The sequence below is a fragment of the Mesoplodon bidens genome, assembly GCF_964165515.1.
Source record: "Mesoplodon bidens genome assembly, chromosome: 10".
Taxonomy (NCBI): Eukaryota; Metazoa; Chordata; class Mammalia; order Artiodactyla; family Ziphiidae; genus Mesoplodon; species Mesoplodon bidens.
Genome location: NC_138172.1, coordinates 102,981,144 through 103,053,232, shown reverse-complemented (window position 1 = coordinate 103,053,232; position 72,089 = coordinate 102,981,144). Strand labels below are relative to the sequence as shown.

The 72,089-nt window shown below is 41.1% G+C and overlaps 1 protein-coding gene across 13 annotated transcripts; it reads left to right on the top strand.

Moving 5' to 3' along the window:
* Window positions 1-28,303: 28,303 nt before the first annotated feature.
* On the top strand, window positions 28,304-69,282 carry PRP4K (pre-mRNA processing factor kinase PRP4K). Of its 13 annotated transcripts, none has more exons than XR_014016935.1 (18): window positions 28,304-28,494; window positions 35,749-36,948; window positions 39,655-39,831; window positions 48,174-48,329; window positions 49,664-49,745; window positions 51,052-51,262; window positions 54,477-54,550; window positions 55,780-55,870; window positions 56,576-56,723; window positions 58,428-58,565; window positions 59,215-59,368; window positions 61,953-62,067; window positions 62,629-62,780; window positions 63,901-63,987; window positions 64,691-65,432; window positions 65,947-65,992; window positions 66,509-66,595; window positions 66,853-69,282. XR_014016935.1 is itself a non-coding variant. In XM_081247194.1 (15 exons), exons 1-15 carry the CDS (start codon window positions 28,358-28,360, stop codon window positions 64,892-64,894), a joined length of 3,126 nt encoding a protein of 1,041 aa, XP_081103320.1. In that variant the 5' UTR covers window positions 28,304-28,357; the 3' UTR covers window positions 64,895-69,282. The 13 variants fall into 13 exon arrangements, 1 of the variants encoding a protein (XP_081103320.1); XR_014016940.1 differs by having other exon boundaries at window positions 64,691-66,595; window positions 66,853-66,925; window positions 67,380-67,424; window positions 69,096-69,282; XR_014016937.1 differs by having other exon boundaries at window positions 64,691-65,992; window positions 67,380-69,282.
* The last annotated feature ends 2,807 nt before the right edge of the window (window positions 69,283-72,089 follow it).

Sequence of the window (72,089 nt, the reverse complement as noted above, 5' to 3'; positions counted from 1 at the left end):
CTTAGAAGATCACATCCTCTGTGTTGAGGTCGGGCCGACTTAGAAGCATATTAATCCTACTCTCTGCTGGGTTGGTTAAAATCCAAGGATGTACCTTGACAACATAATATATCCACTCTAGGTTCCTGAAGGAAAGGATAAAATCAAATTCTTTGCTATTCTATGTTTATCAAAAGTTTAGCCTCGAAACACACATTTCTGGAGGGTTGCTCAGAAGACATGGGATCCATCTGTTCACCTAATCAGTGTGTAATACATCCTCAGAACATGCCACACGACTGAAGAGTCACACATCAGAATCATAAGATAGTGGTTCCTCCTTGATTTGTCATGTTAAAAAAAAAAGCGCCTCACACTATTACTGTAGGAGTGTTATAAAAAATCTTGTTCACAACATCCTATGGTATCATTTTCATAAATATCCAAAGAAGAAATCTTTCCCAGGCCCCAGTACCTGGGAAAGTTGCTCTTCCTCTGAGCAATTGTTTTGTTTCTATCTTATCCGGAAGTCTTGCAAATAACTTGGCTTCCTTTTTTCTTTGACATCTGGGAAGCTCTGAGGCTACCTCATGATCTATATTTTGTGTACTAACCTTAGCTGGTGCCTTTGATAAGAGCACATTGGATCAGAGCATGAAACCTGCAGCTGTGCTATTCACCAACCATGTGGCCATGGGCAGTCGGCTCTCAACTATAAAATGAGGGCAATAATGATACCCACTTCATAGACTGTTTTGAGGACTAAATGTACATAAATCACTTTGAACAGTGCCTAGGATACAGTAACCACTATTATTAATTCAGACCTTTTCCCCTGTGAAGAAATTGATCCTGACCACACAGATCCTCTCTTTCTTTCTTTCCAATGAAAAGAAGGTAGTTTTCCTACTTATCCAATGCTGACTCATGTTTTTGAAAAACAAAAGGAAATAAGTAACTACTTATAGTCAATGCTTTTGGAGATGAGCTTCGTATCTGTTTCAGGACTTCCTTGTAATGGGGTGGGGCTGGTGGCAGCGCTGAGATGCAATTACACAAATAAAAACAAAGAAGCTGCTCAGAAAAGTGCAGAAAATGGAGGGTTCATTTCTCCCTCCCTCTCTCTCCCTCCCTCCCCCCTACTTTTTCTTTCCTGCCCAGCATACGTGGTGGCAGATACAAAGGAAGGCAATAGATCTATTCCATGAGCCACAAAGAACACAAAAATGATCAGAGGAAAAGAATCTTTTCTTATTTTATTACTTCCTGTTCTTGAGAGAGCTGGTTGAATCAACTGATTTTACCACCTTACAGATATAAAATAAACAGATGTTTTAGAATACAAAGAAATAACCATCATAACTGAAGAGGCCATCTGTAACGGTTAATGGCTTTTCCGTATGTTTTTCCCCTTTGGAAAGCTTGAAGGCAAAGAAAGATATACTAGATCCAGTTTGTTTAAAGTATGGATTACAGCATTGAGAGTAATCTAATGAACAGTTCTGTCTCTAAATTTCAAATCGACAGCCAAATTTAAACTGAGTTTGAGACAACAGAGCTTGACAACTTCTGGTATGTTCAATGTGCTGGTAAACACATGAATGGAGATCCCTGGGGAGAAACTCTGTGACCACCAGTTTGCATAAGGATGGTAATAATTTTTATACAAGTAATCAAAATCCAGAAACCACTGGCTATTTAAAAAACCTCATTTGTTAAACATTATAGAACAAAAGTTACAACAAAAGAGTTCTTAACCGGCAAACCTCTTTAAAATGAGCAATTGTAGGGCTTCCCTGGTGGCGCAGTGGTTGAGAGTCCGCCTGCCGATGTAGGAGACACGGGTTCGTGCCCCGGTCTGGGAAGATCCCACATGCCGCGGAGCGGCTAGGCCCGTGAGCCATGGCCGTTGAGCCTGCGCATCCGGAGCCTGTGCTCCGCAACGGGAGAAGCCGCAGCAGTGAGACGCCCGCGTACTGCAAAAAAAAATAAAAATAAAAAAGTAAAAAATAAATGAGGACCTTGCTTGGATCAGTAGTGAGAATGTGTCATGAACCAGAAATTATTATTAATCTATTTCTGTGCACCATTTGAGGTCCATTTTAAAAGACACAAAATGAAACAAACAAAATAATAATATTCTCAGATTAAAATTTTAGATTATTTCTCAAAATATAGGCATGTCACAAGGGAGAAATGGAAAAAGAAATCAGGCTAAATGTCTTTTATTTGAAAGTTGGAGGTTAGATACTGATTAATTCTCAACATTGATAGAAAGATATTTCAAATACAGCTAGTAAAAATTTAAACACAAGAGATAAAAAAACAAAACCATAATCAATGAAGTTTTACAGGCAAAGGCGAAAAAAGAAATAATCAGGAAAGCTTAACAAATGAAAGCCATTAAAAATGTCAGAAATAAGAAGAAACATAATTATTACAATAAATTTGTGAGAATTAAGTGAGGATGAAACAAGCTCAGTGCCTCAAATCTTATTTTATTTACTTACTTAGAAGATAAAAAACTGGAGTTACCAAATTAAGATAGGCCATTAGAGGAATTTCGCTGCTGGGGCCCAGGTTTGATCCCTGGTCAGGGAACTAAGATCCCTGTAAGCTGCATGGAGTGGCCAAAAAAAAAAAAGGCCATTTGAGATCGTGAAAGATTTTAACATAATACTCATATGCATTTAATTGGCTTTACAAGTTACATAAATATTATGTTCATTAATTTAAAAATATGAAAGTAGCTACCTCTGTAATGGCCTATACTTTCCTTTTCCAGACCCTTAACAGGACTTTTTTTAGGTAAGTAGTGCCAAGACAGTAGGCTATTGGGTTAGTCTTTTCTAGCTCTATCTTTTAATTGTTCTCAGCCTCTCCAGGATATAGAAACTCTCTTGTGTTTATTAAAACCATGCGAAGGAGGCATTGCCATTCTACCCACCCCCGTTTTTTATTAGATGGGGAAACAGCCTCGGAAAGGTTAAGTAGTCTTTCCAGGCCACACAGCTGGTAAGCCATGCTTCCAGCATTCAAACCCCAGTGGCTGACCCCACCGCCAGCATTCAATTACAAAGCTGTCACTGAAACCACAGGCCGTGTGTGATAATCCACTCTGCAGTATGAAAACCACATGAGACTATATAGAAGATAACCTAGAAACAAAGTGAAGCTATAACCATGCCCTCTGTTTTCCCTTACTCTTGGAAGATTCCTGATATTTAAGTTTTCAATGTGTAAGGTATAAGACTACGTACATAACAACAAAATGAGAATGGTCCTTTGCTGCCCTCTTATGGAAGATGTCCACAGATACACAAAAATCCCCAGCCAGTAACTGCAGTGTCACTTTGTCATAACTAAATTATTTCAGGTATACCCAGCTTTAAATGATAGATGAGTTTCTAGTATGATGCAACTAGTACATAAGAGGTACCCAATGAATATTTGTGGAATTGAACTGAAAGTTTTATCCACTGAATCTCTGATATGTACTAGGAGTTAGATTTTATAAGAATCCTATGATAAATTATTTATTTAGTTAAATAACTAAACACCTTTCAATATAATCTTTATGGTATACAGACTGGCATATATTATGTTTATTTAAAATTATAAAATTGCATCATGTAGCCGATTTAGTCACAATAAATAAATAAAATCATAAAATTTACAAAATAAATAAAAATCATAATCTAAAAATATTTGTTTCAAGCACCTTTGCTTTCTTTCTTAAAATTGAAGAATATTTGATTTACATTATTAATTTTAGTTTCAGTTGTAAAACACAGTGATTCAATATTTTTAAGCTCACTTAAACAGATAGTAGGGTGAGAAGAAAAGAGACTCAAGACTAAGCCATAGGGGAGGATAAAGAGGAAGAACCCCAAAGACCCGGAGAGGAGCAAAGTCTGGAGACTGCTATGCCACCTAACTTTAAATTTAGTAATTGGAGCTGTTAAAAGAACATATGAATAGCAGGTTAGTCCATTTGACCAATTTCTTTTAAAAAAATAAATTTATTTATTTAATTTATTTATTTTTGGCTGCGTTGGGTCTTCGTTGCTGCACGCGGGCTTTCTCTAGTTGCCGCGAGCGGGGACTGCTCTTCATCACGGTGCGCAGACTTCTCATTGCAGTGGCTTTTCTTGTTGTGGAACACGGGCTCTAGGCGCGCGGGCTTCAGTAGTTGTGGCACATGGGCTCAGTAGTTGTGGCTTGTGGGCTCTAAAGCGCAGACTCAGTAGTTGTGGCACACGGGCTTAGTTGCTCCGAGGCATGTGGGATCTTCCCGGACCAGGGCTCGAATCCGTGTCCCCTGCACTGGCAATCGGATTCTTAACCACTGCACCACAAGGGAAGTCCAATTTGACCAACTGCTTACAAAGGTCTTATAGGAGAATTAAACGCTCAAAACCAGCATATTGTAGAAGTTCAACCCCTAGCATTGTGATCGCATCATAAAATGGGGTAAATGGTTTTCAGTGGGAATGTGGGCCTCCTTCCTGTATTTTGAACACATCAAATGTATGCCTATCTCAGGGTTTTCACACTTGCTGGTGTTTGGAACACTCTTCCCCCAATGGTTCCCCTTTCATATTATTCAAGTCTCAGTTCAAATGTCACTTCCTCAGAGAAGCTTTGATGACCATCCTCTAAGTAGCTTTCCTCTACCCTGTCATTCTGTTTTATTTTTTCACTGCACTTACTATTATATGTTTCCTACCTACAAGAATGTAAGAGCGAGGGCCTTATACATCCTGAGTTCACCATCATTTCCCCAATGCCTAGAATAGTGCTTAAAACACAGTAGGGACTCCACAAATGTGGGGAATAAAGAAAAGAAATATATAATAATTTTCCAGTAAGCCTAGGGAATCACTGCTATTCATGGCTTGGAAAATATAATATTAAAGATAGACCTAACAGATGTATATGTATGACTGATTCACTTTGTTATATAGCAGAAACTAATAAAAAAAAGAGATAGACCTGCATCAGATAAAAGCAATATGTATTCTAGAATTCTGAATCCGTCGTTGGTGTCTTATCTTTCTTCTAGTCCTGAGGACACACTGAGCTTTCATGCTGCACTGCTACTTTCTTCCCTTAGGTCACACTTGGCAATATCACTCTTCTCCTAATGAGGAAGCCTAGCTCAATAAATGAATGGATAAACTGTGGTACATTCAGACAAAGGAATTTTATTCAGCAACAAAAATAAATGAATTATCAAGCATCCCCTCCCCCTAAAAAGACACATAGGAAATGTAAATACATATTGCTAAACAAAAGAAGCAAATCTGAAAAGACTACATACTGTATGATTCCAGGTATATGATATTCAGAAAAGACAAAATTATGGAGATAGTAAAAAGATCAGTGGTTGTCAGGGATTCGGGGGGGGGAAAGGAGGGATGAATGGGTGGAGGACAGGAGATTTTTAGGCTAATGAAACTATTCTGTATGATACTGTAATAGTGGATACATGACATTATATTATACATTGGTCAAAACCCATAGAACTGTAAGATGCAAATAGTGAATCTTGGGACTTCCCCGGTGGCCCAGTGTTTAAGACTTCCACTGCAGGGGGCATGGACTCAATCCCTGGTTGGGGAGCTAAGATCCCACATGACTTGTGGTGCAGCCAAAATAAAAAGTGTATTTTAAAGAGTGAACCTTAATTGAACTATGGACCTCAGTTAATAATAATGTATCGATATTGATTTATAAATTATAACAAATGTACCACACTAATGCAAGATGTTAACAGCAGAAATTGCAGGGGTGGAGGTAGGAGAAGAATATAGAAACCCTTTGTACTGCCTATTCAATTTTTCTGTAAATTTAAAACTGTTCTAAAAATTAATAGCTATTGGATTTCCCTGGTGGTCCAATGGTTAAGACGCCATGCTTCCACTGCAGGGGCATGGGTTTGATCCCTGGTCAGTGAACTAAGATCAAGCATGCCATGCAGCCAAAAGAAAAAGAAAAAAAAAAAGCTAAGGGAAAATAACATCTATTAATTTTAAGAAATCATATGACTTGTAAAGGAAGAAGTTAAAGTGTCTTTATTTGCAAACAAGTGATCAACATATAAGAAATCCTAACAGATCTGCACAAAAACCACTAGAAATAATGAGTTTAACAAAGTTGTGAGATACACAGTCAATATACAAAAATTATATTCTATATATAGCAGTAAACAAATGACAATTGACATTGAACAGATACCATGGCACCAAGAAATGTGAAACATGTAAGGATAAATTTAACAAAATATGTGTTAAGACCTATATACTGAAAACTAGAAAATACTGCTCAGAGAAATTTTAAAATCTCTAAATAAATGGAGATGTATACAATGTTCATGGATCAAAAGACTCAATATTGTTAACATGTCAATTCTTTCTAAACTGAACTACAGATTCAGCACAAATTCCAATCAATATCATAGCAGGATCTTTTGAAAAATCAACAAGCACACTTCTGTGGTTTCTGGGCAGACATGTAAAATGGTTTTACATTGTCACTTCCATTCTTACAAGAAAAAATCTAAACAAACTGAAAATCACTAATTCTTCTTTGATGCATCAGAGAATTGAGGTCACAGGGAAAACTGCTGCCCCCAAAGCTGGGGAAACAGACAGGATACAAAGAGTCTGAGATACAAAGAATCACAGCTTACTGGGAACAAATACCTAGGAGCAGAAGCTGGCAGCTGGTGCCAGTATTGGAAAGAACACTTTAAACTGTAATTGATGAATTGCTGGAGGCTTAGTGTGGAGAAGGTTGAGAGTTAAAATATCCTAAGAGAGCCCATTCTTGGGGGGGGGATCCCATACTTAGATGAGTTTTACCTCCTGGAATCCTACCACTGTAAAGGTCAGACAAAAATCCTTTTGTGCTTCCAGGAGGGGATTGGGAAATGAACCACATAAAAGTGCACCCAGAGTATTCTGTTCTTGTTAACAAGGGAAACTATTTTACCAGAGCCTACTGGCTGGGGTTTTACCTTCGCCTAACTGGCCAAAGGGCAGGGAAACAACTCCATCCTCCTGTAGCCTTCAAAGTGGGCAAAGGCAAATATGGACAATAGATTGCTTCTCCTCCCACATACCTTACCACTAAATCAATAGAGCTCCTCTATAATCACAGGGGATTACAGCTAAATTAACAGCAAGTGTCGGAACTTATTTAAGGAGTCTCTAGGAATACCCGGAGACAATAGGGGACACAAAAACAAGGGCACTAGAGGAGATTTTAACCTGTGACACCACAGCTACAGCCAACAGTAAACACAGCCTAACTCTAAGCCAGATAAACATAAAATCTCATTAAAGGCATATCTATCCCATTTTATCATATATAGCTTTCAACAAAAAATTTTAAGGCATGCTAAAAGGAAAAATTGCAGTCTGAGGAGGTAAAGCAAGCATCAGAAGCCAACTCAGATATGGCAGGAAATTTGGGATTATTAGATCAAGAATTTTAAATAACCATGATTAATACGCTAATAATGAGAAAAGTAGACAACAAGTAAGGATAGGTAGTGTATGTAGGAAGATGGAAACACTAAGAAAGAATCAAAAAGAAAGTCTAGAAATCAAAAACACTGTAACAGAAATGAAGAATGGATGGGCCTATAGACAGAATGGACAAGGAAAGAATCAGAGGTTGAAGACCAATCAATAGAAACTTAAAAAACTAAAATGCAAGGAGAAAAAAGAATGGAAAAAAATGGAATAGAATATCCACAAAATATGAGACCACTACAAAAGGTATAACATAGTGTAATGGAACTGCCAGGAAGAAAAGAAAGAGAAAAAGGAACAGAAGAAATATTCAAAGTAATAACAGCTGACAATTTTCCAAAATCAATGACATACACCAAACCACAGATCCAGGAATCGCAGACAACAAAAGGCAGAATAAACACCAAAACACCTCGGCATATCATACTCAAACTGCAGAAGATCAAAGGCAAAGAAAATATCTTGAAAGAAGCCAGAGAAAAAGAACACTTTACCCATAGCAAAATGAGGATATGAATTATATCAGATTTCTCACCAGAAACCACGCAAGCATGAAAACAGTGGAATGAAATATTTTAAATCTTGCAGGTAAAAAAGCACCAACCCTGGGCTTCCCTGGTGGCGCAGTGGTTGAGAATCTGCCTGCCAATGCAGGGGACATGGGTTCGAGCCCTGGTCTGGGAAGATCCCACATGCCGCAGAGCAACTAAGTCCTCGTGCACCACAACTAATGAAGCCCATGAGCCTAGAGCCCGTGCTCTGCAACAAGAGAAGCCACTGTACTGAGAAGCCTGTGCACCGCAACAAAGAGCCCCCGCTCTCTGCAACTAGAGAACGCCTGTGTGCAGCAACGAAGACTCAACACAGCCAAAAATAAAATAAATAAATTAAAAAAAAAAAAAAAAAAAAAAAAAAGCACCAACCCAGAATGTAACTACCAGGGATGGTAATTACAAAGTTTATTCTGGGTGAGGATTTTAGGAGACAGGGGCTGGGAAAGGCAGAGAGAAAAGGGAGTGGCCCACATAATCAAGAAAGAGCAAATGAAATAATGTAACACGGAATCTACACCAGGCAGGAGAGGAGCAAAAAGAAAAGAGGAAACAGAGAAGTCAGTGGTTTCTCCCACTGATCACACTGAGACTGAAAATACTCATAGTCGTTGCGGTTGGGAGAGGGTGTTTGAATTACTGAGTTTGGGAGAGAAGCAGGTCCAGTGCGTGCCCTTGGGTGTGGTTGCCAAGCTAAGTAAATAAAAGGACACTGGAGAAGACAGAGCATTAAGGTTAGAATTTGGGGTGACAAGACCTTGTTTTGTTTTATTTTCCCTTTCTTCTTTTTTCCAAATTTCTTTAAAGGAATACTTAGAAAAATTAAATTAGCTTCTTATGTCCACTGTAATTACCCACCCTTTCAAACCTAAAATAGTCTGACTTTTCTCTGTTATATTTACTTTTATGCTAGAATTTAATTTTGCTTAATATGACAAGTTATCCTACAACTAAGTGGAGTTTGCTAGGTTGAAACAAGAAAGACATGCAAGGGAATTCCCTGGCGGTCCAGTGGTTAGGACTCCGAGCTTCCACTGCAGGTGTCATGGGTTCGATCCCAGATAGTCGGGGAACTAAAATCCCGCAAGCCTCAGAGAGAGAAAGGGAGGGAGGGAGGGAGGGAGGGAGGGAGGGAGGGAGGGAGAGAGAAAGAAAGAAAGACATGCAAGACTTTTAGTGAAAATTGAATGTATTTTTTAAAAAGTGAAGGACGTGCTGCAGCTAAGGAGTCTGCCTGTTGCAACTAAGACCCGGTGCTACCAAAAAAAAAAAAAAAAAAAAAAGAAGAAGGAAAAAGGTGCAGTCATTGTGGAAAATTGCTTGGCAGTTCCACAAAAAAATTAAATATAGAATTACCATATGACCCAGGAATTCTGCTCCTAGGTATACAGTTGACCCTTGAACAACACAGGTTTGAACTGCAAGGGTCCACTTACTTGTGAAGGATAATAAATCGAAATTTATTTTTTTCGATAAATACATACTACAGTACTACACGATCCATCGTTGGTCGAATTCAAGGATATAGAATCATTGATATGGAGAGATGACTATAAAGTTAGATGCTGGGACTTCCCTGGTGGTCCAGTGGTTTAGAATCCGCCTTCCAATGCAGGGGACGCAGGTTTGATCCCTGGTTGGGGAACTAAGACCCCACGTGCCGCTGGGCAACTAAGCCTGTGCACTCTAGAACCCACGAGCCATAACTAGAGAGAAGCCCACACGCCCCAACAAAGAGCCCGCATGTCGCAACTAAGACCCAACGCAGCCAAATAAATAAATAAATATTTTAAAAAAAATAGATGGAAGGGGAGTTAGGGAGAGAATGGATATATGTATATTTATGGCTGAGTCCCTTTGCTGTGCACCTGAAACTATCACAACCTTGTTAATCGGCTATACTCCAATAAAAAATAAAATATTAAAAAAATAATAATACGTTGAAAAATATAAAATAAACTTTGCACCTATTTAAAAAAATAAAATAAAATAAAGTTAGATGCTGATTTTCAACTGTAGGAGGGTCAGCACTCCTAACTCCTGCATTCAAGGGTCAACTGTATATCCAAAACGATTGAAAGCAGGGATTCAAACAGGCATCTCCACACCCATGTTCACAGCAGCACTATTCTCAATGGTGGAAACAACCGTGTCCATCAATAAATGAATGGATAAAGAAAGTGTGGTGTATATAGTACCCAAAGGGGTACTATTCAGCCATAAAAAGGAATTAAATGCTTATATGTGCTACAACATGGATGGACCTTGAAGATATCCATGAGGTCTCACTAAGTGATATATGCCAGACACAGAAGGATGTATGATGTATGATTCCACTGAGATGAGGTAGCTAGAATAGGCAATTCACAGACACAGATCAGAATAGAGGTTACCGGGGGGTGGGGAGGAGAAAAGGAGGAGTTGGTATTTCCTGGGAATAGAGTCTATGTTGGGTGCAGATAGTGGTGATGCGTACACAGCATTGTGGATGTAACGGATGCCACTGAATTTACACTTATGAATAGTTAAGATGATAAAAATTATGTATATTTTACCACAATTTTAAAAATCTATTTTATAAAAGGGAAGGAGAAATAAACAGTTTCTCAGACAAGTAAAAATGGATAGATTCTAAAATTTATGTGGAAGTGGAAATGGAAAGGACCTAGAACAGCCAAGCAATTTTGAAAAATAACAAAGCTGGACATCTTACACCACCTAATGTCAAAACTTGCTGCAAAGATACAGTAATTAAGGCAGTGCAGAATTGGTGTAGGAATAGAAATGCTGACCGATGGAAAAGAACAGGCAGTTCAAAAATACACCCATGCATATATGGCCATTTGATTTCTCAGCACAAAGACAAAGGTAACTTAATGGTGTTGGAACAACTGGAAATCCATGTGATAGACTTAAAGAAAAAAAAAAAAAGGACTCTTGACTCTTATCTCACACCATAATGAAAAAAATCACCCGGACAAGCTAAAACCACACAATGTCTAAAACAAAACATCAAAGAAAAAAACTGTTCCCTTGACTGAAAGTACATTTCCTATGCAAGAAATTGTTTTATAACAGATTTCAAGAAAAAATGCAATTAGTCGCATATAGTTAATATTGACTTTAGAAGGGCATTGAAATAAAAGATGTTTCAAAGCAGCCTGAACAGTTAAAATAAGATGTTCTCCTAAAAGCAGTCAGCTGTATTCAGTAATGCTTTTTAAGTTCTCAAAGCACTTCATGATTAGATTTATTTTTATACAAAGTTTAGGAAAATTAAATTATTATTTTAAAAGTCTCTACTAGATATGTATTTACCTAAAAACTATTATCAACCACCTTTCTAACCAAATATTGTATCTTAAGTCACAGAGCTAAAATTAACAAACTTCCCACGAGTGATATTTAGATAGCAATTAGCTAAACATTTTAAATGGCAGAAAAAAGATCGTGAAGGAGAGTAGTGAGAAAAAATCACATCACTAAGAAGATAAAAGTCTGTACCAGTTTTTCCTCCATAAATTACCAACTCAAGGACAGTACAAATTAATTAAAGATGTGGGCAGTTGTATTCCCTCTTTCATGTTTTCTGAAATCTAATTCTATTTAAAAAATAGAGAGATGTGTATAATATCCTAACACAGTGAAAAAGGGACAAAATTATAACTGTGCGGGATCATTCAGTAGGAATGGTGTGCTGCTAAGTTTTTAAATTAAAAGAAGCAGAAATACATGTTCCCTTGGAAGAGCATTTCCCGGGACCCAAAATTTGCTCTAATTCACACAGACAAATTGGAAGTGATTCAAAGCTCATTATTCTTAAAATCTTTTTAATTAACATGGAATGTTGGAGGCCAGTGCAAACAATCAGAAAGAAAAAAGAATTAAAGGTAATTTGTCTTTACTTGTTTTCAAATCCTGTCTCTGCCACTCACTAGCTATGTGAACTTAGGAAAATTACCTAACCTCTCCATTTGCAGATTTTTCATCTGTAGAATGAAGATACGATTGTCTACTGCATAGACTGATTATAAGATTAAATGAACTAATATGTGTAAAGCAGTCATTACAGTGTCTGGCACACAGTAAGTATACATGTCAGCTATCATCACTATTACATTGTTATCATTCTCCTAAACTATGCTACAGAAAATAGATTTCTCAAAACTAGTTACACAAATGGTCAGGAAGGTAGATTTGGCATACACAGTCTGATTCCAATTTCCATGTTTGACTACAGTGTCCAAGCCCCCCTCCCACATCCCTCCCCTGTGCCCCACATCTGAGCAAGCTGATGAGAGTGTCGAATGCTCCTACTTTGGTGCAAGTTCAATCCACACAAGCCCAGGCTGGGTCGTGGGAACCCGACGCCAAACCAAGGCAGTCGCCCTCCCCTGCTCTCTTGAGCCACTTTCAAACCAGGCTGGGAGCCAGCGGCTGCTCGCCCCAGAAGACCTGACTATGTAAATAAACTTTTCTTTTAATTTACTTTTTACTGAAGTATAGTTAAAATGTTGTGTTAATTACTGCTGTATAGCAAAGTGACTCAGTTATGCATATATATATATATATATATATATATATATATATATATATATACATTCTTTCTCATAGTCTTTTCCATTATGGTTTATCGCAGGATATTGAATATAGTTGCTTGTGCTATACAGTAGGACCTTGTTTACCCATTCTATATATACCAGTTTGCATCTGCTAATCCCAAACGCCCACTCCTACCCTCCCCCACCCCCTCCTCCTTGGCAACCACCAGTCTATTTTCTATGTCCCTGATTTTCTGTTTTATAGACAGTTTCAGTAAATAAGCTTTTCCATACCCACTTGGTGTGATGGTGGCATCATCCATCTCAACATCAGAACCAGTTTCTGGGTGGGGTCCATCCTCCTTCTACTGCAAGGTTTTCCAAAGAGAGGAGTTAATCCAAACAAAAAATTATATAGAAAGGGTTGAAGAATGTTATGAGAACACCAAGAAGTAAACTGAAAGATTCTGTGAAAGACACATATTATGGTGTGAAAGACACATATTATTGTGTAAAATATGTTTATGAATACCTGAAAAACAACTATTATAGTATTTCAAAACCTTCTAAAATATGTTAGTAGCAATAAAGTGAAAAATAATTATAGCCGTCCCTTGGTATCTGCAGGGGATTGGTTCCAGGGCCCCCTCAGATACCAAAATCCATGGAAACTCAAGTCACTTATATAAAATGGCATGATATTTGCATATAACCTATGCACATCCTCCAGCATACTTTAAATCGCCTCTAAATTACTTATAATACCTAATACAAGGTAAAGGCTTTGTAAATAGTTGCCAACGTGCAGCAAATTCGAGTATGGCTTTTTGGAACATTCTGGAATTTTCCCCCGAAATATTGTTGAATCTTCATGGATGCAGAACCTTCAGACACAGAGGATCAACTGTAGCAGGGTCTGAGTTTCTGTATTTTCATACACTTCAGGATGTTGTCAGGATATTCATAAAATATACTGATTAAAAGGCAAGAAAGTATACGGTTGGGGGGAGTGTGGTTCTGTACTTCTATGTCTAAATTCAAGGTCTGTTTTTTAAATAGTAATACAGAATATTTTAATTAAAATGTTTGAAAGCTTTTTTATTTCATCCATTAAGCTTTGCCCTCCTTCACTGGTTCTACCTAAATCTTAACTGACTAAAAATAACCTACATAAGTGTCACTTTAGATCTAAAAAAACCCAAAAAAACTGTTTTTAAGGAAAAAGCCAGTAAAAGAGGGACTGGAAGGAAATATCAAAATGTTAATATAGGGACTATTTCTTGGTGGTAGGACCATAGATAACTTATTTTTCACTTTATACTTTTCCATGGTTTCTAGTTTACCTATTAACAGCAAGTCACTTGCATATTGATGCAATTTTGTTGCTGTCGTTATTTTGTTTTGTTTTCTTCACATTCATTGGACAAATGTGAGTAGGAATTGTGGGTATGGGCATTGAGATGCTTGGGAATCTCAGGCAAATTTGTATCTGTCAAAAAAAAAAAGCTCAGGAATATATATAGTATATTTAGATGATATGTAATCTTCAAAATGATAATGAAGACCAATCTGAAATACTCATTTTAACTCTATGAATTGTAGTTAGTACAGATACAATATACCTGTACCTATATATTTACAGTACCTATATACTGTACCTATATATTTACAGAGTAATATATATCCTATCAAAACTAAGTCCTGTATGGATGAAAAAAAGCACAAGAACCAAGTTACAGTTTATAAAATGGAGCAACACTGAAAGATGGAAATCCTGTCTTGAAGATCAAAGTCCCCTTGCATAGTCACATCACCCTCATGTCTGTGTGTTAAGAAGCCTCCTCTTTCTTGCAAGTGTTTTACCCTTGTTCTCATGTCTTCCTCTTTTATTTTATTACCTTCCAGTAACTATTATTTGTACATATACTTACAGATTGCAAAGTACTTTTCACATGAACTGTGTATTTAGGGAAACCACTCATGTTAACCAAATAAGATGAGTAAGGCAGCAGAATGTCTCTGATCGTCTATAGATGGTTTCTTGTCACAGCAATATTTATAATCTGACATCTGTAAGTTTTATCCCTGGCAAGATGAATGAACTTACGTGTAGTTAAAAATAGAATTCCTCTTGCTGGCACCTCTCCAGCGTATACCATTCCAGAGTTACAAGCCACTGTTATACATTAGGACAGTTAATCCAAAGCAATTCAAATTCTCTCCAGAATACTACCTAGAACTTATACCTTGCGGCAGTGCCCACTGACCAGAGGAAACAGGTGACTTCCTTCTAGCAGGGTACACCAGAGGTGCCCTCAAGAGAGGTGAGAACGTCCCTCCAGTGAAGTGACAAGGGAGAGTCTAGTAGCCATTATCTCTTTCAAGAATGAGAAAAACACAGGAATACTCCCCATGTAGAAATAGTGGAGAAATAATCCAATTCTGTAGCGGATGTCTCTGCCTTTTACATTCTCTACTGACAATCCTATCGACAACAGGAAGTCGGTCATCGGTTTAACAAGCACCCAAAGTAAGCAGGATTCAGCATTATTTATTCCAAATAGTTTGTGAAAGTGGCGAAAGGCTCTAAGTAGGCAGAAAATAAGAGGAGGGGGCAATGAGTGGAACCGACGACATGCCCCCCAGATATGAAAATGGCATGAGTCCCGGAAGTTTTGATTTTATCCTTTCTTCGGTCTTGAGGACACTTGTAATAGGTAGCTATCCAGCACTTACTCACTACTTTGGATTGACTGCTAGTTGGTTATAAGTTTTAAATGAAGCCTCATTTCCTCCATTATTAATTTTTAAAAGCAAACATCTATACGATTAACTTTTATAATAATTTTCAACGAGATAACATTACAGAACACATCGAGGCAAAATAATTTAACCAAAAAAAGGAAGGAAAGCAACTGGATGAGGTTAGATAAAGAGAAGCAGTAGGTAAGACTGGAGTGGGAACAGATCACACGTAATTGCTGGGAAAGGCAATCTCCTGCCCACGGCCCTTCGACCTCGCTCGCTCCCTGGATACTTCCTCACCAAGGGACAGAGCCCACACGGCCTGGTCCTTTATGGCCTTGTGTGGGATGTATTCCCCTGTTTCAGGCTCACTGTGGGCGCCTTTGCTCTGCTCTGGTGGGTGTCTGGATAACCCGCAGACTTTCAGTATTTCAGACTCCTCGGGGAGGGACCGGGTCCTTCTGCTGCAGCACAAGAGAGACGCGTGCAGGCCGTTTGTCCTGCCTCGGCTGGGGTGGGGAACTGCTGGCCGTGGGAGAGCCACACACACTGCTTATTGGAGCTGATCTTGCCCTGACTCTTCTCTCCACGAGTAAAAGTGTTGGTCCGTCCAGCGCTAGACCGCACGGTGTTTTCCTTGGCGACTCTGATACCAGTGATGAGTTTTGCTGCCCTCTGGGGGCTGGAACCCTCCCCTGGCAGTGTCAGCCCATGCACGGTGTAATCCCTCCCTAGTCTATTCTGTCTATTTGACTAACTTTTCTAACTACCGTCGCAGTTCTCCAAGTGTGGTCCACAAATCATTAGGGGCTTCCAGAAGCCTTTCATGGGGTCTACAATGTCAAAACTACTTTCATAACAACACTGAGATGCTGTCTGCGTTTTTGGCTGTGTCGATGCTGTACTGATGGTACAAAATCAAAGGTGGTAAAACTGCTGGCACCTTAGTACCCATCAAGGCAGTGGCACCAAACTGTATTCTTCACCACTGTGCCCTCAAAATTATGGACATATATTCAAACAAACATTAAGAGGAGACAATATAATGCATATACTAGAAAATCATTTTCTATTCCAACACTCTTTGATTATACTGAATTATATCAAACTGCCTGAAATTATGCAAGTTGCAAAAGGCTAATAGTAACCAGCTGCACTAGGAAACACAGGTGCCGTGACTGTTCACATCCAAAATACAATTTTCTGAATTTCATTTGAGTGAATAAGAACAGCAACAACCAAAAAGAAATGCTCTAAACGTTCCAGGAAAATGACTGTTCAGAGACTTAAGTTATCATAATGAGAAGTATCCTGAGATTTCTAACATGTTCAGCTTCACAGAAAGCCAAACACTCTGGACAATTTAAAAAAACACTGATGACTGACTCCTTTCTTTGATGACTGATTCCTATGTTTCCCCCAATCACTTTGTGTCAAGAAAACTTTTTCCCTATCAAGCGCTGATGATTACTTTTCGTAGCATGTGAAAAACTGTGAAAATTGTCTTCCCATTAAGTTCTACTTAGATCTCAGTTACAATAGAAACGCGTAAATCCAAAAGGTCTCTTTTGACATTTACAACATAATTTAGTACTACTGTGGTCTAAAATACGCTACATAGAAGGCTTCTTTCATCACAACATTTTAAGAGGTAAACTCGATTGTCATTTCTTCCTTCTTTCCTGACTTGTATCAGTTCTCATTTTGAAACAACTTTGGACACTGAATTCTCCCAAGGTTCTGAGATTGTATAGTAGAAATTCAGCATAAGCCAACAGCTATAAAGCACTCAGGCTGGGTCTTTCTATCTTACCTACCTGATTTTAGCACAGAGGACATTAGCCACAGGAGAGAAAGGCCCATTAGCAGGAACTGTCCAGCTTCTTCAGTGTGCTTGATTCACGGGCCCACGAAGACTGTCGCTGTGACCACCCGGGGTTAGGATCTGACACAGAATTTAGGTCTGGGGGCACTCAGGACGTTGGTAACAGAAAAGGCATCGTTTCCAGATTTTGTTTGTTTTCTGACTAATCTGCATTCTAAAACTTGAAGTTTTCATCTGAGTCGATTTTCATTTCTGGTTCAAAACTGTGCTGGCACCTATCATTCAACAGGAAATTAAGATGTGGCTCCTGAGGCTGTTCTTTGTGTTGCTGGTGACCTGGCGAAGCTTGCACCCACACGTCTCTAAGGAAGGTATTTCTCTCAGGCTTGCAACTTGAGCTTCAAAGTCTTCCCCTAGGAACCCTAGGAAAAAGGATTGGACATTATGCTTTCCTCTGGTAAATGTCAGGATCACAGGAAATGTACTGGAATTTAAATTCAAATTCATTAATTTAACAACACAGACCTACCTATGAATAGAAAAAAAGAGAGAAAAGAATGTATAAAAAGGCATTTTAAAAGGCTGGTGTTAAATCCTTTTTTTCCCCAGTTTTAGTGAGATATGATTGACATAGACTTGGGTGTTAAATTTTCACTACAAGGCACACAATTTTTTTTTTTTTTTTTTTTTTTTTTGTGGTACGCAGGCCTCTCACTGTTGTGGCCTCTCCCATTGCGGAGCACAGGCTCCAGACGCGCAGGCTCAGCGGCCATGGCTCACGGGCCCAGCCACTCCGCGGCATGTGAGATCTTCCCGGACCAGGGCACAAACCCGTGTCCCCTGCATCGGCAGGCGGACTCTCAACCACTGCGCCATCAGGGAAGCCCCAAGGCACACAATTTTTAAAACAATCTATTGTAAATGTGGAGGGGCAAATGTTGCTGAAATGACATCTAGTTATCTGTGACTCCTCCCCGTATACAAAGACACCCCCCCCATACACTCAAAACATACAGAGGTCTACCTCACAAATTTGATAGCTGAGCTTTTTAAAAAATAGACTTTATTTATTAGAGTTTTAGGTTTACATACAACGGAGCAGAAAGTACAGAAAGTTATCGTATACTCCCTCTCTCCCCATCTCAGTTTCCCCTACTATTAACGTCCTAAATAGGAGTGCTACATTCATTACAATTAATGGACCAATGTTGATACATTATTAACTAAAGTCTGTAGTTTACTTTAGGGTTCACTTTTGGTGTTGTGTGTTCTATGGGTTTGGACAAATGTACAACGACATTATACCACCATTATAGTATCACTCTCGTAAAATCCTGTGTTCAGCCTATTCATCTCTCCCTCCCCTTGGGCCCCTGGCAACCACTGTCTCCATAGTTTTGCCTTTTACAGAACGTCATATAGTTGGAGTCATACACTATTCAGCCTTTTCAGACTTCTTTTACTTAGCTACGAAATGACCGATAGTTCATTTCTCACTATCCTGGAACAGTATTCTATTGTACTGATGTACAACAGTTTGTTTATCCATTCACTTACTGAAGAACATAGCATACAGAGATCTACTGCACAAATTGCTGTGTTTGCAACTGCAACATAAAAAAATTTTTTAATACAAAATGCTTTGACTTCTAGGCAGATCTTACCTAGATCTTAGAAGGTAATTTTATCTGAAAAATTAAATCATCTTTCCCTAAACTTCAAAAAGGTTCTGAAGTCACTGAGAAATGACATATACATCAAAATTCTAGTTTGATCAGTCACGTAAAGACCTATAGTGAATATTAAAAAGTCTGGAGTACATCTGATAGAGTACTTTGTAACAAAATGTAAAGTTGAGGGGCTTCCCTGGTGGCGCAGTGGTTGAGAGTCCGCCTGCCGATGCAGGGGACACGGGTTCGTGCCCCGGTCTGGGAAGATGCCACATGCTGCAGCCCCTGCTGGGCCCGTGAGCCATGGCCGCTGAGCCTGCGCGTCCGGAGCCTGTGCTCTGCAACGGGAGAGGCCACAGCAGTGAGAGGCCTGCGTACCACAAAAAAAAATGTAAAGTTGAGGGAGATTTTTTTTGGCCTGGTATTTATTTATTTATTTGGCTACGCCGGGTCTTAATTGCAGCATGTGGGATCTTTTTTTTTTTTTAGCTGGGGCATGTGAACTCTTAGCTGTGGCATGTGGGATCTAGTTCTCTGACCAGGGATCGAACCTGGGCCCCCTGCATTGGGAGCGTGGAGTCTTAGCCACTGGACCACCAGGGAAGCCCTGAAAGAGGAATTACTGGGGCAAATGGCATGGACATGTGTAAGGATCTTGAAGCACATTAGTAAATTCATTCCTACCAGCAGTGTACAAGCAAAGCCCATTTTACCAACCTCTTGCCAGCACTGAGTACAGGAATTTATATAAGTACCTGGAATTTGAGAAAGCAAGAATGTGTCGTTATCCAATTTTAAAGGATAACAGGCTGCGGTTGGAAGGTACAGTGAGGCTTTCGTCATCACCTGGCTCCGCTCCTTCATGTTAGTTGAGGAAACTGAGATTATACAACTCACTCAAGGCCACACGCTATCACTTAGCTGCAGAGCAGTTAAGGAAACTGTTAAATGTCTCCTAACTCTTTATGTGAATTTAACGTTTTTTCTCTAATGGCACCTAAGTGATAACGCTTACTGCCAATCACCCTAAAATAAGCATGGCCTTTAAAACCTTGCCTACACTCTTCTCCATCTACCCTCTTGCCCAGAACCTAAGTGAGCTTGGTCAATCTCATTCTTAAAATGCATGCACACGCCATGTCTCCAGAACGTCTATCTCCGGCTCTACTTTCACCCTTGAGCTCCAGACTTGTCTATCCGCTGCCTACTTCACATCTACAATTAGACATTTAACTGGCATTGCAGTGTGAGGAGTTCCATGAATCCGTTCCCCAGCAAACCTGATAAAAGGTATTTAAAACAATCACTTATAGTCTCTGGAAATTATCCTAAGGGCATGAAGAATGAAGAAACACTCATTCAAGAAAATCTACTAGGGGCTTCCCTGGTGGTGTAGTGGTTGAGAATCTGCCTGCCAATGCAGGGGACACGGGTTCGAGCCCTGGTCCAGGAGGATCCCACATGCTGCGGAGCAACTGGGCCCGTGAGCCACAACTACTGAGCCTGCGTGTCTGGAGCCTGTGCTCCTCAACAAGAGAGGCCGCGATACTGAGAGGCCCGCGCACCGCGATGAAGAGTGGCCCCCGCTCGCCGCAAGTAGAGAAAGCCCACGCACAGAAATGAAGACCCAACACAGCCAAAAGTAAATAAATAAATAAATAAACAAACTCCTACCCCCAACATCTTTAAAAAAGAAAATCTACTATAATTTGGTAAAATCAGTGAGAGTTTGTGGTATTCGAACCAACACCTGCTCCCTCCTTCACACCCTCCCAAATCAGAGAGACAGAAACTCCACCCCAGCCTGGTGTCACCCAAAACACGGGGCTCCCTGTGCCCCAGCTCCCAGGCAGAGGGCCACCTTCTGGGGCTGTCAGCCCTTCTCGTTCAGCCCCCAGCTCCCTGCTCCTCAGGCTAAGTTCCAGGAGGATGCAGCCAGGAGGAGAGGACTTCCTTCTGCCCAGCTCCCGTTTGTGGACTGAAGGCTTTACACCTCAAGTGTGGCACCACTGAGAACACTGGGGCCCTGACCGCCTTTGCCACGGTCCCAAGGCAGAGGCACTGGGAGAAGGAGAGGACCTGTGGCTACTGTTTACCCCTTCCACCGAGCGCCCAGCTCCTAACACAGTGTCACTCAGAGAGAGGCATGTCATTGTCCCCCTCCCAGCACCAGAGCCCTGGATCAGAGACTTTGCCAGGAGGCTACAGGAGGCTGTAAAACAGACAGCTTCTCATCTCCTCCCAAAAGAAATGGCTTCGTCTGCAACAGAGGAGAGGAAGCTGGAGCTTCCAGATGCTCTCAGAAACAGTGGAGGACGTGGGGAAAGACAACCCGGAGGAGATTGGTAGAATCATTGCACATCGAGGTTAAACTGTAGGCCAGCCGTTTCTAACAGAGAACCAGGGATAGAGACTGGTGGTAGGAACCCACCTTGAGTCAGACCTCAGCCAAATCTCAGACAGTGACCTTAGAAACTATCCTGTTAAATGTCCCTGAATTTGATTGGTTTAGTCTGTGGACCAATTTATGCCCCAGAGTAATGTTGAAAACAATACAGCAGTCAGCCAGCACCTAGCGGATCTTAACACCTGGGTATGGCCAGGACAAGAAATGGGCAAAGAGAACCTTTACAAAACCACTGTCATCCCAGAGTGACTGCAGGAATCCCCAAGGCTGCACTCCCTCAGGAGCAACATCAGAGACTTCACGCAGCATGGGGTGAGGAGGGAATAGACTTCACTAGAATAATTGAGTCACTAAACAAATAAACAAGCATAATAATAACAAGACTGGAGAACGGTGGAAACCAGTAACCAGAGTTGCTAAAACATGCCAACCTACAACAAAAGATTACAAGGCGTGCAAAGAAACAGGAAAGTGTGACCCCATACCATGGGGAAAAAGCAGCAATAAAAACCGCCTGTGAGAGTAACTAGATGTTGGACTTAACAATGGCTTTCAAAGTTGCCACTGTAAACATGTTCAAAGAACTAAAGGAAACATGGTTAAAGAAGTAAGGTCTGATGACAAAAAGTCACATCGAATACAGAATATCAATAAAGAGAAATTATTTTTAAAAAACAAGTGGGAATTCTAGAGTTGAAAAATACAATAATTGAAATGAAAACTTCATTAGAGGGGCTCAACAGTAGCTTTGAACTGGCAGAAAAAAAAATTAGTAAACTTGACAATAGATCAATAGAAATTATGCAATCAGAAAACAGAGAGAAAAAAGAATTTTTGAAAAAATGAACAGAGCCTTAGGATTGTGCGACACTCTAAAGCACACCAACATACATGTAATGAGATTGCCAGAAAGAGAGAGAAGAAAAAGGAGCAGAAAAATGTTTGAAGAAATAATGGCTGAAAGCTTCCCAAATTTGTTGAAAAGCCATAGAACAAAGAACTCCAAGTAGAATAAATGCAAAAGAGATCCACATATAAACACATCACAGTAAAATTGGTGAACGCCAAACACAAGGAGAAAATCTTGAAAGCAGCAAGAGAAAAACAATTCATCATTTAAAGGGGACACTGGGAATTCCCTGGAGGTTCAGTGGTTAGGACCCCAAGCTTCCATTGCAGGGGGCACAGGTTTGATCCCTGGTTGGGGAACTAAGATGAGGTGTGGCCCAAAAAAAGTTAACCTCAATGAGATTAACAGCAGATTTCTCAGCAAAGAAGACAGATACAACTGGTCACATAATATATTATTCCATATAGATAAAATATCCAAAATAGATGAATCCACAGAAACAGGATACTGACTGGTGGTTGCCAGGGGCTGGATGGATAGGGGAATGGGGATAAACAGCTTATTGGGTACAGGTTTTATTCTGGAGTGATGAAAATATTTGGGACTAGACAGAGGTAGTAGTTGTACAAAAGTGAGAATGTACTATAAAATGGAAAAAGAAAAATACGATGATTGCCTAGAAAAGACAAATCCATAGAGAAAGAAAGTATATTAATGGTTGCTTGGGAGCAGGGGTGGGAATGGCGAGTGACTGCAAGTGGGTATGAGGAAATATTACAGGGGTGATGAAAATGTTCTGAAACTGGATTATGGTGATGGTTCACAATTATGTAAATTTGCTAAGAATCACTGAAGTGTGCACTTAAAATGGGTGATTTTATGATATGCAACCTCAATAAAGTTGTTTTTAAGATGCACACATGAAAAAAAGCAATTGTATAAACCAATACATTTTATGCATATAAATAATAAAATGTATTGTTGGGTCTATAACATATAGAATAGAAGTGTAACATATTTGCTCACATCAGTACAAAGGAGGTGGGTAGTAGCAAGGCTGTACTGAGCTAAAGAAATTACTCCAGATGGTAACTTGGATCCACAAAAACAAGAAGTAAAGAGAACCAGAAACGATAAATAAGAAGGTCATACATAATAAAAGCTATACAGTCGACCCTTGAGCAATGTGGTGTTAAGGGCACTGACTCGCCTCGCAGTTGAAAATGTGTTATAACTTTACAGTTGGCCCTCCATATCCAAGGTTCTGCATCCATGAATTCAACCAAGCACGGATCATGTAGTACTGTAGTATTTATTGAAAAAAATCCACGCATAAGTGGATCCACAGTGTTGTTCAAGGGTCAACTGTAAATATGTATTCGCTTTCCTTTCTTCTTTCAGTTTCCTTAAAAGATATAAAGCTTTAATCATCATAACAATGTACTGTTGGGTTTGTAACATTTATAGATACTATATATATATAAATTATACCACAAAAAAATAGGCAAATAGAACAAAACTATACTGGAGTAAGGTTTTTAATCTCATTGGAATTACGTTTGTACAAATTTGGAGCTAATTCTGGTAAGTTAAGATGTATGTGGTAAGCCCTAGAGCAACCACAAAGGAAATAACTAAAATAGTGGAAAAAAATCACTTAGAGATTAAACTGCTACATTAGAAAATATTCACTTGATTCAAAAGAAAACAGTAAAGGAGGGACAAAGGAACAAAAAGACATGAGACATACAGAAAAGTAAAATCATAGACATAAATCCAACTATGTCAATAACACTGAATGTGAGTGGATTAAACAATCTATAATCAAAAGGCAGAGATTAGAATAGATTTAAAAAAACAAGACCCAACTATATGCTGTCTACAGAGATATACTTCAGATTTCATAGTAAAAATCATGCAAGCAGCAACCACAGAAAGTGGGAATGACTGTGCTAATGTCAGGCAAAATAAACTTTTAAATTTTTTAAAAGTTACTACAGAAAAAGAGGGACATTTTGTAATGATAAAAGTGTCAATCCAATAGGATATAATGTTTATAAACATGCGTGAACCTAATAACAAAGAACCAAAATACATGTAGTAAAAACTGACAGAAATGAAGGGGAAAATGGACAACAATAATTGAAGTCTTTAAGACCCCACTTACAATTAGACATCTAATAGACTCTGAAATCATAATATGACTGAAACAGAACTCTTCATTCACCCCCAATTCCCACCAATTAAATCTGCTCTGTAAGTGGCAATTGCATTATATCTGCTCAAGCCAAAATACCTTTAAGTCACCAACTCTCACACCCCACATCCAACAGATCAGTGAATTCTACAGCTTGTCCTTTCAAAATATATCCAGAATCCAACCACTTTTTCCCACTTTCACCCTGTTCTAAGCCACCACCTTCACTCACCAGGATTTCTGAGTTACACTCCTAACTGGATTCCACCTTTCCTCCCCTGGTCCCTGGCTGTCTAGCTCCTTAGAGCGGCCAAGAAAACATTCTAAAATAAATTATGCCATTCTTCAACCCTGCACTTACTCTGTCCAATAAATTTTAAGTGAAATCCAAATCCTACAAACTCCCTTTCCAGCTTTACTTCCTACTCCTGTAACCACTGCACCCTCTCCACACTGACCTCTTCACTATCCTTGGCCTGTTATGAGACTGAGTTCATAATGCAATTGCAGTTTTTAAAGTGTCATTAATATATGAATACAAGTATAAAAAAGTGAGAAAGGCTAGCTAGCCCTATTATAAAATGTGAATAATAATTATCTACAGGGAGTAGGATTACAATTTTCATGTTTTCTTACTGCAAAAAGTGCTTCTAATTTATGTATTATTTATGTGTTACTTATGTAATAAAATTATGAAAAGCTGTGTATAAAACCCCTTACACCCAATGTAGCAAGAGTATGTAACTACATACAAAATCTGGAACTAAACAAAAAAATCAGAACAAAAGAAACAAACGAAAAAAAAAACCCAAAAACCTTGCCTATAGAAATAGCTAGTATTTATCAATACATGCTCCAAGGACTTTCACTCATTATTTCATTTAATTCTTATAATAATCCTACATGATGGGAACTATTACCCTCACGTTACTGAGGTGTAAAGTGAGGCTCCAAAGGTTAAACACGTGGTGAAGCCCAGGTCTTCCTGACCTGAATGGTCACGTTCTGAACACCACTGGAGACACTGCCTCATCAGAGTCACACACAACAGAGCAACACTGACCCTGCTGGACAGCCAGTAACAAAGGAAAGGGCCATCGTGTAGTTACGAAGACATTTACTAAAGCTAGAATTATGTAAAAATTGATAGGCATGTTACGTTGGAAAGCAAACTATCACATTCCATACAGGAGTACAAGAAATATTTCACGTGGAAATAGGCCCCAATAGACCCATACATTAATTTTGGTTCAGTTTGGGTAATGGAACTCTGGGTGGTTTTCGTTTCGTTTTCTTTTGCTCTCTTGTATTTTCCAGATATTCGTGAATGCATTGGATCTGCTTTAAAACAAAGAACAAAAAACTATTTTCATGGAACAAAGGGAAAAGTTTTTGTTTTCTAATAAAGGAAAAACTCAACCCACTGTCTTCCCAAGCATCTACAAATCCCAGGTCCGCTCTCAGGCGGGAGGCTGGCTGGGCTCCGAAGGGCGGGGCGGGGCGGGGCTGCCGCTCTCCTCAGCCCCGCCCATCCCTTCCCAGGCGAACGCACGCACGCACGGACGCACGCACGCACGGACGCACGCACGGACGCACGCACGCACGCGCCTCCCTGGGCCAAGAAACGCGCGCTCGCCGAGGCCCCGCCCCTCCAGGGACTTCCGGTGGGCGGGGTCACCTCATGAGCTCTCTCCCGGCGCGGGACCGATCCAGCGGCTACTGCAGCGGCTGCTTTCCGGTGCAAAGGTTCCTGAACTAGGACAGGAAAAAGTAGCGGGGCTGAGAGGATGGGCTTCAAGTTTGAAAATGAAAAGTTGGGCTTAAGTTTGTCGCCTAGTAAACGTTTGCTGAATGATTAAAGTAATAAGTGGATGTTTGCTTTAACTCCGGCTTCAAAGAACGCCGTTTTTCCCACAACTTCAACGGCAGTGTAGTTCGGGCTGAGTCCTTGACAAATCCTGTCCGAGCGAGCAAAATGTGTTTGCCAGCATCATTTTCTGAAACTTGATTTTTACTGTGCTCTTGTTGAAAAACTTGAATGGTTTGTCCAAGTCTAAACTTGAGCCAGTCATAATCAGGCTTCAAGCCTGAACCTTACTTCCTGTGTTCCCCACCTATCCTTCGCCACACTCGGTATTCTTAGTTTAATGTCCACATGAAAGCTGCTGCAAAGAAACGCGGAGGGGGGGGCGGGGCGAGGGAGGGCAGGGAGATCACGTTATGACTGAGGAAAGATTGGTTTATGAGCGTTCCACGAATCAGCAGCAAGGAAGAGACTACAGCTTAAGGACACAGAAAATAAGGAATTTCTGGGTGCCGATCCAGTGCTGTTTCCGTTACCTTTATTCGAAAGGAGTTTGGAGAGCTGTATGGGTGGGTGCTCAATAAGGGGATGCTAAACCAATGACATTTCTGTGGGAAGCAGCACAGTAAGACGGAAGAGCACAGACTTGAGAAATTTCAGTTCAAACCGTGGCTTGGCACCTAGGAACTGAGTCATCACAAGCAAGTCACCTTACCTCTGAGTGCCAGTTTGCTAGGCTTCTTTGCCTTAAAGTATATTATTCTACTTTATATCCAAGGTGAGATCTCTTACAGGCTTGCCCTCAATTCCAAGAAGAGATCTGTAATAAGTCTGTTATACTGTTTATTTTCATTTTAAATTATTTATTTTAAAATAATTACTGTTATTTTAATAACATATTTGAGCTATTCTTAACACAATGAAACATGGCTTTGCCTTCGTGGGACAGAGAATATAATAAACTGTAAATACAAGGCTGCCATATACAAAATACTTTTGAAAAGATATACAGGGATGAGAATCTAGAGGTAGGAACAATTAGTGGAACTCTGAAATCCCAACCTACACACTATTCGTACATAGATAAATGTATGGTTGAAAATATAAACCATTCTTAACATATTTCTGAAAACTATTTCCTTTGAAAGAAGCCTTCTAAGTTATTATACCTGGATTTGATTATTAAGGAGAAAGAAATCCTTCATAAGGAAAACAATATAATTAAGGACCATACAAAGAAATGCAACAATGGGTGTGTGTGGGGGAACCCACAAACATCAGTAAATATCCAGGGATTGATTTAGTGTTCCACGTTAATAAAGGGGGAAAATGAGGGGGAAAACGCTATGAGGGGAAAACGCTTAACATTTTAACACGTTTGGGATTCCAGCCAACTAGGGACTTACTTTGTAAGAATATTTGTAACTCTTCCTCTCTGAAAATCAAGAGATATATAAGAAGCTCAGATATTCCGAACTCAAATTTCTAGGTCAAACCCAAACTCAGTGGATTATAAGAATAAAAGGGATCATCACCCTGCTTTCAGGTTCCAGAGTATGGAGAAAGATATGTCTCTTTTGAGAGACAGAGAATGAAAAAACTTCCATGGTATTGAAAGCTCTTCAAGAGACAGTAAATGTTTTCTCATATAATGTTTCATTTAGTCTCGTTACTGTAGATTCATTGTAGAAAAACAAAGTTACAAAGTTATTCGGACCAACTACAGAACCAGCGAAACTAAACAGGAGTAACGGATTCCTGAATCGTTTCCCCTGTACGTAGCAAAAGCTGAAACAAAGTTCAAAAGTTTCAAAGAAATGTATCAATTAAAATAGTTCCCTATGTTCTAGGTACAGCCCTACGTTTCCAGTACTCCTGCCTTTCTACAAACATTCCCTTAATGCCGTTTCACACTGGCTTATCTAGACAGTAAAAAGGCATTTAAAAGCAAAGTCATCTTGTTTGCCCCAGTTTGAGAATTTTAACCCGACTGTGGGCCCCACAATGAAACCAGTTCTCGGAACCGCGCCTGCAAGGCAGACACCCCCTTTTTCCACCGGGGTCCTAGAACGTAACGTCGGTTCTAACCCAATCAACGCGCGCCCTTAAAGCCCCAGCCCTCGCCGCCGCAGCCCCGCCCCGTCGCGGAAGTGCGTCATGACGCTCGTGCGCCCTGTCCCCGGATGCATTTTATATCCGGATTCTCCGATCAATCCTGAGGTGCACGGTTCCCGACGCTGTCGGCACATGCGCGACGGCCCTGCTCCCTCTTCCTCCTTCTCCAGTGGCTTCCACCGTCCGGGCAGCCACCGCCACCGCCGCCCAGGAGTTAGGAAGTTCAAGATGGCCGCCGCGGAGGCTCAGTCGCTGCGGGAACAGCCAGAGTAAGTAGTCTAGGAGCGCGGAAGGCCGGCGCCCGGGGCCGGCCGAGGGGGAACGGGCGGAGAGCTGCCCGGGCGAGCGGGCGGGAAAGTTCGGGCCCTGGGGCCGCGGCCAAACTTTGGCTCCCGCGAGGCGTCGTGGGGCGCGGGCGGGCGGCCTGCGCGCTCCGCTCGCCGGGAGGCCGCGGCTGCTGGGTGGAGGGCGGCCGGGCCTGCCGCGTCTTTGCCCCGGGAGGCGTGGGCGCGAGCGGCCTCTACAGGTCCCGAGCGCGCGGCTCCAGCGGGGGCGCGCCTGCCCGCCTGCCGTCCGCGGGGACGAGCGGGGCTCCCGGCGGCCTCGGTGCGGGCCCCCGAGCAGCAGGGCGGCGCGGGCGAGCCCTGAGACCTTTCCTCCGCAGGCGGTTCCCCCGGTGCTTCTGCTGCCCTTGTCAGTCTTAGGACCTGAAAGCAGGGGGAAGAAGGGGTGCCGGGGCCGTGCTCCTTGACCACCCCAGAGCTGTGGTTTGCGGCTGGCGGGGTGCTTCCTTCTGCCACCCTGTACTCTGTACTCCAGCATCCACCCGATATCCCCCCTCCCCTCTCCCCGGCCTATTACAGCAATTTGCCAACTTGCAAACTTGAGACAAAGTAAGATCAAGTCCTCGGTTTTGAGGCCTAGCATTTTTGACCTGAGTTTATAGTGCTTATTTGGGAGTACGAGTGGAAGAAGTGGAAATTGTTAGCTACTTCCAAACCCAAGCACTTCACGTCTGTAATTAAGCTAATATAAGGATCGATGCGGCCGAGCGAAAACAGACTTGTACATGCTGCAAGGGTAACCGTTGCTTAACTAAAAGCAGTATCTTGTTTTTCGTGTGTTTGTTAGGAAAACTCAAGAATCTAGAAGAGAATGGATTTTAAAACAGTATTCCTATAGCGACCTTTTTTTTTTTTTTTTTTTTTTGCATCCGCATTATCTGATTTGTTTCCTGACGTCTTAGGAAAGAGGTAGATACAGTCTCCCAGCAACTTTGGACTGAGAGAGAGGAGAAGAAATCTTTGCCACCAGCCAGCCCATCGCTTCATTGCTGTGCGTCCAGTTCTGGACTGCTCAGTCATTTGTTTTACTCAGCTAGACAGAGATATTTATGAAGTTTTTCATTAAAGGCCTCTGAAAGCTGCTTTATTATCTTTTCAATTTTACTTAAAAGAGGACAAATGGATTCCGAAGTTGTGGGTAGACTTTGCCTCTTTTTGTTTCTCCTCGAGTTCACAGTGAGGCCCAGTTCCAGTCTTCATGACAAGATGGTCCAAACCTTAGGCAACGCGGCTGATTTTTCTAGTAATCTGTTTAAAGTTCTATAGTATGTCCATTTATTTGATTTCAGGGACAGTTCAGATTCCTTTTGAGGAGTGGCTCAGCCATATTTATTTACATATTCAAATAACACTGGATTTAATAATAATATTTATTTTGGCCCCTGCAGTATGAATGACCCTGAGATAGTCTTTAATTCCACCTCCCCCCTCCTCGACACTTGTTTTGCATGGAATGTGTGGTCTGTATGTGTCCCACTTTCATTTATTTGAAAATGTTTTGCTGTAGAAAATGACAGTTTGCTAAGAAAGCAGGTACCCTGTTGGCTGCCCGCAGTGAATGCTGGAATGTAGTGTCTGAATAGTTTTTTTGAGGACACACTGAGGAGTTCACAGTTACGTGGAGGTTATTCCAAGTGGAACATTTAGAAAAGGTAAACGTATAAAATAGTTTTAAGCTCCCTGAAGGCCTTTTAGTGGCTTTTACATTTGTCAGTCTCTTTAGCTCAGCCTTTATCGGTGGTTTTAAGCGTTTAAATTTTTATATGCATTGACTTACTTGCACTTACCAAGACCAGGTACTGAACAAATATCACCTCATTCAGTCCTTCTAACAACCCGACGGAGGTGGATACTGTTATTTCCCACATTTTACAGATGAGGAAACGGAAATATGGAGAAATTAAGTTAGCTTGCCCAAGGTCACACTCAGTGACAGATGCAGGATTGAAACCCAGGCAGTCTAGTTCTAGAGCCCTGCTCCTGACTTTTGTACTGTCTGGTCCTTCGCTATACAGTGTGGCTCCTTTTAAAAATAGCCTTTAACACTTGAAATCATTTTTATTTATTTCCAGTGTCCTAGAAGGTCCGTTTTCATGATAAGACAGTTCTAACTCTTTGAAACTTAATATCCCACTTGGAAAAGGTGGGGGGCAGGGGAAGGTTCCTTTTAAGACTAGTTGTTGTTTTGAATCCATTTTTATTTTTACATCTACATAGTCAGAGAAACAGGCTTAATTATTTTCCTTATAAAATGCAGTGGCATTCATTTTGCTCCCCCTTACCCCCAACTGCAAAGCATGAATTGAATGCTTCCCGAATAAGATGTTATTAAGAATATTCTTTGAAAAAAATATGTGAAAGAGGAAGTTAAAATAACACTAGAGGTTGGGAACTGGTCACTTTATTTTACAGTTGTTCCATGGCTATTTTCATTGTGCCAGATGCCCCAAAACCCTGGGTTGTTTGAAGGGTGAAACTTGTACAATGTATTTAACCAAACACATGAATGAATACTGTTTAACACTTCCATACTGTCTGCACGTTGAATTCAGCTTTGTTTCCAAGTGAGATTTGAAGGATGTCACTCAGCTCTCAGTAAGTACTGGTTTATGACAAACCTGTTGTAGACCAGTTTAGTGTAGACATATACCTGCTAAATGTGTAGCGTTAGGTTGCAAGATGTAAGCGTTAAAGTATAAATTTATGGATATGGGATTTATATATGTGTATTTATTGTTAATATGAACCATCCAGGAAGGTGATCAGGTTTCTTTACAAGAAACCTTTTCCTAAAGCTTTAGAAGAAAGTTGTTGATAATGAACCTAAATTAACTGACCTAGCACAAGCTCCTGCATTATGTGTGATATGTTACGAGTGTCACTTACTCGTTGAGTTCAAGTTTCCCTGATTTACCTAGTCAGACTTCACTCATTATTTTCTTTGGAATTTGCCTTGAGAGATCAACAGAAGAGGCTGAAGGTCTGCTCTCTGCCTAACCCCCAGTGTAGGAGAACTCGGGGGTTAGTTATTAAGGTTAACCTAGCTGGCCTTAAGGCACTGGTAGCATTTCATTAGGAGCCTAGTCATTATTTCTTGAATTACATTCATTAAGTTACAAGGAAAACTGGGGTCACTCATGGGAATGACTGTCTAGTAACATTGGGTACCGTGATGTCAGTCTTCATTCTCAGAAGCTTTAGGAGCTAGATTTTCTTTTGAAGGAAATTACTTTCCTCTGTGGGTAAACTCTTTTTTTTTTTTTTTTTTTTTTTTGCGGTACGCGGGCCTCTCACTGTTGTGGCCTCTCCCGTTGAGGAGCACAGGCTCCGGACGCGCAGGCTCACGGGCCCAGCCGCTCCGCGGCATGTGGGATCTTCCCGGACCGGGACACGAACCCGTGTCCCCTGCGTCGGCAGGCGGACTCTCAACCACTGCGTCATCAGGGAAGCCCTGTGGGTAAACTCTTAAGAATTTTGATTTGAAACTCCTTGGAAGACTTGTAAATTATAGGAAGCATTGGAAAAGGGTTAAAAGAGGAGAGTTTTCTGGGGGAGGTGATTAAATTTAAATCGTTTGAGGGTATTGCCGTCAAGAAATAGGCGTGTGCACTGTATGGGGCACTGGGGGTGTAAGTGAGCGAAAAGTGTTCACCATCAAGAGCTGCGAGCGCGGGTGCAGACAGTGTGAACCAGCTGTAGTCAGTGATACCGTTTCTATATGTTACTCTATGTAGATCGTTTCTTTGACACAGCAAATACTTACTGAGTACCTGCTCTAGCTTAGATCATCTTATGGGCCTCGGGGATAGAGCATCGAGCTAAACAGATTCAGATCCTGCTCTCTTAGGGCTTGTGTTACAATAGGGAGAGACGAACAAGAATTCTATTAAGTAGAGGGCAGTTAGGCAGAGAAAGCGCATCTGTGTGGGCTAGGGTGGGTAGCAGTTAAAAGGACCTGGCCCGGAGGCCTGGCTGAGCAAGTGTCCTTTGAGCAAAGGCCTGAGGTGGGCGAGGGGCAGCAGCACTGTGTCTGGGGACGCGTCTGGGGACGCGTGCCAGGCCTCTTGGCGGGAGAGCGCCTGCCGTGGCAGGAGAGCAGCGAGGGTGGGAGGGAGCGAGGGGTTCAGGGTGGTGGGCCGGTTGGGCTGATAGTACACAGGACTCATACAGAGTTTAGGTTTCTGCTCTGAATAAGGTAGGAAACAGTAGTCAGTTTTCACTCAGAGTGGTGACATGACCTGACATTTTAAAAACATCTTTGAGCAAGTGCAAGAGCTCTGACTTTGAATGTAATACCAGCCTTCTCACCAGCTTGAGATACCCCTGCCCTTAGGCGAGTCCCATCCACCTCCTTGAATGTGAAGTGTCATCTGTCCTGGGGACACAGGCAGAGGCAGTACTTCTTGAGCACTTTGTGTGACAGTTTTATATGTATGAACTCATTGCTGCGACAAACCTGTGATTTGCCAGTACTGTTATGTCCCCCGTTTTTACAGTGGAGGAAACTGAGGCACAGGGGAGTGGCTTGTCCAAGGTCACACTGGAGGTGTCCCATTGGAGGCAGCATTGGAACAAGGCCGTTTGACTCGAGGATCCTTGCTCCCGCCAGGATTCCTTAAAATACATTCTTAGTGCCTGTCTGCAGCTGCACAGTGTCCACGCTGGGGAGCACATTTACCCAGTGTCTGAACAATAAGAGCAACTCACTTTTGGGGCTCCAGGGTTGTGCTAGGCCTCGCTATCCTTGATGCCTGTTAACCAGCGCTGTGCCGTCCTTACCGCGTGCCCTGAGGTGGGTACTGCTCTTTTCTCCATCAAGCTTAAACTCACCTAAGGCCACACAAGTAGTAAGTAGTGAGACCAGGAACTGAGCCCAGGTAGTCTGGCTCTGGAGACTTTACCACCCAACTATCCTTTTTCTTGAGGATACTTAAGAGCGTCTTCAGATGGTTTGAGTCTGCTTTTTTGCTGCACTGTGCAACTTGTGGGATTTTAGGTCCCCAGGCAGGGATTGAACCCAGGCCCTTGGCAGTGAGATCATGGAGTCCTAACCACTGGACCACCAGGGGATTCCCTAGATCAGGGGTCCCCAACTCCCCAGCCGTGGACCGTTACTGGTGCGCCGGTGCGTGGCCTGTTAGGAACCGGGCCGCACAGCAGGAGGTGAGCGGTGGGCGAGAGAGCGAAGCTTCATCTGCCACTCCCCATCGCCCCCCGTCGCCCCCCGTCGCTCCCCATCTCTCGTGTTTCTGCCTGAACCATCCCCCGCTCCCCCGTCCGTGGAAAAACTGTCTTCCATGAAACCGGTCCCTGGTGCCAAAAAACGTTGGGGACCGCTGCCCTACATTGTTTGAGTTTTAGCTTATTGACTAGAATTTTGTACTTTGGACACTTAGATTTTATATACCTGAAAACCCTTCCCGACCTTAAAAAGGTTCTCCGTAGCTACTTCTGTATCTTGAATTAGCCTAGTTCTGTTTTTCTCAGGCTTTTCTCCCTGTAACTCAAGGTTCAGAAAAACCGACACATAGCTCACCTTCTGGACTGTGGGCTGGGAGATTCTAGGGAAGGGAGGTGGTTACCTGTATGAGGTTGTAGTCTATACAAGGACCAAAGTTGAAATATCTTTGTATCTTCACCCTAAATCTGTGATGTTCCCCCCTCCTTGATAAAGCCATGTTGGTTTTTTCTTTTTAAACACAAAAATTACACTTTCCTTTTCCAAGTCTCTGAGAAAATTTGATGATCCCAGAACACTACTTCCTCTATCCTGTGTCTTCTTATACCCCATTTGAGAGAAGTCAGGCCAGACTAAAACCTGACTCAGCTGAAGACACGGCTTCCTCTGCAGCCCTGTTTAATACTTTCTCCTTTCCCACAGTGCGTAGTGCCAGAAATGGACATGGCAGTCTGGTGCCCCAAATTCAAAGTTCTTGCCATGTGGTAGTTGTATGTTCTCCATGTTCTCCACACCCCCTCATTGTTGTGAGCTAGTAACTTCACAAGCATCCTCTGCTGTGTTGGGCTGTTCCCCCCGCCCCTCATCCCCCAAGTGTATTGAAGACTGAGACCTGGCTGGAGGACCATAACAGCAGTATCATTACAGACCATCCATCCAGTAGCTTAACCTTGCAGTTCCTGAGCCTCTGACTGTCTCAACCGTGTGTTTCCAGGATCCCATACTATATCTTTTCATCTCCTGGAATTGGTCCGCTTGAGATCTTAACCTCTGTTAGACCAGTCTCTTCCACAAGTTTGATGCCCTGGTAACATTGATCTTTTTTCCTATATCTAAAGTACCCCTTAAACCTTGTGGTTAATTTCTTACTCATTCTTTAGGACAGTGTTACTCATCCTTTTTTTTTTTTCTTTTTCTTTTTTTTGCGGTACGCGGGCCTCTCACTGTTGCGGCCTCTCACTGTTGCGGCCTCTCCCGTTGCGGAGCACAGGCTCCGGACACGCAGGCTCAGCGGCCATGGCTCACGGGCCCAGCTGCTCCGCGGCATGTGGGATCCTCCCAGACCGGGGCACGAACCCGCGTCCCCTGCATCGGCAGGCGGACTCCCAACCACTGCGCCACCAGGGAAGCCTAACTTTGAAGTTTTTAACCCTTGGGATGTGTTTACAATATCAGCATCAGCCATCAGCCGCCTGTGCACATCGAAGGAACTGCTGCTTTTGGGTGTAGCTGTGTATTGGCTCTAGAGATTTAAATACATACTCATTTCTGAATCCAAGTGGAGAAGGAGATGAGTGTCCCAATATATGTCATTACTAATGTTTTATGGAAAAAGAAAATGGGGGGGTCCTTTGGTGTTGAGTTGTGTGGGAAATGCTGGTTTAAAAACCAAGTTACTTGAGTGACTGTTTAAGAAAGTCAGCATTAACAATTTGTTGCACCTGGTTTGGATTCCCTTATTCTATTAAATATAATTATGTTAACCTCTCCCATTATGTATTTCCTGTAATACTTTTGGTATTTGAGTTCAACCATTAGAAACAAATTAAAGTTAAATCACTGTTCAACTCAGTTCTTGCCATATACCTTTGAAATAAAATATTTCAGTGACTAACTTCATGTATCACATTGAGATGTATTTTATCATTGCTATTATTTTGTTATGATTCTGAATGCTTGATAAATGATGTGACCTTTAAATGTGTTTGATACATTTATAGGATGGAAGATGCTGATAATTCTGAAAAGAGTGTAAATGAAGAAAATGGAGAAGTATCAGAAGACCAATCTCAAAATAAGCACAGTCGTCACAAAAAAAAGAAGCATAAACACAGAAGTAAACATAAGAAACATAAACATTCTTCAGAAGAAGACAAGGATAAAAAACATAAACATAAGCATAAACATAAGAAACACAAAAGAAAAGAGGTTATTGATGCTTCTGACAAAGAAGGTATGTCTCCAGCAAAAAGAACTAAACTTGATGATTTAGCTTTGCTGGAAGACTTGGAGAAACAGAGGGCCTTGATTAAAGCTGAACTTGATAATGAGTTAATGGAAGGAAAGGTCCAGTCTGGGATGGGGCTCATATTACAAGGTTATGAGTCTGGCTCTGAAGAGGAGGGGGAGATTCATGAAAAGGCACGAAATGGAAATAGGTCTAGTACTCGATCTTCAAGTACGAAGGGGAAACTTGAACTTATGGACAATAAAAATAGTACAAAAAAACGAAGTAAAAGCAGATCCAAAGAACGGACTAGACATAGGTCTGATAAAAAGAAAAGTAAGGGAGGTGTTGAAATAGTTAAAGAGAAGGTAACAAGGAGCAAGTCAAAGGAGAGGAAAAAGTCCAAAAGTCCCTCTAAAAGAAGTAAGTCTCAAGATCAGGCAAGAAGGTCAAAGTCTCCTACCCTTAGAAGGCGCTCTCAAGAGAAAATGGGGAAGGCCAGATCTCCTGCTGATGACAAGGTTAAAATTGAAGATAAAAGTAAGTCAAAAGATAGGAAAAAATCCCCAATTATAAATGAAAGTAGAAGTCGTGATCGAGGCAAAAAATCTAGATCCCCAATTGACTTGAGAGGTAAATCCAAAGACAGAAGGTCACGGTCCAAAGAGAGAAAATCAAAACGGTCTGAAACTGATAAAGAGAAGAAGCCAATTAAATCTCCCTCTAAAGATGCTTCCTCTGGGAAAGAAAATAGGTCACCCAGTAGGAGACCTGGTCGTAGTCCCAAAAGAAGAAGTTTGTCTCCGAAACAACGTGATAAGTCAAGAAGAAGTCGATCTCCACTCTTAAATGATAGAAGGTCTAAGCAAAGCAAGTCACCTTCTCGAACTCTGTCTCCTGGTAGGAGAGCCAAGAGCCGATCCTTGGAAAGAAAACGCAGGGAGCCTGAACGGAGACGCCTTTCTTCGCCAAGGTAACTTGACTGCAAAGCTGTATTGCAGCAGATTTCAGAGGAGAAACTAGAACTTGTGGACAATAAAAATGAGATGGTAATGAGTTTTATAGTGTTATGTATAATCCTGTCCACTAACTATATTAATGTTTGCACTTTTGTCAGTGAGTACCTTGACTCTAGGTGATTTTTAATTTTATTGACATTTTTAAAGTTCTTAATTTAGTATCTGATGTGCAGAATCACTCCTTTAAATCCAAGTAATTTGGCTAAGTCTGCGTATGCCCATCTTATGGGAAAGGAGATTGTATAGTTCCAGAGTAGGGGTTGTTCTTTGAACAGTATGGGCTGATATTTTAAAAAATGGAGGTATCAGTTTAAGGATTGTGATCTATCATTTCTTTTGAATTGACATGATTTTGAATTCTGACAATATGATTGGAACTACAGTTGTCTTTTTTGGTCCCCAAAATATAATTAAATTAAAAGTGGAAGTTTTTTTCTGTTACTAATTCATATACTTGTAATCTCATTGAAAAAAAAAATAGTACCTCTTAAGTTTAGGAAGAATAGTGTAAGAAGTGATTTTATTTTTTATCAATAATAATGAAAATATTTCATATACATTTGGTCCATCAATTTTATTCTCATAAGTTCTCATGATTGTCTCTCATGAAGTGGAGTGATCCTCATACTTAATTTTTTTTGTCATCATTTTTTTTTCACACCTTTATTGGAGTATAATTGCTTTACAATGTTGTGTTAGTTTCTGCTGTACAACAGATTGAATCAACTATATGTATACATATATCCCCATATCCCCTCCCTCTTGAGCCTCCCTCCCACCCTCCCTATCCCACCCCTCTAGGTGGTCACAAAGCACTGAGCTGATCTCCCTGTGCTATGCGGCTGCTTCCCACTAGCTATTTTACGTTTGGTAGCGGATATATGTCCATGCCACTCTCTCACTTCTTCCCAGCTTACCCTTCCCCCTCCCCGTGTCCACAAGTCCATTCTCCACACCTGCGTCTTTATTCCTATCCTGTCACTAGGTCCATCGCTACCGCTTTTTTAGTTTCCATATATATTTGTTAGCATACAGTATTCGTTTTTCTCTTTCTGACTTAATACAGAGTGAAGTAAGTCATACTTAATTTATAAATGAGAAAATAGATTGAGAGGTTATCTAACTTACCTAGGGTCATAGAACTGATGAGTAAAGGCACAGAAGGGCTTTTGGCGGGGAGGGGAGGCTGTTGTTTAGATTAGTCCAAAAGCAACTTTAGAAACTGATTTTTTAATGTCTTTATATTCAGTAATTAGACATGTGAAATTACCAACCAAGTTTCCCTTAAAAGAATGTTGGCTTATACCATGCAAAGATACTCTGAATTCCTAGCCATCTACTGTTGCATGTTAATATTTTCTGTGTATGGGTATAAATCTGAGCTGGCCTTGAAGTTTAAATAAATCATCCTACGTTTTGAGAAGCTTCAAGAAGACTGTTTTCAAAGTGCTGTATCTTAAAAGATCCTGTTGACTCTTTACTTCTAAGCAGTGTAATGAAACGGCTCTGCCTGCAGCTCTGTGGAGACAGTGTTGCTGGTGTTATCTGACGTTGTTCTTAAGGTCCTGTTATCTTTCTGTTGCTTTCAGTTTGAAAAGGAAATTCTGAGGAGGAGTTTATCAAGGACTAGAGTTGAATATTTGAAACACATTTTTATTTTTAGTTGCAGAAGAGATACATGCTAATTAAAGAGAAATTTAACTCGTGCTGGAAGCCTGTAAATTCACTTTTTCCATCCCTCCTCTGCTGCCGCTCCAAAGAAGACTGTCTCTTTCTAGCCCCTTTACTATGCACATACAATTGTATGTATGCGTTTTTTCTTAAAAATAGGATTCATACTACTTATGTTAACAGTGATTTTCTTTTTTCATGAAACACTTCTGTGACAATACATAAGGATTGTTTTTAATTCTTCATATATCAATAATAGCAACATGGCATTTCACAGCGTAGATGTACCATAATATATTTAACCATTCCCTTGTTGAAACTGATGAAAGTTGAGGTTGGTTCCAGTTTTTCATGATTGTTTGCAAAGACATCCATTGGTTCTGTGTTAAGTTTCTGTTAGAATAGATTCATAGAAGTGGAATTGCAGTCTGAGATTATGTACATTTACATTTTAGAAAGTTAACTGCCACATTTCCTTCCAGATAAGTTATACCAATATTTACTTCGATGACTAGGTGGACTGTCCTTTTCCCTAAACTCTTACCTGTATTTCCTCTTCTGAGGTTAATGTGGATTTTTAAGGGGGGTTTTATTCTTAATTGATACATTAAAAATAAGGCTCTTAATTGCAAAAATGTCAAAAATTTAGAAAGAAAACAGTCTTCAAACCAAGGGAATGGAATATTGTTACTCACTTGGGCAAGTTTTATTTGTTTATCTGAAATTAAAGTCAGTGGCTTTAACAATATGAATAATCTTTAATAATTCTTCCAATTGTGAGACCAGAGGAAATAGACCTTCTATTGTGTGTCTACCATAACACCAGATGTCATTGTGATCGTCTGAATTTTTGTTATAAAACTTATTAATCTGTGTTTACTACCTTTACATTAATGTCCCCTTTCTTAAAGTGTTCTTTACATGTAGAAGAAATTCATTTATTCTGATTTGATTTATTCTTCTTTGAACTTGTACTTGGTCCCCTTAAGAACACGACCTCGAGATGACATCCTCAGTAGGCGTGAAAGGTCAAAAGATGCCAGCCCAATCAGTAGGTGGTCTCCAGCCCGAAGAAGAGCCAGTAGATCTCCTGTTAGGAGGAGGTCCCGCTCCCCCCTCAGACGGAGCCGATCTCCCAGAAGAAGAAGCCGGTCTCCTCGGAGAAGGTAATGATACCCGTTTGATCCATCAAACTCTGACTGTTTTTGAAGCTCAGTTGGTAGGTTTTCTTAACAAACAAGTTTTCGCTGAAAAACTGTAGCTGTGACACCATATAGTTTCCTATTACCAACATGTGATATTTCACACACACTGATTTTTCTTTAATAGAGTTTTCCTTCAAATTTATATAAATCTGTGTTCATTAAAAACACAATCTTTTTTTTTTTAAGTAGGACATTTTTTTTCTTCTGTTTTGAAGAGAGAGAAATACTAAATGAGCTAGGCTTATGATTTTTCTTTTAACTAGCAGGCTAGATCACAGAGTAATAAATAAGTATCCTGTCATTCCATAGTTGCAGCTCTGTATTTATTTTTCTATGAACTTGTATTTGGTCCTCTTAAGAACACGACTTGGAGACGATGTCCTCAGTAGACGTGAAGGACTCTTTGGGTGAAGATCTCTTTTAACTCACAGCAGTAGAAACCAGTCTTTATGTATGTATCTTTGATTTTTTTTTTTTTTTTTTTTTTTTTATGCGGTACGTGGGCCTCTCACTGTTGTTGCCTCTCCCGTTGTGGAGCACAGGCTCCGGACGTGCAGGCTCAGTGGCCATGGCTCACGGGCCCAGCCGCTCCACGGCATGTGGGATCTTCCCGGACTGGGGCACGAACCCATGTCTCTTGCATCGGCAGGCGGACTCTCAACCACTGCGCCACCAGGGAAGCCCTCTTTGAATGTTTTTGTGTACTAGATTCTCAGAAGTGGAAATGCCTTGACAGTGTGTTTGTCTAAATTTTTTTAAGTTATTGCCATATGTATTGGTTTCATTAGTTTTTTTAATACTGTTCCTCACACGTTTCTGTTCTGCCCAGTTTCATCACATTTCTTGCAGATGGACATGGTCGAGGTTAATGTAATCATTGTGATCGTGTATACACACCGTTCATTCCAGAGCAAGCAGTTGGTGGGAGAGGGGAAGAGAGGACTCTCATGCTCCCAGCCTTCTGGCTCCAAGCTGACGGTAGTTTGCGTAGGATTTGCTTCCCTTTTCCAGAGTCCCTTGTTCTTCTCTGACGTTGTGATTCCATTTCCTGTATCCAGTTTCTTGCTTTACCTCATTTGCTAATGCATCTCCAATAGCTTTTTGAGGAAAGTGAACAGAAAGGACAATTTTGGGGACCTGTGTCTCTAAAAAATGCCTGTTATTCCCATTGCTGATTTATCAAGGAATAGAATTTTAGTTTGAGATCATTTTCTTAAGAATTTTTAAATTGTTATTCCACTGATTTCTAGCTTCCTTTATTGCTATTCAGAAGTCCTCCTCTGATAAGTGGGCGTTTCTTTATAGGACTTACTTTTTTCTCTCTTTTTATAAGAAATGTCCTGTGTTCCGAAATTTCACTGTAATAATGCCTTGATGAGCAGCTCCTTCTTTCCATTTATTTTGCTGGGCACTAGGTAGGCCCTTTAAAGCAGGAAGATTATGGCTGCCTGTACTGGGAAATTTTCTCATGTTTTTGTTTGCTTCCCCATTATTTTCTGCTTTTTTTCCAGTTAGACCTTATAAATTGTTACACTGACTTCCCCCTCTCTCATCTTTTTTTTTTAATTTAATTTTATTTTTATACAGCAAGTTCTTATATGTCATTCCCAAACTCCACCACCACTGCCCCCCACCGCTTTCCCCCCTTGGTGTCCATACGTTTGTTCTCTACGTATGTGTCTCTATTTCTGCCCTGCAGACCAGTTCATCTGTACCATTTTTCTAGGTTCCACATATATGTGTTAATATACGATATTTGTTTTTCTCTTTCTGACTTACTTCACTCTGTATGACAGTCTCTAGATCCATCCACGTCTCTACAAATGACCCAATTTTGTTCTTTTCTATGGCTGAGTAATATTCCATTGTATATATGTACCACATCTTCTTTATCCATTCGTCTGTCAATGGACATTTAGGTTGCTTCCATGACCTGGCTATTGTAAGTACTGCTGCAATGAACATGGGGGTGCATGTGTCTTTTTGAATTATGGTTTTCTTGGGTATATGCCCAGTAGTGGGATTGCTGGGTCATATAGTAATTCTATTCTTAGTTTTTTAAGGAACCTCCATACTCTTCTCCATAGTGACTGTATTAATTTACAGTCCCACCAACAGTGCAAGAGGGTTCCCTTTTCTCCACACCCTCTCCAGCATTTATTGTTTGTAGATTTTCTGATGACACCCATTCTAACTGGTGTGAGGTGATATCTTATTGTAGTTTTGGTTTGCATTTCTCTAATAATTAGTGATGTTGAGCAGCTTTTCATGTGCTTCTTGGCCATCTGTATGTCTTTGGAGAAATGTCTGTTTAGGTCTTCTGCCCATTTTTGGATTGGGTTGTTTGTTTTTCCAATATTGAGCTGCATGAGCTTTTTATATATTTTGGAGATTAACCCCTTGTCTGTTGATTAGTTTGCAAATATTTTCTCCCATTCTGAGGGTTGTCTTTTCGTTTTGTTTATGGTTTCCTTTGCTGTGCAAAAGCTTTTAAGTTTCATTAGGTCCCATTTGTTTATTTTTGGTTTTATTCCCATTACTCTAGGAGGTGGATCAAAAAAGATCTTGCTGTGATTTATGTCAAAGAGTGTTTTGCTTATATTTTCCTCTAAGAGTTTTATAGTGTCTGGTCTTACATTTAGATCTCTAATCCATTTTGAGTTTATTTTTGTGTATGGTGTTAGGGAGTGTTCTAAATTCATTCTTTTACATGTAGCTGTCCAGTTTTCCCAGCACCACTTATTAAAGAGACTGTCTTTTCTCCATTGTATATCCTTGCCTCCTTTGCCATTGATTAGTTCACCATAGGTGTGTCAGTTTATCTCTGGGCTTTCTATCCTGTTCCATTGATCTATATTTCTGTTTCTGTGCCAGTACCACATTGTCTTGATTACTGTAGCTTTGTAATGTAGTCTGATTCCTCCACCTCTGTTTTTTTCCCCTCAAGACTGCTTTGGCTATTTGGGGTCTTTTGTGTCTCCATATAGATTTTAAGATTTTTTTGTTCTCGTTCTGTAAAAAGTGCCACTGGTAATTTGAGAGGGATTGCATTGAATCTGTAGATTGCTTTGGGTAATGTAGAAATTTTCACAATATTGATTCTTCCAGTCCAAGAACATGGTATATCTCTCCATCATCTGTTTGTGTCATCTTTGATTTCTTTCATCAGTGTCTTACAGTTTTCTGAGTACAGGTCTTTTATCTCCTTAGGTAGGTTTATTCCTAGGTATTTTATTCTTTTTGTTGCAATGGTGAATGGAATTGTTTCCTTAATTTCTCTTTCTGATATTTTGTTGTTAGTGTATAGGAATGCAAGAGATTTCAGTGCATTAATTTTGTATCCTGCAGCTTTACCAAATTCATTGATTAGCTCTAGTAGTTTTCTGGTGGCATCTTTAGGATTATCTATGTTTAGTATCATGTCATCTGCAGACAGTGACAATTTTACTTCTTCTTTTCCAATTTGTATTCCTTTTATTTCTTGTTCTTCTCTGATTGCCGTGGCTAGGACTTCCAAAACTATGTTGAATAACAGTGGCGAGAGTGGACATCCTTGTCTTGTTACTGGTCTTAGGGGAAATGCTTTCAGTTTTTCACTATTGAGAATGATGTTTGCTGTGGGTTTGTCATATATGGCCTTTATTATATTGAGGTTGGTTCCCTCTATGCCCACTTTCTGGAGAGTTTTTATCATAAATGCATGTTGAATTTTGTCAAAAGCTTTTTCTGCATCTATTGAGATGATCATATGGTTTTTCTCCTTCAGTTTGTTAGTATGGTGTATCACATTGATTGATTTGCGTATATTGAAGAATTCTTTCATCCCTGGGATAAATCCCACTTGATCATGGTGTATGATCCTTTTAATGTGTTGTTGGATTCCCTTTGCTAGTATTTTGTTGAGGATTTTTGCATCTGTATTCATCAGTGATATTGGTCTGTAATTTTCTTTTTGTAGTTTCTTTGTCTGGTTTTGGTATCAGGGTGATGGTAGCCTCATAGAATGAGTTTGGGAGTGTTCCTTCCTCTGCAATTTTTTGGAAGAGTTTGAGAAGGATGGGTGTTAGGTCTTCTCTAAATGTTTGATAGAATTCACCTGTGAAGCCATCTGGTCCTGGACTTCTGTTTGTTGGAAGATTTTTAATCACAGTTTCAATTTCATTACTTGTGATTGGTCTGTTCATATTTTCTATTTCTTCCTAGTTCAGTCTCAGAAGGTTATACCTTTCTAAGAATTTGCCCATTTCTTCCAGGTTGTCCATTTTATTGGCATAGAGTTGCTTGTAGTAGTCTCTTAGGATGCTTTGTATTTCTGTGGTGTCCGTTGTAACTTCTCCTTTTTCATTTCTAATTTTATTGATTTGAGTCCTCTTCCTCTTTTTCTTGATGAGTCTGGCTAATGGTTTATCAATTTTGTTTATCTTCCCAAAGAACCAGCTTTTAGTTTTATTGATCTTTGCTATTGTTTTCTTTGTTTCTGTTCCATTTATGTCTGCTCTGATCTTTATGATTTCTTTCCCTCTGCTAACTTTGGGTTTTGTTTGTTCTTCTTGCTCTAGTTCCTTTCTGTTTAAGGTTAGATTGTTTGTTTGAGATTTTTCTTGTTTCTTGAGGTAGGCTTGTATTGCTGTAAACTTCCCTCTTAGAACTGCTTTTGCTGTATCCCATAGATTTTGGATTGTCGTGTTTTCATTGTAATTAGTCTCCAGGTATTTTTTGATTTCCTCTTTGATTTCTTCAGTGATCTCTTGGTCGTTTAGTACCGTATTGTTTACCCTCCGTGTGTTTGTGTTTTTTACGTTTTTTTCCCTGTAATTGATTTCTAGTCTCATAGCATTGTGGTCGGAATGATGCTTGATGTGATTTCAGTTTTCTTAAATTTACCGAGGTTTGATTTGTGACCCAAGCTGTGATCAATCCTGGACAATGTTCTGTGTGCACTTGAGAAGAAAGTGTAATCTGCTATTTTGGGATGGAATGTCCTTTAAATATCAATTAAATCTATCTGGTCTATTGGGTCATTTAAAGTTTGTGTTTCCTTATTAATTTTCTGTCTGAATGATGTGTCCATTGGTGTAAGTGAGGTGTTAAACTCCCCCACTATTATTGTTACTGTCAACTTCCTCTTTTATAGCTCTTAACAGTTGCCTTATATATTGAGGTGCTCCTTTCTTGGATGCATGTATATTTATAATTGTTTTCTCGGAGTGATCCCTTGACCATTATGTAGTGTCCTTCCTTGTCTCTTGTAACATTCTTTATTTTAAAGTCTATTTTATCTGATACGAGTATTGCTACTCCAGCTTTCGTTTGATTTCCATTTGCATAGAGTATCTTTTTCCATCCCCTCACTTTCAGTTTGTTTGTGTCCCTAGGTCTGAAGTGGGTCTCTTGCAGACAGCATATATATATGGGTCTTGTTTTTGTATCCATTCAGTGAGCCTGTGTCTTTTGGTGGGAGCATTTAATCCATTCACGTTTAAGGTAATTATCGATATTTGTCTTCCTATTACCGTTTTCTTAATTGTTATGGGTTTGTTTTTGTAGGTCCTTTTCTTCTCTTGTGTTTCCCACTTAGAGAAGTTCCTTTAGCATTTGTTGTAGAGCTGGTTTGGTGGTGCTGAATTCTCTTAGCTTTTGCTTGTCTGTAAAGCTTTTGTTTTCTCCATCGAATCTGAATGAGATCTTTGCTGGACAGAGTAATCTTGGTTGTAGGTTCTTCCCTTTCATCACTTTGAATATATCGTGCTACTCCCTTCTGGCTTGTAGAGTTTCTGCTGAGAAATCAGCTGTTAACCTTATGGGAGTTCCCTTGTATGTTGTTTTTCCCGTGTTGCTTTCAATAATGTTTGTTTCTCCTTGGGTTTATCCTGCCTGGGACTCTGTGCTTCCTGGACTTGGGTGGCTATTTCCTTTCCCACGTTAGGGAAGTTTTTGACTATAATCTCTTCAGATATTTTCTCGGGTCCTTTCTCTCTCTCTCCTCCTTCTGGGACCCCTATAATGCAAATGCTGTTGTGTTTAATGTTATCCCAGAGGTCTCTTAGGCTGTCTTCATTTCTTTTCATTCTTTTTTCTTTATTCTGTTCCACAGCAGTGAATTCCACCATTCTGTCTTCCATGTCACTTATCCGTTGTTATGCCTCAGTTATTCTGCTGTTGATTCCTTCTAGTGTATTTTTCATTTCAGTTATTGTATTGTTCATCTCTGTTTGTTTGTTCTTTAATTCTTCTAGGTCTTTGTTAAACATTTCTTGCATCTTCTCGATCTTTGCCTCCATTCTTTTTCCCACGTCCTGGATCATCTTCACTTGTCATAATTCAGAATTCTTTTTCTGGATGGTTGCCTATCTCTACTTCATTTAGTTGTTTTTCTGGAGTTTTATCTTGTTCCTTCATCCGGTACAAAGTCTCTGTCTTTGCATTTTGTCTCTCTTTCTGTGAATGTGTTCTTTCTCATCTTTTATGTTTGTCCTTTTGTTCTACTTTCAGTCTTGAGAAGCTTTCTCAATCTGCCTTCTTACCTTTCTGTTGATTTTGTTTTTTCTCCCTTCTGCACACTCATAATTTTTTAAATTTCCAAGACCTTGTTGGCTGTTTATTTTTTAATAACATTTTACCTTCATTTTATGGAAGTAGCATCTTTATGTCAAAGATGATAATGAGTTTATTTTGTGGAGCTTTTGTTCTTTATAGTTTTCTTCTCTTGCCTATATATTGTTTCTACCCAGATTTCTTTTGCTGCTTGTTTGCCTTTTCACTTGAGGACTTTCCTTGATCAGGTGGATCCTTCCTTGCTGCCTATTCTGATTCATCTGCCTATCCTCTCCATGAGAGCAGGATCTTAGGTCCCTGACCAGGGGTGGAACTTGGGCCCTCTGACATGGAAGTACAGAATCCTAACCACTGGACTGCCAGGAAAGTCGCAAATGACTATTTACATACTTGTTATTTATTTATTTATTTTTCTATTCTGGTTTAGAACGCTAAATGGATGCTTTCTTCCATTCTGACAACCTGGAACTTGTGCATTGGTGGCGGATTAGCATATCAGTGACTGTAGATCTTTCCTTTTGGGCTCGTGAGTTTTCCAGCATCTCCTCATCTGCTAGAGAGTAAGACATGGCTGCCAGTAGAGTTCCGGTCCTAAATAATGTGGGTCCCCCCTTAACCCTTCTCTTCCCCGTGCAGTGCCTTCCAGTACCGTGGGCCAGTTTTCACAACCACCACTACCTCTCTGTAAAGTGAATATTAAGTTTCCTGCGGTCGTGTGGGGAGGGGCGGCCAGTGGCATTCTCCACTGAGTCAGAAAGGGGAATATAGCAAGTCAAGCTGTTCCTAAAGGATTTCAACCAATTCTCTTTAGCTTTTCCCTTGTACTCCATCCTTCAGAGGACACAGTGTCTCCAGAGCTTGAGACTTCCTGGGGCTTTGTGGCAGGCACTGACTTGTTTCTTATTTACCTTGTATGTCCCTATTGGACTAAGATTTAGATTGGATCTGCTGCTGCTTTTCTGTCCAGTTTGCATGTTTCAAGCTTTTATTGGTATCTGTGGTCACATCTCTTCACATTGTCTTTGACCGAAGGTTTTATTTTGTCATTGTTCCTTTTAATGTTGTTTTAGTAAGGTTTCAGAAGAAATCTGAGGTAGACATGGTCAGATGTGACGTGAACATAGTTTATCAGCCCTTTGTAGACTCACAGCCTTTTCTGTTGGGAGTCCCACAGCACTTTCTCCCACAGACTTCCACCTTCATACTTGAACTCTGATGTCACTTTCTGTTTGGTTAACAGGGCATTTATAACAATGTCTGAGGGCCATATTAATTAGACTTAGAATTTCTGTCACCTTTGTCTTTCCTGTACTTTATTCAGCAGTGATCTTTTAAAAAATCAAGTTCATCGAGACATGTTATTTACATAAAGTAAAATTCACCCTTTTTGTTGTAAAGTTGTGAGTTTCAACAGATGTGTGGTCACACAGCTGTCATCATCCAGGTACAGAGCATTCCCACCGCCCCGACAGTTCCCTCGCGCCCCTTTGTAGTTGGTAAGAAGGGTAGCTGTGGTTTAGTTGTCGTCAGTTCAGGCTGGGTATCCGAATCTTATTGATGGTGTGTTAATTTTGTTTTAAAATTTTAACTGTTTTTAAAGACTTGACTTTTAGAACGCTTTTGGATTCACAACAGAGCTGAGCTTTTGAAAGGTACAGAGAGTCCCTGTACTACCCCTACGCCCAGCAAACTCACAGCCTCCTCAACTTTAATTGACCTTTACAATATGTCGTCGTCTTCTCAAACAGGGACAGAGGTCGAAGGAGCAGATCACGCCTGAGGAGGCGGTCTCGGTCCCGGGGTGGTCGTAGACGTAGGAGCCGAAGCAAAGTAAAGGAAGATAAATTTAAGGGAAGTCTGTCTGAAGGAATGAAAGTGGAGCAGGAATCTTCATCTGATGACAAGTAAGAACGGAACTTTCCTATAATTTCCTTTTTCCAGATCAGAGAAACACTGTTTGACTTGGAAATCTTTAATTGCCATCTGAATATTTTAAGCAAATACATTAATTTGACCCTGAATTTAAGTTCATCTTCTGTGCAGCTTTTATAGGTTACGTGACAGAGGTCATGGTTGTCTGAATTTTGGTTTGGCTGGAGTGAATATGGGCCGTCACTTTATCACGAGCCTTTCCTTCTATATTTTCATTAGGAACCATAGAGGTATCCTGCCAATCTCAGTTACCAGCTTTGGTGGGGGGATTTTTTTACTAAGTTTAGACTTTCCATTTTGTGTAAATGATACACACTTGCTATGCCTGTTACAGTGTGGAAAATGCAGAAATATTCAGTGCCTAATAAAATAGTGGGGAAATTTTTTTAATGCAAACTTTGTTGTCTAAATGGCACATCTCAAAAATAAGTGAGACGAATTTAGAGCAGTGGTTCTCAGCGGGGGGAGATTTGCCTCCCAGGGATGTTTTGGCGATGTCTAAAGACCTGTTTAGTTGTCATCTAGTAGCGGGAGGCCAGGGACACCGTTCTGCATCCTCCAGTGTGTAGGACACGCCCCACCGCCCAGAACTGTCCTAGTGTTAGCAGCCCTTGAGCTGAGGAGGCCTGGTTGGAGCTGGGAGAGAAGAGGGCTGAGTGGAGGGAAAGTGTCCTGCGCAGACCTGATACCTTCAGAGTGCAGGTCACTTACACCTCTGCAGTGAACATCCAGCAGGTCGTAGAAAAGGCTGCGCTAGGAGCGATCATGAAGAGTGCAGGGTTCTTGGGGGACCATCTGAACCGGTCGGGGCAGTGTTTGCAGGTAGAGCCACTTTCCCTTCAGGTTGTGTGCAAATGTCTACCTGTGTATTTTGGGTGGGGAAAGGATCTATAGCTTTCAAAGGCTTCTGTGACCCAGAAAAGGTAGCAGTTTACTTGTGTGTCCCAGCCCCCCTCTTGTTGTATAGGTGTGGAAACGAGGGCTGCAGAGATGAAATGACTTTACTACAAGGCACAGCTAGTGATGACTTTTAAACGTAGGCATCTTTCTTTTGTTCCCAGTCTTTGTGCTATGAAACAGGTGAGGAGAAAAATGAGACGTAGAGGGTTAAATTACTTGCCAGGATTCCAAACCATGATAGTTTAAAAGCAAGGATAGAGTGGGGTGGCTTAAGATTTTTGCTCAAATGTACTGATGACCTACATTTTCCAGCTTTTATTTTTTTTAACGTATAAACGTAATGCTTTTGGAGTCTCTAAGTATGTTTGAAGTTAATTACACGGGGGTGTGTGTAATTTTTTCTAAGCCTTGAAGACTTTGATGTTGAGGAGGAAGATGAAGAAGCCTTGATAGAACAGAGAAGAATACAAAGGCAGGCCATCGTTCAGGTACGTGGTTTCAGTAACATTTTGGTCAGCAGCCCTTCACCACTGCTAACAGACTTCAGGAGCTGTACTGTGACAGTGCAGTGACCGCAGTAGCAGGTGACTAGGTCTTGGCAGGGAGGTGGTTCCTTCATAAAAGGGAGACAGTTACTCTCTCCTGTTATACGTGGGGTTCTGATAGAAACCTCTTGTATAGGACAAAAGTTGGGGTTTGCTTTCTTTTTTGTTCTTTAAGTTGATGAACAAGAAAACCCTCCTAAGTGAGTATAAATTGGAGGAATTTCCTCTAGCTCAAACTTATAAATAGCCTGTTAATATGTGGAAAAGATTTTTTAATGCCTAATAAAGTGGCACATTTTCTAATGCAGATGTGAGTGTTTAAATGGAACATCTCAATAATTGTTAAGACTCCTTGAGCGCCGAGCGGTGCAGGGATTGGGTGGGAAAGGGTGTCAAACTCAGGCCTAATGGTAAGGTGAGCTGCCTGGGAAGGCTGCCGGTTGTCCCTGCCATCCTGAGGTGAGGCCTGGCCACTCCAACCTTGGAGGATGGTGGTCCCTGTAAAGCACCTTCTCTCACCGTCATGTGGTGGGGGTGAGTAATGGAGCTGAGAGGAAGAATTCTGGAAGATATGAAACATGCTTGGGTGCTGTTAGGAGGACAGCAGACAGGGAAAGGACAGTCGTAGCAGCTTGTGTAAACAGAGCAGCCACCGCATTTCAGAGTGAGGGAAAGAATTTGAATCACGTGTGTACACAGGGCATAACTAGAATTCCAGGGGAAACTTACCTTTGTGGGGCACTGATGAAACTGTTATTAAACTGATATCCCTAAAGACTTGGTTGAATCTTTTTTTGTTCTTACCCAGGTCCACAATCCCTTATCTCCAACCTTTGGGGCCAGATGTGCTTCAGAACTCAGAAATATGTGAATTTTAGAAAGGTAATATGGTGCATATATGTATATTCCTTTGCCCCATCAATGGGGTCTAGTACAGCACCCCATGACCAGCCGCTAGGAGAGTTTTGCAGTCAGTGAGGCGTGTCACGTTCACCCTGGGGAAGGTGAGGCTGTTAGAACGTCACACCTCTGCGGCGCAGATTTTGCCACCTAATGAACGTGCACCAAACATAGAAAGGCTTCCAGAGTTTTGTGGATTTGGAATTATATATAAGGGATTGTGGATCTAATTCAGTTAAGACTTCAATACCTCTAAAACTTCGTTAGCATTACTGGACACTTAACTTTTCAGTTCAGGCCCTCTTAGCACCAGATGTTGTGACAGTAATACTCTGTGTCGTCGCCGCAGAAATACAAATACCTTGCTGAGGACAGCAACATGTCCGTGCCGTCTGAGCCCAGCAGCCCCCAGAGCAGCACTCGCACCCGCTCTCCCTCTCCTGAGGACATTCTGGAAAGGGTAGCTGCCGACGTCAAGGAGTACGAACGGGAGAACGTTGATACGTTTGAGGCCTCGGTCAAAGCCAAGCATAATCTCATGACGGTCGAACAGAATAATGGTGAGTCAGTTACAGTTTTGTTCCGACCATGCTTTTCTCTGAATTTGCAGCCCTGTTACTTCATAAGGAGAGAGGTTATCTGGGGATGGGGATGGGAGGGGGACTAGGAATGCTGCTTCTGCAAACTGCAGAGGACGGCAGGGTCCCGTGCGCCTCAGTGACTTTTCCCTGTGGGCGTGACCTGAGTGTCGCCCTGAACCCCACACGCGTGTTCACCACCTTCGGTTTGGCTTGCTAGGCTATTTTCAGGCAAATCCCAGCCATGATTTGATTTCACCTGGGAATACTTTAGTTTGTATTTGCTGGATAAGGACCTTTTAAAAAACATTATTTACACTTGATAAAGTTGATAATTTTTAAATGTCTGATGTCTAAAGTTGGTTGGTTTGAGTCAGAATCCAAATAAGATACACATTATGTTTGGGGTATACATCTCTGAAGTCTCTTTTTTAATAGATTTCTCATTGTGGTGTGGTCTGTCCCCTGCCCCCCGATGCCCCCCTTGTGAAGGTGCTAGGGCCTGTGTCCTGTGAACTTTTCTACTCTGATTTTGTCTGGCCACATTCTTGTGTCATTTATTTCCTCTCTCCTACGTATTCCTTGAAAACTAGTAGTTAGTGTTGGAGACTTGAATAGGTGTCGGTTTAATTTTTTTGGCAAGAATGCTTCATTAACTGGCGGTATGTACTTTTATATCACATCTGGTGGCACGTAAGGTGTGGTGTGGCTGTGTCCTGTTTTTATTGACACTGAGGTGGTGTGTTTAGGTAAGATATTCCACTGAACTTTCTGTTCAGCTGTTCGCCTCATGCTTTTAGCAGCCATTGATGGTCCCTGCTTAGATCCATTATTTCACTGGGGGCGGCAGGGTTTCCAAAGTGGTGATTTTTTAAATCTCTATCATTCTTTTTGAATTATTAGCTCTAATTCTGTAAAAGAAGAGGCTTTCATTCTTTGGTTACCCCAAAATATAGTTCGTACAGGAAAGGCAGGTGAAATGCTTCATTATTTTCACTTATTGACCAGTTTTTAGCATAGCATAGAGTTGGTGCCCTAGCAACCTCCAGAGGTGACCAGTGAGATTTTGGTTATTTTGTTGGATTTTTATTATTTGGTGTCATTATGCTCTGTTTGGATCCACTGCTGCCATTTTTCTTTTTGAAGCTTAGATTGTTCTCTCTTCACCCGAGGAGGGAGCCCCTTTTAAATGGGTTTCTGGTGTCTTTTTGAGGCAAACCCTGCAGTATTTATTTAACATGACTGTTTTACTTTCTGGGACAGGGGCTTTCTGTAAAATATCCAATATTTTAGGCTTTTGTAATTATTTTAGACATGTTTCTCTGGTCCAACTACTGAGCTGTGCTCTCGTGGTACAGAGCGTCTGGGCCAGCACAGATGGATGAGCATGGCCACGTTCCCAAAACGCTTGATGCACTCAAGTTCACGTGGTGCTCACGTGTCAGGGCCACACAGGAACAAGCAAGGGGCCAAATTCGGCCCAATCTGTAGTTTGCTGACTCCTGTTCCAAGGCAGTAAGACATCATAGGCTCATCTTGTGTGTATCTTGCCCCAGAGCAAAATCAGTTATTATTCCAGGGATCCTTGGTTCCACTTAGTAGAAAATGCCACTTGGAGACTACAGGGCACTTAGGGATGCCCATTACTGATGGGCCTTTTCCGTGGACCAAACTAGGAAATACATACATTTTTGGAAAGGAGGAGTTCATACTGATTTGCCAAATTCAAATTGGAGATTACAGGGTTTTTATTAAGTTTCTTGACTTTGTATTTCTCTCTTTTACAGCAGAAAAACTTGGTTCCTAATAAACACAGTTACTTAGGTTATTTTGAAACTTTCATACGCAGAGTTATCACTGCGATTGTCAGTATTAAATGTACTGAATGCAGTTTGAAAATGTAATGGTTTTGTCCTTAGGATATATTTCAAGATGTATACAAACCTGTGTTTTTTTAAAGTTTTTTGAAATAGTTCTCCTCTTTACGGTTATACCACCAGTTTGATTTGGTTTAGGCTTATTTTCATTTGCTTTTTTTTTTTGCGGTACGCGGGCCTCTCACTGTTGTGGCCTCTCCCGTTGCGGAGCACAGGCTCCGGACGCGCAGGCTCAGCGGCCATGGCTCACAGGCCCAGCCGCTCCGCGGCATGTGGGGTCTTCCCGGACCGGGACACGAATCCGTGTCCCCTGCATCGGCTGGCGGACTCTCAACCACTGCGCCACCAGGGAAGCCCCATTTGCTTTTGATTTTTAGGAATATTTTGAGTTTTTAAAAAATCATTAAAACATCTTTCATATATGCATGTATTTATATTTTATCTACATATGCACACAAAATATTATACATACTCAGCTGTATGAAATGACCTCCATTCCTTTTTACAGCTGCATATTACTCCAGTGTGGTGAGTGTGCCATAGTTTATTCAGTTAGTCTTCTAATGGTAGATGTTTGGCTGTTGATTGGAGCATTAATGATAACAGCGTTGTGCATTAAGTCGTTTTTTTTCTGCTTGTTACTGTGTCTTTGGAATGGTTTCTTAGATGTGGGATTTCTGGGTCTGAATAAATATGTTATTTTGCTGTATACTTCCAGATTCCCCAGTTTTGCCATCCCACAAGCAATGTCTGAGGGCTTTTTATCCAGGGCCTTGTTAATAGAATGTTGTCATACTTTTAGATTTTTAGCCAGTCTCATAAGATGGCATTTCATTGTGATTTTAATTTGCGTTTGAGATGGGCATATGAGATCGGGCATGTGTTCATATGATTAAAGCTGTTGCATTCTTTTTTTCCTTACATTTATTTTTTTGCCCAGTGTTTTAATGGGGTCATTAGGCATTTTAGGAGAGAAATACGTAGATCTGTATTCATAATGCAGGGTGCTAATTGCAGTTTAGAGAGGAACTTCCTTTGTAATACCTAATCGTTGCTTAGTTATTAGCATATTAATTCAACGTTAGTGGAAGTATCGATATTAGGTCTTTCAACTTTCTGAAGTGCGTTCTCAGTAAAAAGTGGATAGCTTTATATGTCTTAGTGTTACAAAGTGATTTTAAGTTGGGTATTGGTGAAAAACGGATGTGCAAGAGGAAAACAAAGTTTGAATTGCTGTTAGTGATTTTCCATTGATTTATTATTTGTGTTTCGATTTGTATCTCTTCATTTTTCAAATATTAATGCTAATTTCCATTAAGGTTCATCTCAGAAGAAGCTGTTGGCACCCGATATGTTTACAGAATCTGATGATATGTTTGCTGCGTATTTTGACGTGAGTAATTTTAAGTCATAACACAACTGTTAATCAGAAAAGGGTATATAACAAATACGTATTTCAGTGGTATATATATATATAGAGAGAAGGATAAAGCAAATTAATGCTAACATTTGGAAAGTCTGGGTGAAGTGTATCTAGAATCTCTTTATACTAGTTTGGCAACTTTTCTCTGTCTGAAATTAAATCAAATTTTAAAACAAGTACAGCAGAACAATCTGAGGGCTTCATAAAATTTAAATATACCAAATGACTTATATGTGTAGTTATTTTCTTTTTAAACAGCTTGCTTCTTGGATTCACAAGCCTCTGTGTATGTGTGCTGTAGTCAGGGGAGACCAGGTGATGTCAGTAATTTTCAGGCCTAGAGTCCACTTTGGGCCTCTCCATTGTAGGCGATTGGGAACTTAAGGATTTGGAGCCTAATAGAAGTCACGGAAGAGTTGGAAATGTTATAAGGAGTGGGTTAAGAAGTTTTGTACCGTTAGCCATTTTATCAGTGGTTTTTCTTGGAAAGATTTTCTTGAAAAATGGTCTCAAAAGTAGCAGGCCATTTCCATCATAAATTTAAAAGAACGTGAGAAATACAGAGGCTTTGGTGAAGGGAGGGGGGAGAGATAAACATGTAACAGGGAGATAAAAATGGACTAGGATAAGCAGTGATGTCCATCCAGGACCCTGAAGACACCGGTGATTGGGTTAAGTAACGGGTCCCGTATGTGCTGTGCTGCCACAGGAACACGCAAAAAAGATGGGTTACGAAAGCGTGAAATGATGTTGAGCCAGTTAAAGTATTGGCACCCATCATCCACCTGGATGATGTTGAAGGGCTTTCTGGGTATCATGGAGAGTGAGTGATGTGAGTGATGTGTAGTGAAGACTCCTCAGAAGCCCCAGATATTCTTAAACTCATCTTCTCGCGCAGCCAGTGACATTTCATCCATAGATGGGAGGAGACAGGGAGGGGGTGTTACGTGACTGGGGCAGTAAAAGAAATGTGAAGATAACTTGTTATTTTTTTCTTGAGCATTATTGTGATTCAAGAGACTTAGATAATCATGTTTCTGCTGTGTTGCATTTATATAAGTCATAGTAAGAGTTTATTTAAGTTGGCATAAAATGTTACCAAATTTTAGCTGGTTCTACCTGTTTTTCTTTTAAAGGAAGTGCTTTAAATGTCTGCCTGTTTGGTGGCTAAATAGCTCATGTTGCTGCCTTAATTTCAGAGTGCGCGTCTGCGGGCTGCTGGCATTGGAAAAGATTTCAAAGAGAATCCCAACCTCAGGGATAACTGGACTGATGCAGAAGGCTATTATCGTGAGTTCACAGTCCCGTTTTTTTTTCCACTTTTGATTTTCTGTTGGAGTAGAGTTGTTGACGTGATGGTTTCACGGGTATGGCGAGTGGCTCAGTTATACATGTTCCTTTTCAATACAGTTCTTGGTAATTTTAGAGTTCATCGTGACATCTTGTACAAGTATGTGGCCCAATGCCTTCACACTTGGGAGACTCTGAAAGTCACACCACAGTGCCGTCACTTGAAAAGGGTGGCACATCTAGCAGCTTCGTGAGCCCATGTTACAGCCCAGAAGCATCACAAAGTGAAGTGAGGTGGGGACTTGATGTGCAGCTGAAATCTATTCAAAGTTATTTTCAGCCATGAGATCATCCTCCAGAGGGAGCGGGTGCCAGTCACACAGACTACAGTTGGAAACCCTGCAGCGAGCACCGTTCTTCCCTCCTCAGTGTTAGGATTGTCAGCAGTTGCTAGGAGAGCAGGAAGTCTTCCTGCAGTGGTTGGCAGCCGGCAACTTGAACCACGTTCTGCAAGAGGGTCACGATGGGGGCGAGGCCTTGAGTCTCCGTGGTGTCCAGGAAGCCAAGCACACAGCAGAGATTTGACACAGTTTTTAAGTGACTGCACTGTGTATCCTACTTTTCGACTTTTATGATGTGTATCTCACAGTTTTGTTCAGTGATCTATTATGGTCAGGATTCTAATCTTTCAGCTTACCTTTTTAGGTGTGAACATAGGTGAAGTCCTGGATAAGCGTTATAACGTGTATGGCTACACGGGTCAAGGCGTGTTCAGTAACGTGGTCCGAGCCAGGGATAATGCGAGGGCCAACCAGGAGGTGGCCGTGAAGATCATCAGGAACAACGAGCTCATGTGAGTTCAGGAGGCAGAACAAGACCTTCACCAGCGCGGGTGTTCGCAGATGAGCCTGTTTCCAAATGGTGCCCACAGTCTGTGTAGGACAGGTATCGGGCTTATAGAACAACAGAGCAGCGCTGGGTATTTCATTGATAGTCACGTGTTGTTCTGTGTGAAGCACTAGAACCGTAGGCTGATTGTATTTAATTCATTTCAGTGCATTTCAGCACTTGCTTTGTGCACTGATGTCAGCTCAGACTCCTTCCATCTACCGCTTGTCTTACGACCATCCTTTGCTGTGAATAGCTTAAACTCAAGATGAAAGGTGAGAAACCAAAAGGTCAGATTGATTAGCTGTCACTGAGCATATGGTGGCCTGCAAAAGGTGTAAAATCAGATAGTTCTGGGAATTATTTGTATCTTTGTCTGTTGCCTCCTCTCTTTATGAGCAAGGAGGTGATTGCCATGCCCGTGTGCTTTAATGCGTAATCTATGCCACACACTGAGCTAGCATTAAAGTCAACTTGGCACTGGTTTGGAAATGCAGGAAAGAAGTGTTTAGGTTTATACTGAAGTCTTAGGCTTAGAAAGTTTGTTTGATGGAAGTCCCCAGCTCCTGTATTATAGACACTAATTTTAAAATGTAGCCTATTGACAAATTATAACTAGAATTTCGGAGGATAATATTTACATCAAGACATCTTGAGATAAAATGTGCAAGATTTATTTCTGTTAAAGCAAGGTGGGTTTATTCCTCGATGTTTCTGTTTTGTTCATTGATTATTTTGGAAATTAACTCCATGAAAACAGTATTTGGCTAAGAGTAAAGTATTGTGTGAATGATATAGAGACTTGTATTCCTCAGCAGTTCTATTATTAGTACTTAAAAAAAAAACAGACTAAACACATCACTAAATAAATACATATTATTTAGTTTTCCTAAATTCTTTTTTTTTTTTTAATTGGGGTATAGTTGTTTTACAGTGCTGTCTTAGTTTCTACTGTACAACGAAGTGGAGTTCTCTGTGCTATACAGCAGATTCTTATTAATTATCTGTTTTATACATAGTAGGGCATATATGTCAATACCAATCTCCCAATTCATCCCACCCCCCTACCCACCCTGGCTTTCCCCCCGGGTGTCCATACGTTTGTTCTCGATATCTGTGTCTCTATTTCTGCCTTGCAAACCGGTTTGTCTGTACCATTTTTCTAGATTCCACGTATATGCGTTCACATATGATATTTGTTTTTCTCTTTCTGACTTGCTTCACTCTGTATGACAGTCTCTGGGTCCATCCACGTCTCTACAAATAACTCAATTTCGTTTCTTTTTATGCCTGAGTAATGCACTGTTGTATTTATGCGCCACATCTTCTGCATCCATTCATCTGTCCCTGGACATTTAGGTTGCTTCCATGACCGGGCTATTGTAAATAGTGCTGCAGTGAACATTGGGGTGCATGTGTCCTTTTGAATTATGCTTTTCTCAGGGTATATGCCCAGTAGTGGGATTGCTGGGTCATATGGTAGGTTCTATTTTTAGTTTTTTAAGGAACCTCCATACTGTTCTCCATAGTGGCTGTATCAATTTACATTCCCACCAACAGTGCAAGAGGGTTCCCTTTTCTCCACGCCCTCTCCAGCATTTATTGTTTGCATAGTTTTCCTAAATTGTTGATGTATCCAATTTTGACCTAATTTTCTTTTTCATTTCAGGCAAAAAACTGGTTTAAAAGAATTAGAATTCTTGAAAAAACTGAACGATGCTGATCCTGATGACAAATTTCATTGTTTGCGACTCTTCAGACACTTTTATCACAAACAGCATCTCTGCCTCGTGTTTGAGCCTCTGAGGTACAGTGTCAAAACCTGTACATTACCCTGAAAACTCAGCTTCTTCACCTTTGCCAGCCTCAGTTCAGATAAATGCCGTGATAAATTTTCTGGGTATTTGATGTGTTTTTTCCAGTTGGCTCTGGGTTTTGTTTTTTAACTGTTGGTGAAGAGCTAGCCTCTTGACAGCTGTTAACGTGTAAACAGCGATTGGCTGTGTACCGTGTGTCACACGCTCACCTCGTGTGGCCTTCGGCTCAGCAGAGAGTTCTCTGACAATTAAATACTTCAGGAAAGGATTAAGCCACAGTGAAAAGAAATGGGAATAGCGGAGTAGGAATATGACGTCCACCTTCACCACTGTGGCTTCACGTTTATGCTTTCACGTGGAAGCCCGTTCCAAGTCAGTAGGCATTGTAGCACTGCATACCTTCCCTCCTCTTCATTTGGAAATTGTGTCGTGGACACACAGTGTCACGTGTTGTCATTTCAATGTAGGGTAATTTATCAAACGTTTGGGCCGTGGGAGGCGCTTCTTGAGCAGAGTGTTTTCATTGTAATTCATGCTTTGAACTTGATTTTACTTTATGCTTGAAAATGGTTTTGCCTTTCTTAATTTCCATTTTGCATTTTAACCCCTAATTTTATTTGTTTTTTTCTTTCCTAAAAGTATGAATTTACGAGAGGTGCTAAAAAAATATGGTAAGGATGTTGGCCTTCATATTAAGGCTGTGCGATCCTATAGTCAGCAGTTGTTCTTGGCACTAAAACTCCTTAAAAGATGCAATATCCTCCATGCAGATATCAAGCCAGACAATATCTTGGTAAGTCAAACGATCAGGCTGCCTTGTACATCCATATAACTTCTACTATAATGTGATTACCGGTGTGTTCTAGAAATGACATCTTTGAAGAATAATTCAGTGCATTACCCATTACAAATGACTTTCCCAGTTTTTACTTTTCTAGAAATTGGGCCATGAAATTTTATAGTAAAGTATGAAGAGAGAGGAAGTAGGCTGCTGTCCCAGTTTTTTCCTGTTGATTGATGGCTTTGATGAGGGCACACAGACCCCAAGAATGCTTTGATGTAGTAACGATGGGCTTCCTCGGGTACCTGGAAAAACGCTTCAGTGTTGCTGTTCTGAAATAAGGAGTGTTCACAGTCCTTTGTTCTCCAGTCTTATAGACTGACAGAGCGAGGGACGTTTAAGGGAGTTACCCTCTCTGAAGCAGATGCATGGGGTTGAGTTTAGGGTGTCCAGGAATAATTCTTTTTCATGTATTCTTTATGCTTTAGAAGCTGTGGCTTCTGGCGGCCACACCCAGGAAAGCTCGGTTGTTCTTGGGCCTTGTATGGAAGGGAGACTTCCCCAGTCTTGACCTCTCCTAGCTCGTGCCTTCTGGTGTGGTAGATGCAGATTTCCCAGTGTTTATGTTTTTGAAACTTAGGAACACATCTCATCACGGTGGAGTGATCGGTGTGTGCGCGCCCCTTTCCTCCCCAGCCCCTTCTCTGTCATGCTGTCAGAGTCGGGGGGCGTGTTCACAGCTGGGGGATTCTAGCTCGTCTGCCCATAACATGTTCCACATGTTTTAAGAAAGATACGATCCTGTTACAGTTTGTTTTGGACTCCTTGTCAGTATCTTAGCTCTTAGTTCAGATTTCCCTTTCTCTTCTTTTTTAATATCTTAAAATACCTCCTTCCAGACCGCCACATTAATGAGGCGTTCCATTTTGTACGTTTGGTCTGAGTTTAAAAGGAAGGTGCTGCGTCTCTGCTGTTACTTGAGGTTAGAGTGGCTGAGTAATTCCAGTGAACTGGTAGGTGCAGTATCAGCTGTAGGCTTGCATAGTCCACTGCATAGTTGATTTTTACCTCAATTTTTCTCTTTCTCTTTTTTGAATTGTGAAATACACCATCCATATCAAAGAACGTATAAACTGTGTATAAGGTAAGGGTTATTATGCACTGAACATCTGTGTAACCACCATGGAGGTTAAGTAATAAGACATTTGTTAGCATCTCAGAAGCTCTTGTTTTTAAAACTTCATTTTTCTCTGAGTTAGTGCTAAACCTAGTATAGGTTTCCTCATGGATTTCAGACAGTTTGCCCTTCTTCCTGAGAAAGGAACAAATAGACATCTGCAACCACGTGGCGCTGTTTGTTAATGAAAATCCAAAGCTTTTAGCCCAGGATTTCAGCCGGCAGTCCGGCAGAAGTGCTGCGTTCCCCGCGGGCGAGTGGAGGGAAGTGCCCGGGTGTGGGTCCCTGTTGCTGAGGGCAGTTCACCCAGCCCGAGCATTCCCCTGACAGACTCAGATTTTAAAGTGGCCCCGGGGTTTTCTCTGGTTACTGCAGCTGCACCCTTAAGTGGCTGGATGCAGTTTACATTTAAAAACTTTAAAAGTACTTTTCCTGTATTATCTTAATTCCATGGATGTCGTCTGTAGTGGACCAGTCTGTAGCACTGACCAGGCTTTATGATATCCCAGGAGAGACTGCCCAGGGCTGCTTATTTAAAGTGTTACGTTTCTTTGGGGTGGGAACAGTAGGCCAAGTTCAAGTCCCAACTCGGAATTTGTGTGTGTCTCTTTTGAACGGGGGGAAGGGGCTCTGGCATGTGAATTACCTTCACTTGTTAACCCTGAACATGCTCTGACTCATGAGTGGCAGCGGCCATGGGACCTCTGGCCTCTCAGCAGATGTCACTGTCACTGTGTATGTGGAAGTACTTACAGAGGAGAAGAGAGACAAATGACTGATACGGTGTTCGTGTTTATCCGTCTTGCCAAATATATTTAACCTTTTCCTGACTAATACTTTCTTTACATTTAAGGGATTTAGTATTTTTTAGACTCGAAGTGAGTGCTAAATTTGGGATGGTCTAGCAGCTGCGGATGAAGAATGTTTTTATTCTTTTTGTCCAAATTGAATCTGAATCATTCTTCTGCTTTCATTGCCATCGTAGTTTTCTGGCAAACGAAAGTTAACTTAAGTCAGTTGTAAGTTAATCTAAGTCTGATTTCTTCTCAGTGACCGTCTTCGTGTTCCTTTAGGCAGTAACTTGATTGGTTCGGGTTTCCTGGGGGTTTTTAGAAGATGCTTTGCTTCAGTGCTTTCTGTTACTATTCCACCCTTTCTAAATAGCTTTGGTTAAATTTACTTGGTATTATCTCTTATTTCCTCACTGAAGAAAGTTCTTTTACTAATTTATGATCAAATATTTGAGAGCTCTTAATAATTAGGAAATTGAATTATAAAATAATTAGAAAAGGAATTTTCAAGTGAGTGACTTTGTTCTCAGTATTGGGAATAACTTCTCAGAGCCAGTTTTTTTAATCTGATCACGTGTCTTAATTTCTCCTGGCGTGAGTTAAACTTCAATTGTAAAATGTTTTGCAGGTTAATGAATCAAAAACTATTTTAAAGCTCTGCGACTTCGGGTCGGCTTCACATGTTGCGGATAATGACATAACGCCTTACCTTGTCAGTAGATTTTATCGCGCTCCTGAAATCAGTAAGTTTCTTCCGACGCTCTTCGACCTGGGCCGTCGTGTGCAGTGGGAGCGGCATGCTGACTGTCTAAGCACTGTTTTCCGTCGCGCTGCAGCAGCTGCTTGAGTCATTCATGAGGAAGGGAACCGTAGCCAGTTCATCCTCCTCAGGTGGGATGACCGTAGTTGTGGCAGGTGTGGAAAGCCCTCGGCTTTGGGAGACTGCTCTTACTTCCTCAGGGTCTGGCTGTCACCTTTGTGGATTGTCTGGGACCTGTGTTCCCCCTCCTTTTGCCTCGGCTGAGGCTGGTGAGCCCCTCCACCCAAGGCGAGATGAAGAGAGAGAAGAGAGACGCCCTTTCTTCCGCGCCTTCACTTCCGTCCCCACGCCCTCATTTGTTTAGGTTTCTAAGTTTAAGAGTCCCTATTAAGAATTAGTGGGAAAGAATATGAAACTAATGTGAAAGCGAGGTACTCAGATGGTGGTTGCGTGGTCCGAGCTAAATTGATTCCCCTGTTAATGGAAGTAAACAGTAGTTGACTGTTTTTATCATCATACGTTAAAACTTGTATTATGTTTTCAGTTATAGGTAAAAGCTATGACTATGGTATAGATATGTGGTCTGTAGGCTGCACCTTGTATGAACTCTATACTGGAAAGATTTTATTTCCTGGCAAAACCAATAACCATATGTTGAAGCTCGCCATGGATCTCAAAGGAAAGATGCCAAATAAGGTAGGATGTTAGTGTGAGCTTGTTTCCAAGGTCTCAGTGGTACCTTCCGATAGATTCGTGGGTTGCTGACACTCATCTCTAGTGGTTATAAAACAATTTCTGAGAGGCAGGTACATGGCTACTTGAAGGTAGAATTGGAATTGAGGGAGAGAGGATACATGCGGCTCTTCTCACAGCTCTGTCCTTCCCTTCTTCCACTGGTTGTCACTCGGTGATGGGCAGAGCAGCAGCAGGGTTCCTGGGAGCGCACCTGTACTGGTAACAGCTGCAGTGAGAAAAGATGCAGGTCCAGGTAGACAGATGGTGGAGGAAGGACTCGGTCATCAGAGAGTGAGCGGCGGGGGCTTGACGGCAGTCCGTTCATAGAGGTTGGAAGCTGCTTGGGAGAGGGAGAAGATACCGAGAACACTCACACGGGCACATGAAACTCACCCTTAATGCTTGAGCTGTAATATTAGTTTGTTTGATTAACACAAATCGGGAACTTTATAGGCATTTATAAAAATGCCTAAAGACCGTATCTTAGGCTTTCATGATTTCAGCTTATGTGCTGACTTTGAGAGATTTACAGATTTTTCTCCCTATAGGTCAGAAGCCATTATGTTTTTTAAGTTCTGTCCAAGTTCTGTTACGTTGGACTCGTTTAGACTGAGATACACAGCAATTAGCTATGTTGGTACTTGTTTTAACGAGGCCTGGCCTGCTATCACTTTAGGGCTGTTAGAACCTAATTTTTTAAATGTCGTTAGGTTTCTTAACTGCCAAGAGAGAAGGCCCCAGTTGTGTAATATTCTTCCTAAGAGCCACTGATGTAAGTCTTTGCTTAGTCTTAGTTTTGAATAGTGAGAGCACAACATGATATTTATTGTAATTGGTTTAAGTCACTGCCCGGGAAAATATAATTTCATGTTGTTAAGTACTCTTAGGTACAGCATTTGTATGAGCTTTTCCAAAGGTGTTATTCTCTCGAGAACAAGGAATCGGAGATCATTCTCAAATAAGGAAGCAAACCCAGAGAGACTGAACAGGAACACTTGTGTGACTTGTGTATTGGGTCATCGGTAGACCAGACTACCAATGTCTAAGAGCTCAAAATCCACCTGTTCTGTTTTATTGCCAGATGATTCGGAAAGGCGTATTTAAAGACCAACATTTTGATCAAAACCTCAACTTCATGTACATAGAAGTTGATAAAGTAACAGAGAGGGTAAGTGTCCTTTAGCTGTGCTACATTAGATGATTATCTTATTGTTAACGGATTGTGTGCCGGGTGGTTCTAGGAGATGCGAGTATTTTAAACGCTAAAAATAACGCCTGTTGCTGTTGGCCAATTCCTGAGTAAGACACATGAGGTTATGGGAAAGATTTTTAAATGTCTGCCTAGTATAATGAGTTTATTTTTATCGTACTGAGGCCCTTTTCTCTCTCCTTGGGTCACTTTCTTGGTCTGGCTTCCCATCCAGCTTCCGTACTGCTGCCAGAGTGATCTTTTTGAAAACAAACCCAATCGTATTACTCTCCCTGCTTCACAATTCTTCCTTGGCGCCCTCTTACCTATAAGATAATGGATTTAACTCCTCAGAAAGACTGCCGTCCTCAGCGGTTCCCCCACTCACGACTGCATGGACCCCACCATTCCACACCCGGCAGTAGGCCAGCGGGCATGCTGCTTGTTCCAGACCTCCATGCCTTTGTTCACACACCATCCTGACCTTCATTACTTAACTATGTGTTTGAATTCTCATAGAATTCCTTTCTGTTGTCATTCTGATCTGTTTATAAAATTAAACTACAGAATGATGTTTAAACTATCCTGGCTAACTTGGGGTTGACCTTTTTCATTCAAGTTTTTTAGGTTATATATATTTAGTAATTTATTTAGAGATACACATTTAAAAAATTATTTGTAGGAGAAAGTTACTGTCATGAGCACCATTAATCCAACTAAGGACCTGTTGGCTGACTTGATTGGGTGCCAGCGACTTCCTGAAGACCAACGTAAAAAAGTGCACCAGCTGAAGGACTTGTTGGACCAGATCCTAATGTTGGACCCAGCTAAACGGATTAGCATCAACCAGGCCCTACAGCATGCCTTCATCCAGGAGAAGATTTAAACGAGATGAAGAAGCTCCAAGGGTTTGAGTAATTAAATACAAAGACTGAAGAAATTTCACAGCAGTTTATTAATGTATATAAACTTATAAATATTTCTCCAGCAAATTTGAGGAAGCATGATATATTTGAATTAACACCAAGGGTGATATTTCTTTTAGAAATGTTAGTTAATCTGTTTTGTGTCTTATGTGAAATTTCACTGTAGAAATGTTTTAATTGCCAAGACTGCACAGAATTACAGTGCTAATGTAAATGGTTGCAGTTCACATAAAAGACAAAAGCATCTGTTATAAAATGAGTAGTAATACTGGGTGGTTGATTTATTTTTAGCAAACTTGGCTTCATTTTGGTCTTCAGATAAAATGGCCAGCATAAATGCTGTTTATATTCACGTTTTCCTAGGTGTGTGTGTGCAGGCCACAGCAGCATGCCCTGGGTGTAGTCAGTGCCGAAAGGGGCCTGTTCCTTCTTGAGCCTGCCTGCAGGGATGGTCTCCTCTTTTAAAGCAGGTTGTGTACAACATTCAGTACACTGAAGGTAAGCTAAACCATCAACATCACTGGTGTTTTAAGATGTTATTTTATTGGAACAATTTGACAAATGAGGGATATTAGCTTTGTGGCAGAATTCCCTGCATGTGTGATAACTGATCTTGTTTTATTTTTTGGCATTGCAACTGTGGCATAGTTACAATTTCTGTTCTGTTCATCACATTTAAAATTTGAAGAGTATGCGCTTGATGGATAGAGCGCCTTCAGTGTACTGTTTCTTATTAACTTTAATTTTTTTTAAATCAACTTGCTATAGACTTTATATACATTTTGTTAAATACAGTTCCTAGTGACATAGAAACAATGCGTAGTTTTCATTTACTAATAACAAATGTTGAGGCCTAATTCTGGAAGTCCTCATATTTAAAAGTTAGATAGACAACATAATGAAATTTTTAACTATTTGTATGTCATTTTGAAAGTGTACTGCTTTATGGTAAAAGTGTTTTTCATTTGTTCATTGTTTTCATTATTTGTGATCATGTTGTCTTTCAATACAGGCATAAACCTTCCACTCTTGAACAAAGCAGCTGCTTTTTAAAAGCGGTAATTGCTTCTTTACCTTTTATTTCTTTTGTAAATGAAGCTTTTCTTTAAGGATGTGACTTTAAAGTGTTGTCTATTGCATAAAACAGTTGACACTCACTTATTGTAAAGTGAAGATTGTTCTACTGCATGTGACGTGGACCATGCAGATTTCTGTATGTTCTCAGTATGCATCACTAGGTAATAAAGTCTTTTGTGAACAAGGCATTTGTAGCCATTTTTAAAAGTTTTTGTCTTCAGTGCTGGTAAGTCAGGTAAACGATATAGAGTTAAAAGCAACCTTGCGTTTCTTCCTTTAAGTCTTTAACTGAAAGAATTATTTGTTAAAGATGTAAACCTAGCCAGAAGTTTATCATTTTATTAATAATTAGGATCCTAATTATTTCATCAAAAAATTCTACCAGTATTGTCAGCTTTCAGTGTAGTGAGGTAATTCCTGTAGGTTATGGGGTATAATTCAGGATTTAACTAATGTTTCTGCTATTTTCTCACTTTTCCTTCTGATGGTGCGGAAAGAGAAAAAGGAAAACGGGGCACAGGCCACTCACCGCCTTCTCCAAGGGGTCTGATTTGCTGAGACACCAGCTTCACCTTCTTCACAAGGTTATTTCTGACAGCATGTGTAGATAAACATTTAGCAACAATTTAAAACAAAATCATGTAAATCGGTTTGGTTTTGCAACACGAAGAAATTAGTATTTTTTACCATGATAGCAGAGAATTTTCAGAAATGTTTGTTATCTTTTCTGTTTGGGTGGTAAAATTAATGCTTGTCTCCCTGAGGAATGTGGAAAATAATCAGATTTTAGGGGTTTAAATAATATTTTAAAATTGTAAATGGGATTTTTTTATTCACCCAGGCACCTAATTACAACAAGCATGCACATTTTGGTGCATTCAAGAATGGAAAATCAGAGTAGCAGCATTCTTCTGGTGGGTTTTACTCCATTTAAAGGCATGAAATGAACTACAGCCAGGAAGGTGATAGATGATACAATAGGCCAGCTTTGACTCTGTACCCCCCATCTCCTCGTGGTTTAGACATAAACTGACATAAATGCCAGGTGGTGCTCATCCTCAGGTGGTGACGCCTTGTAAACAAGGCGTCCCAGGCGCAGCTTTCCTACCTGAATGAAACGGGTAGTGATTTTCCCACCACTGTTTACTTTGGTGATAATAAGCTGCATAGTCAAGTCTTTCCTAGTTATTTTCACTCAAAATATTGATAGTTAACGTTTGTATGTTTCTGGTGATTTTCATGGCTTCATTTTATGTACTTACTTAAGTAAGTTAACTTCCACTTAGAGACAGTTCATCTTATGCCTTCAAAACTGTTACGTGTTCTTTAAAAAACAAAGTTGCTTGTCACTTGTTCTTTGTGTTTTAGGTGCAGCTCAGTGGAAGATGATGACACCAGAAGACATGAGCTAAGGTTTCTGTCCTATAAAAGATTTTTAAAAAAAAGAATCCTCCATTTAATTTTTGTCTAGTTTTTTAGTTTTCAGCATTATGATTTGGGGTGCATTACTGTTTGGTGCTTAGAGTGGCGCTCCTGTGTTCATTGTAAAGTTTTCGCTTTATCATGCTTCCTGCCTCTCCCCCGCTTCCCTCCCCTAGGATGAGAATAGTGGTCAGATCTAGTGATGTTGGCCGTGTGGATAGTGAGATTCCACATCACACATGGTTGTCAAAATTGGTCCCTAAGGATTATTAGAAAAACAGTAGCCACCAAAAGAGCATCCATCTGAAGGTAGTCTCCCACCTTAGGTGTCATGTCTCCTTGGCTGATGCACAAGAGTAGAAAGGAACCCTAAGAGCACTGCTCAGATCCTGGGGCGCCCTCTTCTCCAGCTCACCCTCAGTGTCTGTGTTCAGCCAGTGCTCCGGTCACTGTCTTGAAATAGACCAGATATCCAGAGCACTGCCAGCGTTCCTTCTTAAGGGAAATGCGAGGGCACGTTCTGTAGATCTTTGAAATTCCCGAACTCAGCATTCCTTGATTTATCTACTTGAAAGGAACCCTGTAAGCAGTGTTTATCCACACACACGTAATTGTATTGGAGTCTGTAATGTCCTAAGGCAGAGAGACGTGGAGCTCTGCAAGCCCTCTGCTAGGTGGGCCCAGGGCGTGAACAGTCCTCCGCAGAAGCGCAGTCAGTTGCTGTGTAGTTTCTCTCAAGAAGGTTTTGCTGTATTTCACTTTATGGCAAAAATGGTGCCAAGTGATTGTGAGACTTCAGGGTCCATAAGTCCTAGGACATAACCCACAAAGATGGCATAGTTCTCTCTGTAGTTGGGGGAATAGTTGAGCTTACACATTTTAGACACCGTTCTCTGGGTAGACCTGTTCTCGAAGGTTATCAGAAATTAGGCTGGAATGTCAGGGTTTTGAAGGGAGTGTCCTGTCGTAAATTTTAAGACCCTCCCAGCATTTGTATTCACCCTCACCTTCAAGTCCTTATTAATAGCGTCCTGTTTCTTTATTCCCCAGTGCCTGTTTCATTCCACTCTACTTTTTCTCAAAATAATTTTGTGTTTAAAAAACATTTTTTTTTGGCCATTATAATGACCACTTCCTTTTCCTGACTAAAACAAATACTCAGGACATTTTTACAGTCCTAGTGTTTTGGGTATGTGGTGGAGGCAGTGAGGTGCAAAGTTCTCAGGTTTGTCCCTTTTTGCGTTCCTCCCCCTCCCCTTCACCTGGACTTCTCTAGCTGGCCCGGGAGAAGGAGAATCTCTGAAACGGGAATCACATGTCTTCAGATTTAGGCCGAGCAGTTGAGGGAATCCCCTATTAAATGTCGAGATAGGAAAGAAGCCAGATATCAAATGCGCAGGTACTTTTATGTTAGTTATCATGACATTGTCAGAAATTGGGCTTCATAAAGTGTTTTCTTTTTCCTAGAATCCTAGTTCAGGCGTATTCAATGGGAATTTTATCATTCTTTTCTGAGATGAAATGTCCTTATAGAAATGTTCACTACAAATTCATGTGTTTTACATGTCAATGAATGTACACTAAATTGACTTTTAAAATGCTTTCCAGTTATTCTGATAGATATCATCATGGTGTCTTTAATTCTTCTCCTCCTGTGTGTAGGGTAAGGGACTGTTCTTCTGAAGAATCTTTCCAGTTAGTGACCAAGATATGGAAGCTCATCTCTGAAAATACTTGACATGTATCCTAACTATTCCCAGTGTCATTTGAATTGTAACTTGCATTTCAGCAGCAATGTTCCCAAGTTGACTTATTAGGAAAATGTAATAAAATGTGCCTCTTGTTACCATACTGCCTCCTAAGTTTTCATTGCTGAGTTTGGTGTCTTTACATTTAGCTTTAAGTCAGAAACACTGTTTCTTACCTGATCTTCATAGATGTGCTTTGCAAAGTGTTTTGTGCTCAGATATGACCGGGAACCGCCAGGTTAGGGAAAGTTGTCGGAAGACATCCAACAGGCTTTGTGAGTCTCACGAGGGGGAGGGTGGGGAGGAGGTCCCGCCGAGCAAGCCGAACCTGCCCCTCAGAACCTGCAGCCTGGAAACAACCTGCAAGCAGCTAAGTGCAGAACACACGCCAGAAGGTGCTGTGTTCTCGTTCCCGTTACACGTACTTGATTTCGTTTTCCTAGGGATAGAAACGATGCGTAACGGGATAACCCCTTCCTGTAATGGCTTAAATCAGTCAGTTCATTGCAGGCAGGGAAGCCTGGCGAGTATTGGACCCTGTCCGCTTCTTCCCATTCTTTATTTTCTCCTAAGGAACTGTCTTCAGCTTTAAACAGAACAGTGATGAAATACTTAAGAGGCAGGAACAGGGAGGTCGTGTGAACCTTTAGCACACGCAAAACAGGACTGGAGGGCGGAGGGCAGAGGCCCAGGCTGGCTTCGTAGAGCACGTCTGACCCAGCTGGAGCCCCTGCCACCGGTGGCTGGCCAGGCGCTCTGGTCAGGTTGTGGTTGGAGCAATGGGCTGAGTGGCAGTGGCTCTGGAGAGCCTTCTTGTCAAAGCCCCAGTTGTGTTTCCTGTTCGGCCTGGTACAGGACTGAGGGCTACGTAGTCATCTATCCAAAGTGATGGGCAGGGGTCATGAGATCCTCTTTTTAGTAGGGGGAGTAGTATGTAGGGTGGATTTAGGTTGATGACAACTTTCTTCATGGGCTTTTACGGATGAGAAACTCAGACTCTACCTCAGTTAAGACCTGAAAAGGAGCCAAGAAAAAGTGGCAGTGCTGGAGGGCTAAACGTGGGACTCCACGAGCAGGCCGAAAAGCCAGATTTAACTAGGATTTCCTGAGCAGGATTACTTTGTACATGTCTGTTACAAACTTTGCCAAATGTTTCTTCGAAAACAGTGGTAGAAGGTGACTTCCAACAGGTCTGGGAAATAGCAAAATGTCTTGAATTTGCTGATAACTACACATCAACCCCCCTCCGTGGTGAGCTTTTCTCCCCCCGGTTTGTACGTGTTGCCTGTTTTCCCCCATCGTTCTACGCGGTGCCTCGTCCCAGGGACTCGGTTTAAACACTGGAAACAGAATCCCAGCAACTGTTTTAACCAAGTGCTCCTGACATGTTATATAATTATTAGTCCCTTTGCCTCATAACTGAAGTCTCAGCAATGCTGCTAACAGTTTTTAACTACATTTAGGGCAATCTGGGACTCTTAAAACTATCTGGTAGGTGTTACAGTTGTTTTTTTCTTTAAAAAAAATTTTTTTTTTTAGGTCCAATGACATCCTAAATAAAACAGTCTGGTTATGTTCCCAATAAGAAATTTGCCATTACCTACCTCTAAGACATTAAAGCCCAGAATCAGTGTTCCCGCACCCCTCACTCCAAGAGATGAAACCTTTCAGTGCAGGGTTCTCGTGGGCCCCCCGCAGACATTCCACGCCTGCTGCTTCCCGTCCCTTGTGCCCAGTCCCACTCCTGGTCCTTCCGGAAGCCACGTTGTATGTGCCTCACTCCATACCATGTTCCCGGTGCCTGGCACGCGCCTCCCGAGAAGTGGGACGCTGACGGCCTATCATGAGCTGTCACTTAATCCGGTGACAGTCCAGTGCTGGGGCAGCCCACTCCAACCACTCTGGCCTCCTGTGCCCTTCCTACTCTCCCTGATAACGTGCCTGAATTTGCCAGGCACTTCATTCACTTGATCTCACGTGATTATATGAGATAAAAGGTATCCTACTCACTTTACAGATTGGGTAAGTGAAGAACAGAGAGGTTAGGGAAACTGCCTGAGGAGTCGGCGCTGTTAGTGGCGGCGGAGCCTGGGAGCGAGTGCTCGCAGCTGCTTTGCGAATGTCACAGCCCTCTGATGGGTGAGGTCCACTCCAGTCAAACGCCTTAAAGGATGTCTACCACCTGCCAGGCAGTGACCGGGCTGCAGCAGTGGACAAAATACATGTCCCTTCCTGAAGGGTTTACAAGTAAAAATTAGATCATTCCAGCTCTACAGGTGAGGGGCTAAAAATCGAAACACGTAAAGAAGGAAGAGATGAGAATGGATACAAAGGGCTGGTACGGAAGGTTCAGGACTCAGAATTGTAGGCAGGAGTAAAGAGAGCAGGTGGAGGACATGAGGACGGTCACTGCAGGTTGGAACCGAGTGAAAGTACAAGCCCGTGTCTGTGTCACAACCTGTGAACGGGGTGTTACGCCACTCACTTGGCTAACGACACTAATTATACGGATTTAGGTAAAAGTCTATTATAATAAGGGATCCTGAACAACTAAGTTTATTTGTTACTGCTGTTGATGAGGTTCCAGAATATTCTTTGAAATTAACCTAAAAGCTAAACATACTCTGACCCCTGCCTCTGAATACTATTTGAGCCTTGTTCTTTTCCTAACGATAGAGTAAACAAGCTACCTCTTGTTTCAAACAAGTTACCTCTTCAACATTTATTTCAATTGTCCTTTCAATCATCTCACCCATCCCTAACTCGAATATTCCATCTTATTTAGGGGGACGATAAACAAAAGCTTAATACTGACTGCCTTGGTGCGGGGGAGGAGTTTGGGGGTGGGAAGAAGCCTCTCCCTTTCGGTAATGTTTGAAGTTTTAATCGTGTGTGTGTTTTTTTAACG

Coding starts and splice junctions, on each gene's coding strand:
- PRP4K (XM_081247194.1), top strand. CDS start 28,358: ATGCGCGACGGCCCTGCTCCCTCTTCCTCCTTCTCCAGTGGCTTCCAC. Junction 28,495..35,748: donor TCGCTGCGGGAACAGCCAGA/GTAAGTAGTCTA, acceptor ATACATTTATAG/GATGGAAGATGCTGATAATT. Junction 62,068..62,628: donor TTATCGCGCTCCTGAAATCA/GTAAGTTTCTTC, acceptor TTATGTTTTCAG/TTATAGGTAAAAGCTATGAC.